The 62,279-nt window shown below is 54.7% G+C and overlaps 1 long non-coding RNA gene across 1 annotated transcript; it reads left to right on the top strand.

Moving 5' to 3' along the window:
- Positions 1-14,271: 14,271 nt before the first annotated feature.
- On the top strand, positions 14,272-22,240 carry LOC109028135 (uncharacterized). The gene is made up of 3 exons (XR_002007217.4): positions 14,272-15,793; positions 17,311-17,431; positions 19,237-22,240. It is a non-coding gene; the product is annotated as an uncharacterized lncRNA (long non-coding RNA).
- The last annotated feature ends 40,039 nt before the right edge of the window (positions 22,241-62,279 follow it).

Here is a 62,279-nt window from a genome sequence, read left to right as displayed (position 1 = left end):
TTGTTTTCTTTCATCAATTTTGGAAAATCCTCAGCCATTCTATCTTCAAACATTGCTTTTTCCCTATCCTCTCTCTTTCTCTTCCTCTTTCTCTCTCTGTCCTATAATTCCTGTTACCTGCATGATGGAGCTGCTCCCCAGACCCCATGTGTATGGCATGTTCTGTCTGTTTCTTATCCTTTTCTACTCACTCTGTTCCATCCTAGTTTTTTTCCTGACTTATCATTTCACTTTATTAAAACTCTATTTCCTAGCCTACTGTTAAGCCTGTCTATTAAGTTTCTAGTTTTAATCATTGCATTTTTCTAGAATTTCCATTTTGTAATAGAGTCCAGTTGTCTAGCAAAATTCTCTGTTTTATCATCCATTTGCTCGAATAATAATTTGAAAGCCCATCTGTGATGCTACCAATAGCTGAGCAGTCTGCGGGGCTGTTGCTGTCATCATTTTTTTTCTCTGGGTCCTGTTTCTTGGTTTTCCTTGACATTTGTGAAGGCTTGGCTATACCTCTGGTTCCCTTTCATAGCGATTAAGCTTCCTGGCATCCCGGCTGAGAGCCTGGAGCGTCTTCTAGAGCTTCTCCTCCTTGGCAAGTCCTAAGCTCTCATTCTGGGCTCCCTGACACTCTAGAAATTCTGACACCTCAGTAGCTTTCTTCTGGGCTTCTTAGCTTCTTGCTCTGCACACGTTCATCCACCAAACAGCTAGAAGGGAAACCTCTGAGCATCAGACTCACTTATTTTCACCACCTTTCTCCCCAGGATCTTCAGATCGCCACTCAATTTTTGGCTACCTTGACAGGTCCAAACTCCAGTGTCAGCCCTGTGAAACTCCGCTGGCTTCCCCTCCTCTTCACGGGTGTTTATGGTCTCTTGTCTTGCAGCAGGAGTTGGGAAATCCCCTGAATGAAAAGCGAGCAACAGCGTTGGCTCATCTCTCCGCAGTTCCCCTTTTGCTGAGATCTCAGCCCTTTGAGTCCCGATTGGCTCAGCTGCTCACCAGTGTCTTCAAAAAGAGCATTCGTATTTTACCCAGCTTGTCTACGTAGTGATCTATGCTGGCTACTTCATAACAGCCAGAAGCAATAGTCATTAAGTGGTATTTTAATTAACTATATTGGCATTATATATATATATACACACACACACACACACATACGCACACTGTGTTCAGCACTACAGAGTCCAAATACAAGACACTTTTTACCAAGTATTTTATTTGTAAAGGCATCCCAAAGGTAAGATGTCAACACGCAAGATTGGAGTGTGGAGGTGACGCTCATCCAACTTCTTTATTTCTTTTTTTTTTTTTTTTTTGAGACAGAGTCTCGCTCTGTCACCCAGGCTGGAGTGCAGTGGCATGATCTTGGCTCACTGCAACCTCTGCCTCCCGAGTTCCAGTGATTCTCCTGCCTCAGCCTCCTGAGTAGCTGGGATAACAGGCACACGCCGCCACCATACCTGGATATTTTTTTGTATTTTTAGTAGAGATGGGGTTTCACCATGTTGGCCAGGCTGGTCTCCTGGCCTCAAGTGATCTGCCCGCCTCAGCCTCCCAAAGTGCTAGGATTACAGCCATGAGCCACTGCACCCAGCCTATATTTCTGATTATAAAATAATTGCAGCAATGGTCGCCACGGTCCACACATCAGCCAGCGCCTGCTGGGCATTACACAGCTCTCCTGTCTCCCTCACAGCAAGTTCAGAGGGAGGGTCTAGGAGGCCCCGTTGGGAAGTGACTCTCAGGATTTGAGCTCTGGCATGCCTGAATCCCTGAGCCTCTGCGTCCCCCTGGCTCCCTGCAGGAAGATTTCTCCCATGCTGTTTATTTTCAGGATGGTCCCTGAAATGTAAGGGACCCGACAGCCACCACAGCGAGGAAGGCGCAGAAGGGGCAGCACGGAGCCGTGAGCCACAGAGATGCTGCAGCCTGGACCAGCCGTCATCAGACAGGCGTGTGCCGTCAGCGCTCAACGTGTGAAAGCACAGAGCCAGGTCCTTCCCAAGACCCCACTATGAACCCGATTGCTTCGGCCTGGCTGCCTTCCTCCAAAGGGGTGCAGGCGGGGCCCATGGGACCCCAGTTCTCTAGTCTCGCCTGACTCTAGGCAGAACTCTAGTGGCTCTGATCTCTGGGCAGAACTGACTCAAGAGCCACTGAAGAGACCTTTGCCTGGGGTCCTAGACTGGGCTGCAAGGAGTCTTTGAATCTCTTGAGATTGTGCGCTAAGTATTTACCTGCACGCATTTTTCCAGGAAGAGGGCCTGTGGCTTGCATCATATCCCCACCGTGGTCTGTGACCAAGAAAGTAGTCAGCATCTTTAGGCTAGAGGAGGCGGGAGCCCCGGATTCCAATCGCAGTTCTCCCTGGCTGTGTGAGCTTGATTTGTCCTTTCTCTCTCTCAGCCCTGATTCTGCCTCTTTTCTGCAAGGACCTTGATCGCTGGGGGCGGCAGGGCTCTGTCTGCTGAACCCCAGATCCCTCTGCACTTTCCCTGCTCTGCTCAGTAGCATGGGGCATTGGCCCAGCAAAGTTCATTTCCAGGTTCTTGTTGTGTTCTGACCCTGAGAGGCTCTGGCCGGGGCTGGGAGGGTGGGAGGGTGGGAGGCCCAGGTGTCTGCCCACATCTCTGCTTCAGGCACCAGCTCTGGCAGGGGTGGCCTCTGTAGTTCACTTCCTGCAGGTGGCCCCTTCTTCCACGGGGCCCCCAAGGGGTGCGAATCTCACCCTCCATACACCTCTTTTTGGACCCTCTGTGTATTAAACTCCCTATGGAGCCACCTGACATGAGCTCTGGAGCCTGAGCCGTGGCTGATAACCAGGTGATTGCCAAGTGCCTTGAACACCAATATTCCCACCCAGGGTTGCCCAGTGACTTCACAGCAGGGCAGCGTTCCCCCGTGCTTGCCCTGGAACCCCTTTTTGGTTGACAAATTGTATGTTTTCAGAATGGATTGAGATTTACAGCAAAACAGAGAAGACAGCCCAGAAAGTACTCATATCCCCTCGCCCTGTCACCCCTCATCCTCATCCGCATTGGCGTGGGCCTGTCACAGCCATCCACCTGCTCGTGACCAAAATCCACTTTAGCCAGATTTCCTTCATTACCTAGTGTCCCTTTTCTGTCCAGGACCCCATCCCGGACACCACATGATGTCTCCTCCCCTTGGGCTCCTCCTGGCTGTGACGGTTTCCCAGACTTTCCTCGTCTTGGTTTTTATTTTTTTTGAGACAGAGTCTCGCTCTGTCACCCAGGATGGAGTGCAGTGGCACAATCTCGGCTCACTGCAAGCTCCGCTTCCCGGGTTAACGCCATTCTCCTGCCTCAGCCTCCTGAGTAGCTGGGACTACAGGCACCCGCCACCACGCCCAGCTAATTTTTTGTATTTTTAGTAGAGACAGGGTTTCATTGTGTTAACCAGGATGGTCTCCATCTCCTGACCTCGTGATCCGCCCACCTCAGCCTCCTAAAGTGCTGCGGATTACAGGCATGAGCCACAGCGCCCAGCCTCTTTTTTTTTTTTTTTTCTGAGCTGAAGTCTTGCTCTGTCACTCAGGCCAGAGTGAAGTAGCGTGATCTCGGCTCCCTGCAACCTCTGCCACCTGTGTTCAAGCAATTCTCATGCCTCAGCCCCTAAGTATCTGGGACTACAGGCACACGCCACCCACCACGCCCAGGTAATTTTTTTTTTTTTTTTTTTTTTATTTTTAGTAGAGACAAGGTTTCACTGTGTTGGCCAAGCTGGTCTCAAACTCCTGACCTCAGGTGATCACCTTGGCCTCCCGATTTCCTTGTCTTCGATGCTGGGCAGTTTTGAGCAGCGCTGCTCAGGTGTTTGTAGGGCATCCCTGGGTGAGATCCGTCTGCTGCAGGCCTCACGGATGGGCTGGGTGATGGGTGGTTAAGTTTGGGAGGAAGAGCATGGGGGCAACGCACCCTCTCCCCACACACATCAGGGACACACCATCAGCGGGGCACGCCACAGTTGGTGCTGGCCTTGAGTGAAGGGCTGAGGTGCACCCGTCTCTCCATGGTAAAGCCACTTCCTCCTTCCCACCCTGTCTCCTCGGGAAGCCTGGACCCCCTGTTGCGGAGCCCCTTCTGGACCAGTGCGCCTGGGAAATGCTGAGCCAGTTCCAGCCTAGCACACAGTAGGTGCCTAATTAAGCCTCCCTGAACTGGATGGAGCATGGGAAATCAACCCACGGCTGTGGCCTCATTAGGAAGGAAGTTTTCCCTCCACTCAACTCCCTCTTGGCTTGTGGTCTAATTAAGCTCTGCTGCTCCCTCGGGCCTGGGCCGGTTTGCACAGCTCACTCCCGACTTGAGGGGTTCCCGCCCGGCCCTGCTGGCTCCAGCTTCTGCCCACCCAGAAGGAGTGTGCCGGGGAGCTGAGGCCCCCACAAGGGCTCCCAGCCAGAAAGGCATCTGGATCCCCCACCATCGCCCTTTCTAACCACCACATAAGCATCAAAAGCACACAGCACAGACAAGCCCACAAACAGAAGAGCAGAGGGTCCTGCTCTCCCCGCCTCCTCCCCCGGCCACACCCGGCATTTCTAGGAGACTTTTCCCCAAGGCTCTGAGCCCTTCAGGAGCACGGATGGGCCCCTGTGCTCCTCAGACTCTGGAAGGGAGTTGCTTGAGCCTGGTACACCTGGAGGCCCAGGAGGAAGGCCATGGGTGCAGGGGGCAAGGCCTGGGCCACCAGTCTCGAGGGGGAGACAGGGAAATCAATGCCGAGGGTGAGGAGGTCTCTCCCGGGTGGGAAGGCAGGGGAACCGTGGCTGCCCCAGGAGGAGTAACAGCCTGCCCCAGGCAGGGCCCTGACCTCCACACACTGGCTCCCCCTCACCCCACAGAGAGGATTTCTCTCAGTTTTACAGGGAAGAAATGGAGGCGGGGGAGCGAGGACACTTCCCCAGGCTGTATGGCCAGGAAGGGGTGAGTGGGCTGCCCACTCCAGAGGCCCGGCGCCCTGGACCCCTTCCCACGGCTCTGCCTCGGGCTGCCTCGGAAGCAGGAAGGCCCCCCAGGACTTTGATTTCCCTACCTGAGCCTGGCATGTGAGCCCTTGCGGGACGGACAAGCCCACCTGGAGCCTTGAGCCGCAGCCAACCGCACCAAACTCGCTCTACGGAGGAGCCTCCGGCACTCTGGGATGGGACATGGCCTGGCTCAGGCCAGCTGGGCAGAGTGGAGACGCTCACCCAAAGCACACGCTCCTCAGGGAATGGAGCAGCAGTGGGAACACAGGCAGGATGGAGACCGAACATGCCCCTCCCTGGGATCCTGGAGCAGGTCGGAGGGAGCAGGGGCTGGACGTGCCCCGTCGCAAGGCCGGCAGGGAGGAGGTGAGGGGCCAGCCCAGGCTCTCCCCTCCAGTGCCACCATACCCCTGCTCTTCCAGGCCAAGAGGGGCTCCCACTGGGGGCAGGGTGTGGGGGATCTTCCTAAACTCTACTCTTATTTCACAAGCCCCAGGGGCTCTTTGAGGCCACGGGGTACATTTGTTTGCACGGCAGCAGCCAGCCTCACCCAGGAGCGGCAAGGAGAGGCAGGGCAGGGGCGAAGGAGGGGCCCAGTCAGCAGGAGGGGACAGCAGGTGGTCCCCACAAATACCCCAGCAATGCCACTCCCGTGCTACTCTCCCGGGGCTCCCCATCGCCCTGGGAGAGAGTCTAGATTATTTTTTATTTATTTATTTTTTTAGAGCAGGATCTAGCTTCATCACCCAGGCTGGAATGTAGTGGCACAAACACAGCTCACTGCAGCCTCCAACTCCTGGGCTCAAGTGATTCTCCTGCCTTGGCCTCCCAAAGCATTGGGACTATAGCTGTGAGCCACTGTGCCCAGCTAATTTTTTTATTTCTTGTAGAGATGGGGGTCTGGCTCTGTTGCCCAGGTTGGTCTGGAATTCCTGGGCTCAAGTAATCCTCCCTCACCCAGCCAAGAGACCAGATTCTTAGCCGGGCATGGTGGCTCATGCCTGTAATCCCAGCACTTTGGGAGGCCAAGGCGGGTGGATCACCTGAGGTCAGGAGTTCGAGATCAGCCTGGCCAACGTGGCAAAACCCTGTCTATACTAAAAATACAAAAATTATCAGGGCATGGTAGCGCGTGCCTGTGGTCCCAGCTACTCCAGAGGCTGAGGCAGGAGAATTGCTTGAACCCAGGAGGTGGAGGTTGCAGTGAACCAAGATCATGTCACTGTACTCCAGCCTGGGTGACAGAGCTAGACTCTGTCTCAAAAATAAAAAGAGATCAGATTCTTCAATGTGGCCCAGGACTCGCCAGCTGGCCCATTCCCCTTGCCCTGTCCCCATGTCCCCACTGCCTTCTGCCAGGGTGGGCCTGGGAGGCTGGGCAGTCCTGAATCCTGCCTGGGTCACCCCAAACTCTCTACCACTTTGATGACGATGCCTACTGCAATCTTTTTGAAAATTAGCTCCTTCCAGAACAGGGAGTGTGGCTTGTTTCTGTCTGTTTCACTGTTCCCTGGCTCAAGGCCAGCTCCAGTGGGCACTCACTAAATGGAGACTTCACTTAACTGGTGCCTGCTAGACCTGCCCTGTGCTGGGCTAAAAGACAAGAATCAGGAGCCAGGAAGTGGAGTCCTCCCCTTGGCCTCTGCTTCCTAGCCTGAGAGATAAGCCCATCAGACACGCTCACCATTGTGGCTAAAAAGAAGTGCCCCATCTCCTTCCAAACCCCATCTCACTTGGTCCCCACCTCAGCCCCAGGGTGCAGCTCGAGCTGTTACCCCACAGGGGAAACTGAGGCTGGGAGGTGACCCCCCACTAGTCAGTTGTCCAGGTTTGTCTGGCTCAGCTCCAGGCTCGTGGCGACCACTGGGGTGAGGAAATGGTCCCTTCAGGACGCAGGGGGGATCAGGGACCAGGAACCAGGAGCCTCCAGGAATGCCCAGAACCGCAGCCCTCCTTGTCCTTGAGACGATTTCACACGTAGTCTCTGGGGCTCTGGCTTTGACCTGAGGGTGGTCAGTAGCACAAGCCTTGTCCAAGGGGGGCCTGACGGGCAACCCCCGTGTGCCCACCCCAGGAGTGGCCGAGTTGTTCAGGGCAGGGGCCCCCGGGATGGAATGGCAGAGAGGGGCAGATGTCAGGGAGAAGGCAGGTGCCCGACCCGATTGAGTGGGGCTCCTCCAGCGGCGGTGCTCCCATCAGACCCCACGGTCAGCCCTCGCCACCCCCACCATGGAGCAGGGCTATTCCTCCAGGGTCCAAGTCACACTCCAGTCCCTTTCCCCCTCCTGGGGCCCTTAAATTCCAGACAGGGTTCCACTGGCCGCTGTCAGTCAGGGAATCTGGACTGGACGGGGTCAGAGGGGTTGAAACCAGGAAGGGCCCAAGGCAGCCACTCACGGAGGCCACGCCCACCCCACCACGGCAGCAGGGGACCCCAGGCAGGCCCCTTATCCCTCTCAGGAAGGAGGCAGCAGCCAGTCCAATCAACGGGGGTCTCCTCCCTGTGAGCCCCACTCAGGGGACCCCGGCTCTCTGAAAGATTACCCAACACACAGACACATGCATGGCTGGGCGGCTACCCACTTATTCTACAGCATCAGAGACCTGAGTGCCAGCGCTGGGCAGCTGCTGTGTGGATGCCGGCCCTCAAGGCCCATGGTAGAATGGACACCACCCCTGCCACTCACTAGCCCTGATGCTGTGGGCAGAGGCCTCTGGGCCTCTGGGGCACGGGGGTCTTGACGATGCCCACTGCCCCCTACAGAGCAGCCCCTGGTGCCTGGCGCCTGGTGCTCCGCCCTTGCCCTGCAGGGTTGGGGAGGCAAGAGGGGCCTGGACTCAGCTCCTCCTCCCTGGAAACCCTTCCAGGGGACTCACAGAGGGAACGGCCTCCCTCCCACCATGGTGACGCCCTCCTGCTCCCCACACAGGGTGGTCCCCGCTCCCTCCCTCCAGGAGCACCCCCACTCCTTTTCCTGAGCAGAACTCTTCAGAAACAGGAGTGTGTTTGTGGTGGAGCCAATCCCTGTGCCTGTGTGTGAGTCACTGTGCCTTGGTTTCCCCATCTGAGTCACTATGCCTCAGTTTCCCCATCTCAGTCACTGTGCCTCAGTTTCCCCATCTCAGTCACTGTGCCTCGGTTTCCCCATCTGAGTCACTATGCCTCGGTTTCCCCATCTGAGTCACTGTGCCTCGGTTTCCCCATCTGTGACATGCAGATAAGATTCGTTTTCCCTTCCCTACTCCACTCTCTGTGGAGACCCACAGGGTCCCACCCTCACCGGGCACAGCCCAGGCCACCCGGCCAGAGCGGTGGACAGGAGACCCAGGCCCAGGCCAACAAAGACAGATGCGTGGCAGGCAGCAAAGTCTCCCGGGGGATGGTCTGGGTGTGGACCAAGGAGGGGTCAAAGGAGGCCATTCAGCAAGCACCACCAGGTGCATTCAATGACCCCCTCCTACAGCTGAGGCCCCAGAGTGGCAGCACAAAGCCTGGGCTCCTGGTCCCCACCCTGCCCCCAACCTGCCCCCAACCTGCCCTCCACTGGGACGCTGGGGTACAGACAGGCCTTGCATCCAGTTCGGAGGCTGCTGGAACCCAGAGGTCAGCTTCAAGGCAGATGGCCAAAGGCTGGTCGCTTAGTTTTCTTCCAGCAAAATTCAAAGCTTCCTGTTTCTCAGATAAAAGGCCCGGGAGACCCATCAGGACTGGGCAGAGCCCATGCAGAAGAAGAAGTTCTGTGCGAACAAATCAGAAACGGGCAAGGACACACCCTGGCAGTCTCTACTGGTCAGGAACATTCATGGGAAGTATGTTTCTAGTTCCCCCACAAAGCTCCCCAGGGCCCCAGCATGTCTTGGGGATGCCACAGCTCCTGGGCAGAGCCTGCAGGGAGTGGGCCGCTGAGTTGGCCCAAGCACCAATGCATGAATCATCCTAGAGGCATCCCAGGAGCCCACGGCCTGGAGCCAAAATCGGGGGGCTGCAGCTGGGACCCCTCTCCCGTGAGCTGCCCCTGCCAGGCCTTTTTGGCCTCACTTTATCTGCCTGTCCAGTGGGCACAACCACCTTGCTGGGACAGGCGTGTCTGCCCCACCAGCAGGTCCATCCTAACAGCCTCTGACTCCTGTCAACTCACCACAAACGGGTTTCCTCCACCTCAGTGACTCTGTGATTTGGAAACCAAATAAATGTGAAACCGTCTCTGTTGGCATTGCACAGAGTGCTGCCCCCCACCCCCTCTGGGCACCCCACCCTCACACCTCCTCCTGCACCCGCCGAGCAGTGCCAAGGCCGGCTGGAAATCATATTGCTCCCCGGCCCAGGCCCAGACGGCCACGTTGCTTTCAAGCCAGGCCCACTGGTCCAGGGCCAGGAGCAGACTCGGCTGTGGCCGGGGGGAGTCCAGAGCACCAGGCGGGGTCGGGATAGAGGAGGGGTGGTGGGGAGGGGTGAGGCTTCACTGGGTGGAGGTTTCAGAGAGAACAGGGCTGCAGTTCCAGGGCATTGTGTAGCCAGGAAAAGGGAGGCAGGGAAGCCCCAGGCATGACTGAGTGGATTTTCCACAGTGCCCCATCTTTTGGGGCTCAAGGGCATCCCAGACCCTCAAGGGCACAGTGGAGGCAGCAGGGCAGCAGGACAAGAGGCTGCAAAAAGGAAAATTACAGCCCGGGGGCAGGAGCCCTGGCTCCCAGGGCACTGCCATGGAAACAGAAATAAATAGACATTCACGGGGGGTGGGGGTGTGAAGTCCTCTGAGATGGGCCATGCGTGACCCCAGACACTGGGAAGGTGGGTGCCCGCCCTGGCCATGGCAGTGCCAGCCACAAGAGACTGGCACTGAGGGCCCGGCAGCCTGACAGCCCCTGCCTGGCCCAGGACACCTTGGGCTAAGGCTTGGGTCCTCAGGGGCTCTCAGCTCACAGTTGGGGGAGTCAAAGCACAGTCCCACAGCGCCTCTGGGACTCCATAGCCGCTACTGGCAGGGGGAGGGCCTGCCCCTGTGTCAGGGAGGGACCCCAGGAGGCTTCCAGAGGGAGGCAACATCAGAGCTGCACTTGGAGAAGGCAGGCGTGCTGGACAGGAAGGGGAGGAGGGGCACCAGAGGACAGGGGTGTGTATGCCAAGGTGCAGAGGGGTGGGCGGCAAGGCCAAGGGTATGGCGGGAAGAGGGACGACGTGGGGTCTCCCGGGGACTCATTCTCTGGATGGCCATGCAGAGGCATGGGAGGCAACGCCGTCCTAAGCAGCATGATCAGATTTGTGTTCTAGAAAGATCCTTCTGGCTGCCGTGTAGGGAAGGGCAGGAGGAGAGGAAGCCGGAGGCGAGAGGGTGCCAGGAGTTCATCTGTCATCCAAGGAGAGCCGAGGAGGACAGGGAGGTGACTCCAGGCCTAAGGAAGAGTCGATGCTTCCTCCTAATGCATCCTCCCCAGCTGGGCCAGAGGGGATGGAGCAAGCCCCTCTCCAATAGCCTGCAGCAGCCCCGGCTCTGGAAGGGCGCCCACTCCACTCCTTGAGAAGTGTGTGGCGGAGGTGAGGGCTCCTGCTTTTCTGATTTGCTCCAGGCCCCAAAGGAATCTATGAGCTTGCTCCGGACCTCAGCCTCCCAGCCAGGGCCACCTGCCAGCGTCTGACAGTCACCTGCAAGCCACTGGGCAGACCTCCGTTCCGTTTCCAGTGGGGAAGCCCAGGCGCGGGGCCAGTCACCTGTCCAGGCCTGCACAGGCACTGACTCAAAGCTATGGGCTCAGCCGTGTGGAGCTCTGCTGCATCCCATGGCCACCCGCCCCAGGAGGCTGCAGCCCGGGGAAAGGGGACCCCGGCCTGTGCGCACCACCGAGGGCTCCGTTCCCAACAGACTGTGCTGATGTTGTGCCTTTGGCCCCCTGCAGGTGTTCTGCCTGAAGCATCAACCCTGAGGTCCACACAGTTGGGCTCTGGAGGCAGGCAGGGCAGCCCCTGCTCTCGGGACAGGTGGGGAGCCCGGCCACACTCTCCAGGAGGAGGCAGGAGGGCTGAGGCCTGTGTGTTGGCGGCTGGTTGTGAATGGACAGGGAAGACCCAATTCCTGGGCACAGTGGAGGTCCCAGAGGCCTTACAGGGCCACAGGTCGGGCCAGCCTGGCTGCAGCTGGGGAGCTGGAAGCTTGGCCCAGCCCAGACCCTGGCTCATATCTGAGGGCAGAGAGAGGGACTTGGGGTGCTCTGGAGCCACCCTCACCTGCTTGGGTCACAGCCACCGCACCTTGCCCACAGGGACTTTCTAGAAGAGAAAACGCACAGGAGGTAGCGAGAGGAAAGGCTCCTGATGGGTGGTGGCAGGTGGGAGAAATGGGATCTTTCGAAACCATGAAGGCTGGAAGTGCCAGGAGAAAGGGAGGAATCACACAGCTCTGCCTCAGAGGAGGGTCTGGAGGCCCTAGAGACATGGCGATCCCATCCTGCTGAGGAATGGGCTGCACTGGAGTGGGGGCCGCAGAGGTGGGTGGAGAGCCAGGGCAGCTGCCAGGGTGGGCTTCTGGCGGCACCCTGTGGGGGTGAGGACGGTGGGCCTGGGGCCCTCCCCGCTTCCAGGAACCGGTTCTCTGCCCATTCTGGTGCCTGGGCCCTGTGTCTCCCAGTGTCACAGCCTGGGCTGAAGGAGGTTAACAAGATGCTGACACCTGGGCCGGTTACTTTCTACTTAAGCAACTCTGGAAAAGCGAAGTCTGCCTCCAGCCCGAGGCGGAGTGCCAGGATGTGAGAGGCGGCCGTGGCCGTGGGCAGGGGCAGGAAGCCACGAGAGCAGGCAGTGCCCTGCTTCCCGGGCACAAACTGGCAGGGAGCAGGGCCAGAGTCGGCATGGGTTGCCCTTCCTATTTCACAGTGTGGGTCAGGGGTGAGAGACTCAGGAGCCCAGAAGGGGCGGAACCCACCCAAGTCCTCACGGTGGTCAGGTGGCCAGGCGGGGCCCGAAGCTAGTCTGCCAACTGCCTTCCCAGCTGTCATCTCATAGAGAGGTCCAGGGGTCCTTGAGTAGCCCCTGGGGGTCCAGAGCACAGTGACCACTGTGAATCCGCTCACACATGCAGGGGCTCACCACACCCAGGCTCTGTGGCTTCAGGGACCCTCAACCCCGCAGAGCCTCCTCCCCTGCCGATGGCAAATCCTCACAGCTTGAACCCTCAAGTGAGGGCAGCCCCACTCACAACTGCTCTAGGAGCAAGAGCCCCAGGAGGAATCTGGTCTGCGTCTGCCTCGTACTATGTGCTCTTCCAGGCCCGGAGTTAAGGATCCTCTGACAAATAATGTCATAAAAGACCTCTCATGAACAGAGAGAGCCCCTCTCCAGTCACATTTCCCTTTTTGCCCTGGCTGCCAGGAAGCTCAACATTGCACTCAAGTCCAACCACACGGTCACGGCTGCTTGTTTCCTCACCTAATCCTGCCCTCTGGGGTTGGCTCTGCTTTTCCATCTCCTATGTGTCTTCCTGGGATATGTGTGTTTCCCTGAAAAACCTCCTCAGACTTTGGAGGACCGTGGTGAATTCAATATTCATTTCCTTAATATCAACTGCGGTGGAGCTGCATCCACAAAGCTGGTGTCCAAATGGGCCATGAGCTCAGGAGGCAGCAGGGCCCGGGGGAGCAGGAGGAGGTGAAGGGAAAGTCTGGGGCTCTCAATGGCGTTGCTGGTAAGCAGCACTGGGGGTCAAGACAGGCCATTGTCAAGGCTGGAAACTGGAGGGGGGTGGGGGATCGCTGGGCAGGGGAAGGGGCTCCAGGATGATGCCATGTGAGACAGCCAAGACAAAGGTCGCTTCTCCAAATTACCAACAAATTACCAACAGCCCCGGGGAGGGCAGGAGGGGAACTGGGTCTCAGGCAGGCAGCCCCTCCCCACCCAGCAGCTCTGCCTTCCCGGGGAAGCCGGGACCCCCAGCACGCAGGGTCAGGCAGCCAGGCCCAGCCCCTTGAGATGTTCCCTCCACCACCTCCACTGAGGCCCTGCTGCAGGACAGAACTTGTGCTGGCCCTCGGGACAGGGGGGTCAGCTGGCCCTTGCCAAAGCGGAGGTCACCTGGGGAGCAGCCGGGGTTTGCCTCATGAGCCCCGTGTGCAGGGGCCTGTCCTGCAGCCCAGGCCTTCAGCAGATGGGAACAGTAAAGAAGTCCCCACTGCCCCCATAACCCTGGCCCTGCTTCAGGGAGCAGCCAAGCAGAGGGTACCCGGGCAGGGCAATCTTGCCAAATTGAGGTTACAAGATAGTAACTCGAGGCTGTCCTCTCTGCAATCCCCTCAGCATTCTGCCGGGGTGAAAGGCAGCCTGTCCAGTCACCCCAGCGCTGGTTCCCAGCCTCCAACCCTTTAACGCTTCATTTCACTGGGAGCCCAGTGTCAGCGGCCGGCAGTCCCTAAGGGTGGCAAGAGACCGGCCTGTTGGCCTCTGTCCAAGCCCCCACTGCCCCCTCTGAGGTGAGCCCAGCTGGCCCTTTAAGAAGCTGGGGCCACTGCTGGCGCCGCTTGGAGATGGGCACGTTCCTGATCCTTCTGGAAGGAAGGCTAAGTTGGAGTGGAGACAAAATGTTCTTGCACAGCTCGGTAAACAAGCAGAAAGTGTTTTGAAAGCTTCTGCCGATACAGAGGACTGTAAAATAAATGCAAGAGTTGCAAAAGGAGGCTCCCAGCTGCCAGGGTGGGTGGCGGCAAGAGGGGGCACGCAGGCTGCCCACAGCCCCACCGGCACGTGTGCCCCATGCCATGGCCTCCATGAGCAGATGTGGTGTCTGCGGGCGCACGTGTGTGCACGCAGTGGAAGGGCCCCAGGTCCGCTTGTGTCTGCAGGTTGTCTGCACAGATGCAGGGCTCCTGAGTGCGGATACAGCCCCTCCCTCCTCACCCTGAATCTTCCTGGAACCAGCCAGGAGGAAACCCTGATTAATGTCATTCTCAGCCGGGGCTGCTGAGCACCCCCAAGGATGGGAAGGAGCCGGGAGCCCAGCTCTGCAGAGAGCTACCAAAGGGTCAGTGGAGAATGGGACCCTCATCTACACAGCTGCACCGAGCCTGGCAAGCAGCACGTTTTGAGAGCAGAACCTCATCACAGGGCAGTCCTTAGCTCCTCTAGGACCGCTCCACCCCGTAATGATGGTGCTGAGGGCACACGGAGCTCCCCTGGGGATCGGCCAGGCACTGGGGAGGTGTGGTCTCCAAGCAGCACAGATGCCAAGGCCAGCCTTAGTGACAGGGACCAGTCCCGAGGCCAGATCAGCCCCGGCACCCTCTGTCGATCTGGCGAGTGGCTCTACCCTCCAAGGCCCAGTGTCGCCAGCTGTTGGGTGGCCTCCCCTCCCAGAGTCTGTGCGGCCAGGCAAGGTGCCTGGCACTGCCCGCATCTATGGCGTCAGCAGGGGCGTCAGGTTCACCCTGCCAACCTCCTCGAGTCCCCCTGGCCCCAAGCCCACCATCATTCAGCCGGCAACACCCATGAGCCTCGGAGGCAGCACCCTGCGTGGAAATGGCCCTCGCCCAGGGACGGGCAGACCAGGACCTGCCTAGACACCTAGGAGGTGTCGAGCTGCGGGGAGAAACACACGCATGACCAGGGAGCCACAGCGGGACATTGGGCCCGACTCGGAGTGGGGAGGACAGGAAGGCTCCCCAGAGGGAGAAGCATGGCAGGAGGTAAAGTGAGAGGTGGAATGGGGACTGGACCAACAAGAGCTGGGACTGGAGCTGCACCAAGCACACAGTAGGTGCCCAGTTAATGCCTGGTGAGTGAATGAATGGACCCTATGAGGCAGGAGAAGACCGAACCCTAGAGAGAAGGTATCCCTCCAAGGTGGCAGGTGGGAAGCTGCAGAGCAGGATGCCCCCATTTTTGCCTGTCCTGACCTAGGCCCTGCCCTGCCTTCATGGTTGGGAAGAGGTGGATCTAGCTGGGAAGGGCAGAGCCCTGGCCCCCAGTGGCCCACCGCTCCCTACATGGGGTAGACGCCTCCCCACGTCTGAGCTTATAACCAGGAGTGGGCTCTGGCCTTGGGGCTGCCGCGAGCCAGAGGGCACTGGAACAGCCAACCCCAGGACCCCAGCCGAACCGTCGGGGGCAGCCCCTGGGGGCAGAGGAGCATCCTCCCGCCTGGCTGCAGCGGGACACGGCCCAGTCAGAGGCCCAGCTGGGAACTGGGTGTCGAGCCAGGGCCAGCCAGTGTTAGGATTGCCAGGCTGTCCACCCCTCTGGCTCCTAGCGACTGGCGGGGGACTCCACAGCCGGGCTGAGCTCTGGGCACCTGTGAGCCAAAACCGCTCAGAAACCACAAGGCCAATAAATCCACTTTCTAAAGTGGCCAGTGAGAGAGGGAGGCACTGCGGTTTGGGTTCTAGCAGCCCCAGCCCACTTAAAGCACCAAAAGGCCTGGGGTTGGGGGATGTGCCCTGACCTGTCCCCAAGTCCTAAGCCTTGGGTGGACTGCGGGTGACAGGAATGCAGTAAGGACCCTTTCATGTGTCCAGCGCTGTCCTGGCCCTCAGAGGCCTAACACCTGGGCACCTCTCTTCCCAAAAGGCAACGAGAGCCTTGTTCCAGCCGGTGGGGGGTGGGCTGAAGCCACAAGGTGAGCAAGTGGCACAGCCATGCCAACCAGACAGCAGTAGGACCCAACCCCTGGCCCACACCATCTTCCTCTCACAGACCAGGTGTTCGCAGGACAGGACTGGCTGTCCCTCCGTCCCTCAGCCCACAGTGCTTGCACAGCACCCTAGACCTACCGTCGCTGAGTGCCACAGACCCCATCGCCCGGGAGCTGGGCCCCACGACACCAGGTGAGGTCACCTAAACTCATCCAAGGTCACACAGTCAGTAAAGGGGCAGGGCTTTGAACCCAGGGTCCCAAGAGCTAAATCTCAGGGACAAAGACTCAGCTAAACCCCCCCAACAAAAGGGGAGAAAGGAGGAAGGGGGCAGGGACCCAGCGTGGAGTGGCAGGGAGAGGGGAGGGGGGTTCGGCCAGAGAGCCAGGGGTGTGCTTGGGCATGCACAGGAGGCAGGGTGGGCGTTGGCCAGGCCCGGCCGGCACCTGAGCTCCTCCCCCTGCACCTGTGAGAGGGGTTCCTTCTGCCTCAGGGCCCAGCCCCAGGTCCTGCCCCACCCGTCCTCAGAAGGCCCCGGCGGGGTGGTCAACTCCTCAGCCATTACACTGGACATGAAGGACTTTGTGAGGCTGGCGTCCCTCCCCAAAGCCATGCATTCACCCTGCAGAGGGAGAAGGTGCTCCCTTTGGGGAGGGGGACCCAGCATCCCGGGGTGGGACTCCAGCAACCCCCACCCCTTGCCTCAAATACCCAACAGAACCCTTGCCTTATAGAATGCGGGCCTCACTCAGGCGGTGGACCCGCGGGGAGAAGGGTAGGGCGCTCAGATGCCAGGGCCTATGAGAATGAACACTGACGCGTGGATGGATCCTGGGGAAATTTCTCTAGGCAAAGACCCCCAGGGGGCTGCTGAGGGAGAGAGAGGAGAATGACAGTGCTGAGCCAGAGGGGCGAGGTGGGAGGCGACAACAGAACGGCCCTCCCAGGACCCAGTGGCATCCCAAAGACAGAGCAGCCAAGGGCAGGGGGTGGGGGTGACCCAGGCCATCAAGGAAAGAGGCCACCAGAGAGGCCGCCAGACCCGGGTGTGGGAGTGGGAAGTACATGTTTGTCCCTCTTCCAGCCCAGCGGACATCAGGTAAGGCTGCGAAGGGCCAGGCTGGGGAGAGGCTGCAGTCGCCTGGATGGGGGAACCTCTGTGTGCCTCAGTGTCCTGCTCTGTACAGCCCCCACCCTTGCAGCACGGACCTCGCAGGCTGCTGTGAGGCTCAGGCAGGCTGTGCAGTCTCGGTGCTGAGCCTCAGAGGGCTGGACAGCCGGACTCTCCCTCCCAGCCCCCATCCAGACAGCCGGGGCCTCCCTGCCTGCTCTCCCGCAGGAGGTGAAGGCAGGCATAGGCTAACCCCACCCAAAGGGGGTCCCTGCCCAAGTGGCAGAGTGGCACAAGTCCTGGAGTGGCAAAATTTTGAAGAACAAGGCATATTGAGCAGGCTTGGCGGGAGGCCAGGCAGGTGCGAAATCAAGGCTCAGGAAGTCTCTCGGTAAAGATGGAGTTGGACCTGAACCAGGATTCCTGAGACCTCGGACCCCAGGGCCCTTTCCTCGGGAAGCTCTGACAGAGCTCCCTCCGCAGGGCTGTGCTCCAGGAGCAGCTTCCAGCGCTCTGGGCAACCGAATGCCTTCCACTGCCCCAGAGTGTGGTGCTTCAGGGTGCCCCTGGGCTTAAGGTTTGATGTGGCTGCACGCAGGCAGGACCTCTTAGCCATCAAACAGCCATCCAGCTAAAAGGCAGAGAGCAGCGTCACAGGTGACCCAGAGGAGACGCCACTCCCCAGAGGCCGAGGAAGACTCCAAGACTTTTTTCACAGGGTGAGTGGTCATTTAAGTGCTCAGGGCCCTATGCCCATCTCTCCTACCCCAGTTCATCACAGACTCCTAAAAGACAGGGGCTAACCCACGACCCCCTTGCCTGACAACATTCCTGGGCCCCCAGTTACCCCAGTGAAGGTTTTGAGGCATCTCAGCTCACTCACCATCCACAGGCTCCACCACCCAGCGCTGACCCTTTCCCAACTCAGCTCCCAAAACAGATGTCACAGCTCCTCCTCCCAGGGCCCCTTCCCAAAGACCCCCAAGACATTCAGCTTTACCACAAGGTACCTCCCAGTCTGCGCCTGCCCCTCCAATGACTCATCCCCCCAACACCATCCCCCTGCCCGCTGCAGCTATGTCCAAGATGGTCTGGGTGAATTTTCTCTGGTCACATATCAGTATGTATATGGGGCTCTTAGAAGTCACCCCGTAGCTGAAGGCATGGAGTTTCAGGCCAAGAAAGACTTCTGGACTTTGGGTCAGCCGAGTGAACCTCCACTGCCCAACTCACCATGTCACTTCCAAGCTCCCCCAGTCTCCCCTCCCTTCTCAGAACCAAGGCCTTCAGGGGGACAGTGACCCCACCAGCCCCTCAGAGAGTTGGTGGCAGGACTCGTTTGAGATCCCTGGGGTCTGGACGGCAGGCAAGTCTCTGCTCCCCTCCCCCGTGAGGGGCTACGATTGGGGAGCTGAGCACCCTCTGACCCCCAAAGCGTCCCTGGGTCGTGGGACTCCAGCAGTTGTCTGGCGAGGGCAGAGAGGGGTCTGGGAGTAGATCCCAAGGGTCTATCACCAGGCGGGCGGGAGGTCACTGTCCTGCATACCAGGCTAATTGGGGTCTGGCAGAGTGCACTCTCAGACAGCAGGCCTGGCTGTGTAGCCCTGCATGCTGACCTCCCCCCCCAAGACACACACCCCAAAATCCAAATTGACCCAGCCCCATCCCACCTGGGCTGCCCCAGGAGGCCTCTGAGCCCGGCCCTTTCCCAGCCAGGAGGCACCAGGGTGTCTGGGAGCTTCCCACCCCGGGATGTCACAACAGGCAGGGGGCTGGACAGCCAGGAGACACGCACGCTCCAGGGGCTCAGGAGGAGATGGGGGCTGGCCACATAAACAGTGACAGTGAGCCGTGGCTGCGCTTATCCAAACAGTGGATGTGAAAGCCCAGCTCCCAGCAGACAACATCTCCCCCACAGGAATTGCCTAACGGGTCTGTCGCAACGGTTTCAAATTCCCATGCCACCGGCCCTCCAGATGCTGCTGAGGCCAGGCCTCCCAGCGGAACCGACTCCCCAGCCCCCTGCCTCCCAGCCACCCTGGAGCTCCCAAGGTTTGGGAGACTATGGCCCCAGAGCAGGGGCTGAAATGTCAGGTTCCTCTGGGCCATGGGGCAGAATGGAGCTTTGGACTCAGGGCTGGACCATTTCTCGTTCCCAGAAGGGTCCCAGGAACGTCATCTGCTTGACCCCAGGAAGCGGGAAAGACTCCTGGGTGGCTTGCGGCCTGGCAGCCCTCCCACAGGGTCGGGCCATGAGCAGGGACCCCCCTCTGCCTCACAGCTTGGTGGGCCCTTGGGGAGCAGGACAGGTCTTAAACCTGCCCCCACCAATGCAGCTCCGACCTCAGGAAGCCCCCAAGTTCATGATCCTCTTCCGGTCTCAAACACCCTAGCTTCTCCTCCAGGTCACAATGCAGACAGCCCACCATTAAACACCACTTCCCCACTTTCCTCTCTCAAACAAAGGGCAAAACCAACTCCACTCCTCTCTCTGTCACTTACCAATCTTTCCTTTTGTCTACAGAATCTATTTTTCCCTAGTCTTCCCACCATGACTGAGCGCTTTATAAAGCACCATTGGATATGACCCCATCTCATCTCCAGGAACCCACCATGAAACAAGTGTCATCACCACATCTTACAGGTGAGGAAACTGAGGCTGGGGGAGGTGACAGGACATGGCCAGGACCACAGCCCAGAGCCGCAGCATTTGCTCCTGTGAGCACCCATCTGCCTTGCTCTGAGGGAGAGCCAAGCTCTGCCCCTCCCCACCTCCCACTGCCCAGCAGAGCAGCATCTCCTGCCTCAGACTCCTTCTGACTGGCCAGCCTGGATCACCTGGTTCCAGTGGGCAGTGGACCCGGCACAGGCAAACAACCCCTGGGGGCAGAGCACCCCGTCAGACAGACTCAGACTCGCTGTGGCCTGAGCCTCCCTGTGCCTCTTCAAAAGGGGGAGGCGCTTGTGCAGGTGTGGTTCTGCAGGTGTGGTTCTGCAAGGGGGAGGCGCTTCTGCAGGTGTGGTTCTGCAGGGGGAGGCGCTTCTCCAGGTGTGGTTCTGCAGGGGGAGGCGCTTCTGCAGGTGTGGTTCTGCAGGGGGAGGCGCTTGTGCAGAAGTGGTTCTGCAGGTGGAGGCGCTTGTGCAGAAGTGGTTCTGCAGGTGGAGGCACTTCTGCAGGTGTCGTTCTGCAAGGGCTCAGGACAGCTATCTAGGGAGGGCTGCTTCCCTGTAACAGTCCTTTGGCTGCAGGGTCAACCTCAGAGGAGGCCCCCACCCCTAAGGGACCCCCAGTTCCTCACTCATTGCCCTGGTGAGGGGTCCGCCATCCAGGGGCTTCCCCTGGGCCTTCCACCTCAGAATCAGATTTTCCTGGGCCCCGCTCAGCCTCAGGCTCACCAAGCCCCCCACCTCACATGGGGAGGCAGGAACACCCCAGACTGGTGCCCAGGGGTGGGTCAGGCTCATGGCTCATCAGTCATGTGCCCTGGACAGCCAGAGCCCTCCCTGGGCCTCAGTGCCTTGTAAACAGGAGAGGGGCCTAAGAAGCTGGTGTGTGACTGGGTTCTCAGTGCATTGATGGTGACAGCACTGTCCTCTCAGGAGGGCTCAGGTCCCCATGCTCACTCGGGCCTCAGCCTGGCTGCTGGGCTCCCTGCCGGGTTCTGGGTGGGCAATGCCGGTCTCTGGGCCCGCACCTGCTACTCAATTCATGTCATGACCGTGGGACCCCAAGCAGAAGCCAGAACCTTCCAGAAGTTCAAAGGTGAGCCACCCCATCAGAGAGCCCTGCTGTCCAGCTCCACCAAGTTCAGGGGCCTGTCCAGGACGCCTGTCCACCTTGGGGCCCACGCTCTGCATGGAGCACCAAGGCAAGTTAAAAGTTGTATTGATTGAACACGAGTGTAAGTAGTAAAAGTTCTCCTGATGTAACCCACTTTTTCTTAATGGGTAATCTCAGACACTCGAGTTTGTATGGTAAAGGAGGTTTAGGACAATTTAATAGCTCATAAAATTTTATAGTCCCAGTTGAAATCAGAGTGCTAACTCCAGCCTGCTCAGCGATAGAGCTGTCGTTTGCTAAATGCCTCTCATCTATTTTTTCCCCCATTTATTGGAAAGTTAACATCTGCTCTGTTATGGTCGGGGCGAGGGGGGTCGGGAGGAAGGAAAAAACATGATCTATTTTTTCCAGAAGAAAGGTAAGAGATTCGGGCTCTCCTGGCAGCATCCTCTCCCAAGCACATGGTTTTCCTTTAAGTCAGAAAAAGGTTCAGTAAACTGGGGCTGACCCAGAGTTCACCGAACTCCACAGCAGGCGCCGGTCCCCCATGGTGGCTGCTGAGAGATTTGAGTCTATCCAGGCCAAGGCCACGTCCGGGGATCAGCCAGAATCTGGTAGAGTCCATTAACAGTCATGCCCTGGTAATTTATGAAGCACCTACTGTGTGCATGGTCGGGGGTGGGGAGGGGTGCAAAGAAATAGGACACAAGCTCACCAGCTCCGGAGGAACTTACCCCCCCTCGGAAGCTAAAACTTCAGAAGCAAAAGGGACGAGGGCTCCGGGAAGAGGCCGGGGCCCCAGGGGTGTGTAAAATGCAGGCGGATGGAAGTAACGGAGCCTGGGGTTCTGCCTGCCATGCTCACCAGCAAGTCCCTGACCTTGGAGAGCCTCAGCGTCCTTGTCTTTCAAATGAGAACCACACTGGCGCCTACATCGTAGGGTCAGCGTGAGGATAAAATAAAGTATGGAAAACAGCCGGTAGCTGGAACTTGAGACATGTTACCAAAAAGAGAGAGATTGAGAAAAACAGTTTGGCAGTTCCTGAAAAAGTTAGACATAGAATCAGCCTAGCGCCCAGCGTGCCACCCCTAGGGTTACAGTATGCCCAGGAAAATTGAGAACTGGCACCCAGGCAGCTCCACATACACACGGGTTCACAGCAGTGCCATTCACCGCTGCCAAGAGATGGAAACATCCAGAGGCCCTTCCCCGGATGAAGGATAAATAGAATGTGGCTCATCCTCCTCCCTGCAGTGGAATGCGATTCAGCCATGAGAAGGAGCAAGGCACTGACACAGGCCACAATGTCGATGAACCCTGGAAACACCATGCTCAGTGAAAGAAGCCGGACATGAAAGGCCAATCTGGTGTGATTCCATTTACACGGAATAACCAGAACTAGTAAATCCCTGGAAATAGAAAGCAGGCCAGGTGATGTGTGGCTCACGGCTGTAATCCCAGCACTTTGGGAGGCCAAGGCAAGCAGATCACTTGAGCTCAGGAGTTTGAGACTAGCCTGGGCAACATGGCAAAATCCATCTCCACAAATACAAAAGAATTAGCCACGTGTGGTGGCATGTGTCTGTGGTCCCAGCTACTCAAGAGGCTGAGGTGGGAGGATCGCTGGAGCCCAGGAAGTTGAGGCTGCAGTGAGCCAAGATTGCACCACTGTATTCCAGCCTGGGTGACAGAGTAAGACCCTGTCAGGATAGGAAATGAAAGGAGAGGAGAGGAGAGGAGAGGAGAGGAGAGAAGAGGGGAGGGAATGGAAGGGAGGGGAGGGGGGAGGGGAGGGAGGGGACAGGAGAGAAGGGAGGGGAGGGGATGGGAGGGGAGGGGAGGAGAAGGGAGGGGAGGGGAGTGAAGGGAAGGGAGGGGAGGGAGGGAAAAGGAACGGAGGACAGGGGAGGGGAAGGGAATGGAGGGGAGGGGAGGGGAAGGAAGGGGAGGGGAGGGGAGGGGAAGGAGCAGATTGGTGGTTTCCGGGGGATGAGGAGTGGACAGTGAGGAGTTGACTGCTCATGGGTATAGGTCTCCTTTTTGGGGATGGTGACAATGTTTTGGAACTAGATAGAAGTAGTTGTACAATATTGTGAATGAACTAAATGCCACTGAATTGTACACTTTAAAATAGTTAATTTTATGCTGTGTTAATTTCACTTCAATAAAAACAAATGCTTTAATGAAGGAAATTCAGACACACAAGCATGATACACGGAATGCCCACTGGGCCAGCCCCAGACACCGTGCCTCCTTTAACCCTCCAGGCTGTGCCAGGAGCCATCGGCTCTCTCTCCAGCTGACAGTGGCAGCACAGAGGCTGGCAGGCCAGCGCCCAGTGGTTATGGCCGGCAGGAGGATGGGGGGTCAGGTTGGAGCATCTGTGAAGTACAGTGGCAAAGCCTGCCTCCTGGGGCTGCAGGAAGAGCTAAATTAAGCTGGAGATCATTGATGGGGGGATGTGTTATAAACGGCTAAGGGCAGCTCGAACAAGCTCTCAGGTATGCTGGCCGTGGAAGCCAGACAGTGACTGCCATGGGATCCAACCTGCAGGGGCTGGGGCAGAGCTGCCACCTGCCCAGGCTTGCAGGGGGCCTACTCCTCTCCCCATTGTCCTCCAGCTATGCTGTCCCCTCCTGACTTCTCCAGATCCCTCCCAAACTTCCCACTCCAAATTTCCCCCGGTGAGTCAGTGCTGCACAGTACATAGCAACTTGCCCAGAGAGAAGGTCTGCCATGGCCCAGGGCCACAGAGGAGGGTCCCAGACACACATGACCACCAGTGAGGTGGATCTCAGGATCCCTCTCAGCCATTAGCATCCCTGCTGACCAGCTGCACCCCGTCCCGGCCTCGTGGGCTTTTGCCCACCTCGGTAACAGGATAAAAAGATGTTAGCCGAGGCAGTGGATCACGCCCGTAATCCCAACACTTTGGGAGGCCAAGGCGGGTAGATCACCTAAGGTCAGAAGTTCAAAACAAGCCTGGCCAACATGGTGAAATCCCATCTCTACTAAAACTACAAAAATTAGCTGGGTGTGGTGGTGGGTGCCTGTAATCCCAGCTACTCGAGAGGCTGAGGCAGGGGAATCGCTGGAACCCGGGAGGCAGAGGTGGCAGTGAGCGGAGATCATGCCATTGCACTCCAGCCTGGGCAACAGAGCGAGACTGTCTCAAAAAAAAAAAAAAAAAAAAAGATGCTGAGACCTTTGCCTCCTGCCACATGGCAGCATCCATGCATGGTGAGGAAACACTGTCAACAGACCTCAGGTGCCAGAGCACAGGTGGAGGGAAGCCAGGAGAGAAGCACAGAGGGACTGGTATTGCCGTTCAGTGGCTGCCGGGGCTGTGGGGGTTCCGAGGCTCCAGGAGCCGCGCTGCGACGGACTCACCATGTTTGTTTCGGACCAGGTTGGAGGAAGCCTCCAGTATTGGGAACCTTGCTTGACTGGCAGGAAATAGGCCTGCCACAGAACCTGCAAACCTTCCAAATGCACACATACCCTTTGGGGTGTACTTACCCCCCGGAAAAGCAGAGAAATATCACAGAAAATCTATGCATTTCTTTCCCACCCATGATGATGCCTCATGAACAGAACAAGAGAGATTTCCAGAGCACTGGCCTTTTCTCAGGGTGGGCTCACCATTTTCTCCAAGGGGCCAGTTAGTGGGGTGGAGTTCTGTGGGTTTTTTTTTTTTTTCTATTTTTTAAGAATTGTTTAGGTTTACAGCAAAACTGGGAGGAAGGTACAGAATTCCCATATACCGCAAGGGGCAGGTCTCATGGGTCCCTGGCACCCAAGTCTCTGGTGAGGGTCTAGCCACTGAAGGGCAGGGCTAGACGGTGGCCAGCGGCAAACTGACCAATAGCTGGCACCCTCATCCTATTCTCATCTGTAGCTACAACAAGGGACAAATTTCCCCAAATCATGAGCCCACGTGGAAACTTCACAAGCTGTCGAGACAGCAGCAGGTGTCTGCGGCCCTGCCTTGCCCCGGAGCCCTCTGCTGCCCACCCTGCGTATCAGACCCCATCGCCATTGACACATCCCCTTGGGGCCTCTTCCCAAAGCCCTCGGTGGCATTGAAGTTATCCTGGGCCTTTGCCTGGCCTATGTTTATTTTCTCACTCTCCCACCACAATGCGGCTGCCATGGGACCGGGTTCTTACTCGCCCGGCCCCCCACGCATAGCGCCCTGGAACCCATGTGATCACTGTTTGTTGAATGACGACTGAATATTGAAATGGAAAACACTGTGCTCCAGACACCTGAGTTAGAAGCCTAGCCCTGCCCCTCGGTTGTTCTGTAACCTGGTGCGTGTTACTTAATCTCTCGGGACGAGGAAAACACCACCAGGGTACACAGACTGGCACCGTGTCCCCAACGCTCCTGCTCACCCACGAACCTGAGAGATAAAATGACTTTGTAGGGGGTCTCCATACCCACGCCACTCCCAAAGAGAGAGGGCGCAGACAAGGCCTGTTTATTTCACTTGTGTGCACCCTCAGGAGAGGCCCAGGGATGTTGGCACAGGTGCATTGTGGGCCCCGAAATAATCAAATTGCAGAAGGAGAGAGAGGGGGAGAGAGCGGGAAGGGTAATTGAATATCGGAGCGGAAGCTATTCTCAAGTCAGCCATTTCATGGTTCTTTCTCCTGTTTATGTTTTCTAAGAGATCTCCAAAATAAAATAGTTCTATTATTTTATGACTCATAGATATACGTTATAGTGATAACATATTACAGCTACGGCAGCGATGCTTATGGAATGGCCGCTCCGTGCCGCGCCGTAGAACTCTGCAAGGTGAATCTCTCTCTCTCTCACCTCACGGCTCGGGAAGCCTCGGCTCTGAGAGGCCAGACTCCGGCCACACCATCCAGACCACGGGGCCACGGGGCCAGGGGGCCAGCTGAGCCTGCAGTCACTCTCCTCCTCTGCTCCTCCGCCTCTAAAAGGTCCTTTTCAGACACTCAGGCACTCGCAGGCACCCCTCTTTCATCATGGTTAGGCACCACACGCTTTTCGTCTCCAAGTCTGGCTACTGCAGATGCAGAATGAAAAACGAGCCAATAACACAGCAAACCCGGGCAACTCGGCACGAAAGGCAATAAACGTGGTGAGGGGCCAGGCAGCGATTCCAGCCAGACAGATGAGCGGGCGTCACGGGCTCCAGGTGACGTAGAAAGGGCACAGAAAGGTCTCACCCTGAAGGGAGAGAACGTGGGGCAGGGGCTGGAGCGAGTGTGGAGACCCGGGTTCCAGCTCCCTCTCTCCTCGTCCTGCCGGGGACTGGGCCGAGAGACTTGGGCCCTCTGCCCCTCGGCTTCCAGGTCTGTCGAATGGGGCGATAGGAGAGTGCTGACAGCCCAGGGCTCCCCTGAGAGCTTTAAGAACACACTGGAAAGTTCTAGCGCAAGGTGAAGACTGTAAGAACGTTAGTGGCCGCCCCATCTGTGAACTAGGCACGGTCCTGTAGATCTCAAATGGCCACCTTTCAAGTGAGGACAACACGGGTGGTGACGGTGCCGGGAAAAAAGAACACACGCCTCGGCCGTGAGGCCTCTCCGAGAAAGGGACAGGCGGCAGTGGCACTGCCCACACAGAAGCATGGTCACCCAAACTCAGGCAGGCAGGTCAGGTGGGTCCCAAGGGCTCTCAATCCTTGCTGAATGGTAGAGTCACCTGGGGAGAGACTCTAAAACATTCTTGCCCAGACACCACCCCCAGAGACTGGGATTTTACTGGCCTGAGTGTGGCCCGGGCAGAGGGTGCTTAGAACCAACTCCAGGTGGGCCGGGCGTGGTGGCTCACACCTGTAATCCCAGCACTTTGGGAGGCCGAGGCGGGGGGATCACGAGGTCAGGAGATTGAGACGATCCCAGCTAACACGGTGAAACCCCGTCTCTACTAAAAATACAACAAATTAGCCGGGTGTGGTGGTGGGCGCCTGTAGTCCCAGCTACTCGGGAGGCTGAGGCAGGAGAATGGCGTGAACCCAGGAGCGGAGCTTGCAGTGAGCGGAGATTGCACCACTGCACTCCAGCCTAGGCGACAGAGTGAGACTCTGTCTCAAAAAAAAAAAGAACCAGCCTCATGTGTCTGAGACTGAGAACTGCTGGACTGAGAACTGCTAGCCCAGACCGCCTGATGCATGTGCCCCACAGGGCACCCTCCAGTGGCTCCCACCTCTGTGCCTGCCTGAAGGAGCCTCAAGGCTGCAAAGCACCACAAGTGGGTCAGCCACACCCAGCCTAGCACAGCCACCTTGTGAGGGTTCTGCCCAAGCCCCACAGCCCTGCAGCCATCTGTGGGGAGCTACTGATCACCCAGATGTGATCTTGCAGATGCACAGAAGACCAGGTTTCCACCACCCTGAGCCAAGGAGGCCTCTGCCATGGAGAGAGGCCATCAGAGACCAGTGTCCGGCAGCGCCCTGCCTGGCCCCGGAGCCTGGGGCAAAACGGAACGTCAGGACCACCGACCCTTTTCCTCTAAAACTTCAATATTTCTTTCCTCATAGATATCTTGCATTCATTTTGCATTAACTTTATTTAAAACATTGCATTAAAACATCATTTCTGCCTCTCTCCTCGCACTGGTCCCACCCTGGCCTCTCTGTGGGATGTTCCTGCCACCCTGACCCCTCTGCAGCCCTCCAGACACTGATGGCTGCAAGCTTTACATGGGTGGCCCACCAGGCCCTGCAGCAAGTGACCCTCCTGCAAGCTCCTCCTGTCCCCAGAGTGTCTGTTGTCACCAGGACACATCAAAATGGCTGAATACTAGGTGGCTCCACTCCCAAGGGGCATTTTGGGACTTCAGGAAGGGCTGTTCTGAGTTGTCACAATGACCTTCAGTAAATACACAGGCCAGCCCTGCAGGTAACTCTGTCCCTGGTCTCGCCAGACGTTCAGGTAAGCAAAGAGGCTGCTTATAATTACCTGAGCTAGAACCTTAGAAAATATATCCTGGGGATCTTTGCTGCACAGTTAATCCTCGCTGGCTTTTCCAGGAAAGCATCTCCTGTGTCCATTGAAGGGAGGACACGTTGCTGCATTTGGAACTTGACCACCTGGGAAAGTCACTTCACAGGTACATGCTCAGCTGCTGGAGGCCCGAACGCCAGGCCTGGCCCATCCGCATCAGCCGTGGGGGCTGGCGCGGGGATGACATGACACAGGCATGCCTCGGGGGGGCTTCTGGGCTCCCCTGGAGACAGAGCCAGGCCTTTACATATTGAAAAACATATGATTTTATCATACAATTTCCCTTTAATTCCTCCTCCATATAACAGGGCGTTATACTGACTTGCAAAATTGTGTGTGAGGTGAGTTATCTCTTAGCTATGATTTTCTTTTCAGATGGTACAGGGAGTGCCCCTGGCCTGAGGAGGGTGAGGATGAGGGGTCGTCAGTGGCCCAGGATGCCCCTCACCTGGGAGCGTTACAAAATGCTGGTGCCCAGGCTGCACCCCAGGATACTGATATATGTGGTCAGGGAGCAGCCTGGGTTGGGCTGGGGGCATTCTCCAGAGCAGCTGAGGTTAAGAGTCCCCGGGCCGCATGCATTCAGTCCCATCAAGGAGGTTATCTGGGCGCTCTCAGCCTCCGTTTTCTCATCAGCGAAATGGGAATGATGAGATGGCCCAAAGCCATCCACAGACACTGGGAATGGCTGCCTTCATTCCTTCATTCTCCCTCCAGTTCTCATGACCTGAAGGGTATAGGAGCTGAAAGCCTGCGCCTCCTTGGGACAGCCTACCCGGGGCTCCCCATTCCTCCGTTGTCAGGGAAAGTAACTCAGTTACAGGTGGCCAATCTAATGTGGCCGATAGGATAACTGGCCAACAGGATAATAGGGCCCCAGCGTACGTAGTAGCTGCGTGTTACCAGGGCCATGGCAAAGGCCCGAGATTCTCAGGGAGGAGAGGACCCATAGAGGCTGCTTTACCTGCAGGTAATTCCCGCAGAGGGCTGTGGGGGCCCTGGGGGAGAGGCTGGGAGCCAGTCTGCAGGAAAGGAGGGAGCCGGCCCTTCTCCGGAGCAGTCCTGGAATCTGCATTGCTGCCGTGCAGGAGGAAATGGGAGTCCCAATGCTTACTTAGCCAACTACCTTTGAAGGCATCTGGCTGGAATGAGAGAGAAGCCGAGGGGCTGAGCGGCTCTGAGGTGCCACTCCTCGACCTCTGTTCGCCCTCCCCCACATGGCTTAACCTTTTTGGTGTTGGCTTGTTTGTGAGTTTGGTGACACTTCCCCAGCTGTTATGTCAATGGAAGCAGGGCTCCTCCTGACAGAGTCCTGCCTTTCAGCCCAAGGACACCTCCCAGTCCCCCCTCGAGGCCCACTCCGCTGGCCACTCTCCCCCAGGCCAGGCAAGTGCTGGGGAGGGCCCCACTGTTGTCCACGGGCAGCCAGGCCTGTGAGAGAAGACCCCCATCCCGAGAGCCCTTCCCGGGCTCCAGGCTCAGCGAGGGACGAAGGGACAAATGGCATGAGGTCCTCTCCCGGCTGTCACAGTGAGCGTGGAGCCGCCTCTGCTTTCTCAGCAGAGCCCAGCTGGGCCCGTTCCAGGCTGCTGTCTGTGTCGCGTGCAAAGAAAGAGCCCTTTCCAGTGTTTTATTTACATACAGCACATTACATACAGGAAAACGCCGCTTTTTCATCCACAGCTCTGGGAGGTTTGACCAATGCATGCGGTCACGTAACTGTGACCATAATCAAGATATAGCACACTCCATCCCCACAAGGAGCCCCACGGCCCTGGCAACAGCAGCCTGAGCTCTGTGCCGACAGCAGAACCCGACTAGCACAGCCTCGGGAGGCAGCATCAGCGGGGCAGCTCCGGCGATGCGCGCCTTTTTGTCACCGAGTAGTATTCCATTGCAGGGGTGGGCCACAGCCTGTTTATTCAGCCCCAGCTGAGGGACATCTGGGTTGTTTCCTGTTTTTGCTTAGTCAGGTTCTAAAAACTGGTTTCTCATCCCACAGCCACCAGCTCAGGAACAAAGCTCTTTACAAATGAGCGGCTGTGTGCTGACATCCGGGCGATCATGGAGATCCCCGGGGGGTGAGGCTCAGGGACCCCCAGGCACCAGCACGTTCTCAACCCCAGGCCATCTGGCTCCAAGCTCCTGCCCAAAGTTGGCAGGCTGGGGACTGCTATGAGGCACAGCTGCAGCCAACTCCCTAGAACCCTGGGCCGTTTATAAGGGAGTGACAGAGGCCTGCGGTCTTGAGGACGCCCGAGGAGGGCTGCTGCCCCTCTGAGCCCCTGAGCCGTTGAGCCCCCTCGCCTCCCCACGTGGGTGGCATGTGAGGGCTGCTCCTGCCTTCCCCCAGCCCCTCCAGGGGAAAAAGAATGGAATGACAGGGTGCCAGCTAGTGATGAGCTGAGCCCAACCCCAGCACAGGGCCTGAGTGGGACTCAGGGAGACGATTACGGGCAGCATGCAGCTGTTTCTCAGCCCTGTCGGCCGTGGCCCGAGACTCCCTTTGTTCCCGAGGGAGGGGATGGCTGGGCTCAGGGGTGGCCTTGTGGGTGGGGGCTCCTGGCCGACTGGCTGCCCTTGCATCTCCGCTGCCTGCCAGCAAGGAGATCACTCAGGCCCTGATACGATCGCTGCGGGACAGGCGGAAATTGGAATGTCCCGGGTGCTTGATCGAGGCAGCTTTTGAGCTGCGGCCACAGGGACATTAGAAGCCAATGTAATGGCCTCATTCAGCTCCCCTTGCAGCCCCGTGACCTTGGACAGCCTGAAAGCCTGTGTGCTGTTTTGATGAAAAATCAGGAGTTAGGGAAGTGAGGGAGGCTGGCACGAGGGCAGGGTGGCTGTGCAGGAGCTCTGGTGGGCTGCTGTCCATCTGTCTGTCCTCACTGGCTTCAGGCCACCTGCCCCCTACGACGGGCCATCCGTCCATGCTGGCTCCCTGACAACAGAGCCTGAGGACCCCAAAGGGACAAAGAAATCCCCACCCCAGGGGACCCTGGGTACAACCTGTGATGAGGAGGCTGGGGCCTCAGCTGGGGAGGGGAGGGGCTCTCACAGGACAAAGGGACCCCCCCACCTGAGCTCCCACTGGGGCCTCAGTCTCCCCATCTCCAGTAGCTCAGCCGCCTCCGCCTCCCCTAGTGGCATCTGAGGGCATCAATGGAGCACTGCTGTGTGTCCCCTGTCCACAAGGCCCCTGCTGCTGGGCTATCACGCAGCCCCTCTTCAATGGAAACCGAGGTGACTCGCCCCAGGCCACACTGCACAGGATGGGACAGCCCCTGGCGGGCCTCCCCTCTGCTACTCAAGCCCCAGGCTCTTGTGTAAAGATGGCCAGGCCAGGACCCTTCTCCCACGTGTCCCAAGTCCAAAGTCAAGAAACCTTGTCCACCCCAAAACCCTGCTCAGCTCCTGGGGCTGGCACTTCTCAGCCAGCACCTGCCCAGGCAGAGCCCATGAGGCCAGCCCTCCCCTCACTGTCTGCAGCTGCCTCCAAACCCGTTTGACAAATCAGCTCTGATGAATAGTGCCTGGGCCATGTCAGAGCATCTGGGGGCTCACAGCCCTCCTTCCCTCCAGGGCCCTGGCTGAAAGGCCAGCAGGGTCTACAGCCACGTGAAAGGCCCACAGAGGGGCCACCCCCTCACAGACACACACAAAGGCATTGCGACCTCAGGCTGACCCCAGCCTTGAACCTAGAGCTGACGGATGTGGGGCGGGGCTGGGGGCTGCCCATCACTCTCCCAAGTTGGGAGAGGGGTCTTCCTGTACTGCCCCACCCCTCCCCAGAGGTGCAGGCGGCACTGCCCAGCAGACCTAGGAGATGACGGTGGGGAGAATTCAGATAGGATGGCCCTGTCACTGCTTCCCCTCCCCCAGGCCTAGGATTCTGTCCCAGGGCTGAGTCTTCTCCCAGCCTGAGCCCCTTCTGTTGGGTTCCTCCCGCCCACATAGTCCAGAACCAGTGGATGGAGCCAGCTGGAAACCAGGTGGGCTCCCTGCGGGAAACTGCCTGGGAATCTTGGCTCTCTCTTGGCTCTGCTCTGTTCTCCACTGGCCCCTCCTGGACCTCCCCTGGGATTCTGGAAGGAAGGGCCCCTCCCCAGATGGATCAGACCCTCTTGTCCCAGTCTTGGGAACCTCCAGGCCAAGCTTCCACTCCCTGAGCCGAGTGTCCCCTGATCAGCATCCTGGGCAGGCAGGAGCAGGCAGCCCCACTCTGAGGTCAGAACAGGCAGCCCCACTCTGAGGTCAGGATGAGGGAAAACAAAATGCACACTGGTAATAGCCAGTGGGCACAATGCTCTTCCCAGAGGACAAGCTTTTCAATATTGTAATTCTCACAGCAACCCCACTCAGCAGGGGCTGAGTGACAGCCCAGCAGCAGGGGCCAAGTGACAGCCCAGCAACAGGGGCCATGTGGACAGAGGACACACAGCAGCACTCCATTGACGCCCTCAGATGCCACTAGGGGAGGCAGAGGCAGCCAAGCTACTGTCTGACCTGAAGTCAGACAGGTCCCACCTTCCACTTTCTGGTTTTCCTACTACTTCCTGTCCCTTTTTAGAAAGTGATGAAAGGTCCCTTTTCCATGATGGGAATATTGAGGCACGAAGGGTTAAATTGGCACCCCACCTGGCCCTGTCTACCACTACTCACATCCCATGTCCCTCCTTATCCCCTCAGGGGCCCCTCACTCAGTACCACAGACACCCTCACTTCTACAAGAAGGCTTGGATGGTTCAATCCCTGTCCCCAAAGACGATGAGCCCTAGAACCCTTATCTGTGTATCCTCCTCTTTCTTGTTCCCAGCATGTTGCACACAAACTGCATGCAGTAGGTAGTGAAAAATGCTGACCTACCAGGCCACTCCTGGAGTTGCAGAGGGACCACCCTGTAGTTGAGGCAGAGACCAGGTTCTCACATGCTCCACTGGCCCAAGAAGGGAGGAAATGGGGGCCAGGAGGTGAGGAAATTCCCTTTACCACATGCTCCCCAGGGCCTGGCTGAGCCGGCTGCTCTATCTACACCTCCCCTCATAACTCCTACTGGTGAGTCAGATGGTCTCCCTTGGTTAGGAGAATGAGGCCCAAACAGGTGAAATTACTTGAGTTTGATTACTTGGGAGCTAGAGGCAGCCCTGGAGTTTGAGCCCCAGGTTTTGACACCACCCCACACTGGCTCTCGTGATACCTGACACATAGTAGGTGCTCAACAAAGGTCATAGGACAGAAAGCCCCTGAAGACTATTACAGCTGCAAACACTGCCCCTCGCCCACCCCAGAGGGCACATCCTCCACCAATCTGCAAGGGCACCAGCTGCCCTTGCCCTATGTATTCATGGTTGTTCAAAGCCCTGTGGGGTTTTTAATCATCCCCCATGTGCACACAGGCGTGATTTATAAAGTGGGTCTTAAACGCCACCGCCGCCAATCAGCAGATGAATGCAGGGTCTTGGCAGCATCCACTGGGCTGTGCATTTGGTCCTGAATAAGTCACCCTTGACAATTCCTGCCATGGTGCCAACAGCAACAATAGAGACATGTCATCCCCTTTGCAGGGGTTGGGGGCAGTCACACCCTTGCCAGGCCAGAGGGCAGTGGGATTGTGGCTTCTAAGGGTCCTGGAAGGACAATGACATTGCTGCCCACAGTGGCCGTGCCATGTGGCCTCCTCCACAACCCCAGCCAGGTGGACTTGGGGTATGAAGCCAGTGAGGGCAGGAGTGCAAGGCTTGGGTGAAGCTCTTGGGGCTAGGAGGGGGGAAGAGCAAGCCCCAGGTGCAGGGGGGCAGGGAGGGTGGGAGAGACTTACACCCTCCCTGTTCTGACCTCAACCCTCCTTTCCACTCCAGGGTGCCTCCAATGGCAGCCCCATCTCCCAGCCCTGAGTCGCCATCACTCCTCTCTTGGGGCCTCCCCTGTGGGCTACCCTCTGCCTTCTTTCTCCACAGCAGCTAAAAGGCCAGGGAGGAGGCGTTAGATCTGGAGGCCAGACTCTGCTGATGAGCAGCTCATAAGTGATGGCATCTCTTGGCCTCAGTTTCCCCATCTGTAAAATGGGTGCCTATGCTACGAGGATGTGGTATGTTTTCAGTGAGGCACAATAAGTAAGGCAGTGGCATGGAGCTCAGGGAATGCCCCAGCACCCCACCTCTCCGCACAAGCCACCCGAGCTCTCCTCCTGAGGAGAAGGGTGAGCCCCTGGCTCCCGGCTCCACCGCCTGGACTTCTCTCCAGCCACCAACCCGAGTCTCAGCCCCCAACCCCCTGCAGCCTTGGAGGCCGCTGGGCAGCGGCTCTGGCTCACTTCTGCTAATCCATAGGGCCCCATGGGCCTAGCCCTGCCAAGTTCAGGCAGCTCCAGCCCCAGCACCCCCAGCAAGGGAGGCCTCCGTGGAGCTGCGGCCTAGTTGGCCACACACGGTCCACGTGGTTGGGTTGGTTTGTAGCAGAAAGGCTGATGGGCCAGAACTCAGGGGGGAACTGGAAATCTCCAACCAGCGGGACGAACTGGCTCCAACGTGGCCAGGAGAGGTCCCTCGGGGGCCCCTCTAGTGCGTAGAGACCCTGCCACACTGGTGTGGGAGGTCCAGGGCCCGGGTAACACACCCGGTTGCTGTGGACCTGGGAGCCGAGGTTCCGAGCTCTTCGCCCTGCTTGTCCCCCAGTGTGTGCCAAGACTTCCCTTGCCAAATAATTTCCCAAACAGGTTTTCAGAAGAGAGTTGGCAGAGAGTGTTCTGGCTGTGTCTAAAGGAGACAAAGGAAAGCGGAGAGTCAGCATTTGCTGGGGCTGCTTTGACCCCAGCAGAGCATTTTGGCCCCATGAATGATGATTGCAATGTGTTCATGGGTGACACGATGAAGAAACTGGGAGGGCACTGAGACTGGGTTTCCAAATCCACTGGGGGTGCTCATTCCAGCTGCTGGGGAGCCTCTGCGGCGGAGGCAGCAACTGGGGCCACCCTGGGGGCTGTGGCCCTTCAGTGCCAGGGCCATGGTCACAGCGGACAGCCTGGAACCCCAGCCACCAGCCTCCATTCCCGGGGCCTCTCGGAGATGAGGTTTGTACCAGGGACTCACAAGCCCCCTCCCCAGCCTGGGCTCTGTTGATGACAAGGTCTTCCCCCGCCGATGCTCAAACAATAAGTTTGATGAGCAGTTCTGCACCGAGTCCACGCAGCTGCCCCTCTCCGAGGGTGTAAATGTCCTTCATTTTAGGCAGTCCTGGCGATTGCAGTCGGCATCTGGAGATGTGGTTGGTTTCCTTGAGTGTCTGTAAGAATTGGCCACTCTGTTAGTCCTCAGATGGCTCCCTGGGCTTGGGCTGGACTTGGGCTGGACTTGCTGTAGGGTTAGGGTTAGGGTTAGGGTTAGAGTTAGGACCAGGGGATCCAGGTCCTAGCAAGCAACACGTGTTCACTGGAACTTGCTCAAGGGCAGGAGAGACTGGAAATGCCTCATGAAGAAAGGCTGGTGTGGGGGTCACCCACCGTCTCCACTGCCGGCAGCTCAGGGGCGCCGGGAGATGGCCACCATTTTGTCCATGGGAACCTGGGATCCTCGTCTCTAGGCCCATTAGTGTGCACCCTGGCACACATCGAGTGGGGGTCTTCCCTGCCTCTGTGCCCCGCCCCCACCTCTCTGACTACTGCTTAAAGCACTCAGTGGCAGCAGGCTCCGGCCAGCATTTGAAGTGGGACCCTACTCCAGGGCTCAGGGAGGCCAGATCACTGGCCAGGGGCACAGTCACCAGGGGACAAGAACTGATCAGTGCACCCCCCACCAAACAATCCTCAGCCCCGAGTGCCCCACTGTACGGGGCCGTGAGCCCTGACACCTTGGGCCTGAGCCCTAGAGTCAGATTCGTTTTTCTCAAAACACGCCGGGAGACCCAATCCTGGAGGGGGACCAGTAGAAACTCTCTGCAGCCATCATGCATGCTTGGCTGAGCCCCCAGCCCCACAAGGCAGCCCTGCCACTCCTTCTCCAGGCAGCGTGCTGGGCAGCCAATCTCCCTGAGCTCCCAGGCACCTGGGCCTCAGCTCAGGGACAGGGACAGGGACGTTTCCCCTGGAGGCTTCCAAGGTCCAGGACCCACCCCTTGTGGTGCATCCTTCACATCCCCAGCTCAGAAAGTTCTTTCCCAGGGAATGCCCACCCAGCCCAGCCTCAGGAGCTCTTGCCCACACCTCAGCTCTGCATCGCTCTTCCTGCAGTCTGAAAGCACAGGCTCCATGGACGCAGAGGCCACTCCTCATGCCCTACACCATCCTCCTTTCCTGTGCCAGTGACAGCGCCACCCCCTGACCCGCCAACTCTCAGGTAAGTCACTGAGTCACTAAGCACTCGAATCATCTCACCAAAGCTGGGGACAAAGGGTCTTTGTCCTGCTTCAGGAGACAATGTCCCAACACATTGTTGTCCCCCAAATATCCCCAAGCCACGCTGGATGTCTCACCTGTGTCCACCAGCTCCAGTTTCTCACTCATTCAACAACTCACCTTGAACCTAGACGTAAACAAGATGGAGCACCATCTTGTTCATCGTGCGTCCCGTGGTGTGTTGGGAAGACAGGTTGGGAGGACAGCAGTGGCGGTGGGGAGGGGCTGCTCCCGGAAGAGAAGAGGAGAAGGCAGTACAGTGCCCCTCGAGAATGGAGTGGGTTTGGCAACACAGAGGTCACTGGAGACCTTGGTGAGACCTCTTTTGATGCTCAGTGCTCCACTGGTTTAGTGGAGCTTCCAATTCCAGGAAAGGAAACTGACAACTCATTAGTGAACATGAATATAGTTTCTACACAGCAAATCAAACAAGTAAGGGACTGGGAACAGTGGGGAGCAGGTGTGGGGGAGGGCAGGACCCTGAGGAGGGGACACATGAGCTGAGGCTGAATACAGTGAGGGTGGGGACCCTGAGAATAGCTCGGTGCAGGGCGGGCATTACAGGTTAGGGAATGGCGAGTACAAAGGCCCCGGGGTGGGAATGAGCTACACGCTGGACCCAGGGAACCTGGCAGAACACAGTGTGGCAGGGTGCCCAGGAGGGTGCCACGGGGTTGGCAGAGCCAGATGGAGAATGGGGGCTATTTAAGGAATGGGAAGACAGGGGAGGTCAGGTTTCCGGCATGGACGTGCTGCTGTGAGCTGTTGGCAGTTGTCCGATTCAGCCTGTAAGCTGTTGAGACGCTGAGGTGTTGGGTGGGCGGACAAACATCTGGATTCCAGGGTGGAGGTCAGAGAGGTCAGAGCTGGGTAGACGCATGTGGGGCTATCACCATAGGAATGGCATTTAAAGGGACTGGACTGTCGGCCGGGCACGGTGGCTCACGCCTGTAATCCCAGCACTTCAGGAGGCCAAGGCGGGCGGTTCACCTGAGGTCAGGAGTTTGAGACCAGCCTGGCCAACATGGTGAAACCTCATCTCTACTAAAAATACAAAAATTAGCTGAGCATGGTGGCACACATCTGTAATCCCAGCCTCTTGGGAGGCTGAGGCAGGAGAATCACTTGAACCTGCGAGGTGGAGGTTGCAGTGAGCTGAGATTGCGACATTGCACTCCAGTCTGGGCAACAGAGTGAGACTTTGTCTCAAAAACATAAAAATAAAAAATAAAAATAAATACAGCACTTTGGGAGGCCGAGGCGGGCGGATCACGAGGTCAGGAGATCGAGACCAAGGTGAAACCCCGTCTCTACTAAAAATACAAAAAGTTAGCCGGGCGTAGTGGCGGGCGCCTGTAGTCCCAGCTACTCGGGAGGCTGAGGCAGGAGAATGGCGTGAACCCGGGAGGCGGAGCTTGCAGTGAGCCGAGATTGCGCCACTGCAGTCCAGCCTGGGTGACAGAGCGAGACTCCGTCTCAAAAAAAAATAAATAAAAATAAATAAAAATAAATAAATAAAATAAAGGCACTGGACTGGGAGGATCCTGGGGAGGGGTGTAGATGGGGCTTAACCCAGGCCCTCCTGGGTGAGGAAAAGGCAAAAGAGGCATGGAGAGACACTGAGAAGGTGTGGCCCATTATGTAGTGGGAGGACCGGTAGGGAGGACCACTGGGGAGGACAGGTGGGGAGGACGGTGGGGAGGATCGGTGGAGAAGACAGGTAGGGAGGACAGGTGGGGAGGACAGGTGGAGAGGACAGGTGGGGAGGACAGGTGGGGAGGACAGGTGGAGAGGATGGGGGGAGGACCGGTACGGAGGACCGGTGGGGAGGACAGGTGGAGAGGATGGGGGGAGGACCAGTAGGGAGGACAGATGAGGAGGACAGGTGGGGAGGACGGAGGGGGAGACGGGTGGAGAGGACAGGTGGGGAGGACACGTGGGGAGGACTGATGGGGTGGGGGCTCCCAGAAGGCACCAGAAGAAGGCAGTACAGGGCTGCTGGAGAATAGAGTAGGTTTGGCAACACAGAGGTTGCTGGAGACTTTGGCGAGACTTCTTTTATGCCAGATTCGTTTCTACAGGGACTGAGGAAGAGGAGTCTATAAAGAGAAATAGCTGTGGGGTGTTGTGGGGTTGGCGGGCCAGCTTGGCTGGGGGTGGCCGGGAATGAGCCCACACACAGGAAAGTTGACAGGGCGGATGAGAGCTGCTCTGAAGCCATCCTGACCCCAAACTTAGATTTCCCCCCAGCTGCATTTTGATTCTTATCCCCACCCCTAATCCCTCTTCATGCTGCAGCCAGAGGAGGCTGGGGTTCAGGGAAGACCGAGCTGCAGCTCCCCAGCAAATCCTGAGTCCCTCTCCGGCTCAGGAGGCCTGAGCTCCAGCCATGCCCCTTCTCAAGCCCCTGTAGGAAGCACTGCCTCATCCTCAGGCACTGGGTAGGCCTTCTCCACGTGCCCCTGGTGAGCCTCACTCCTCATGGTTCCAAACTCTCAGAGGCCTCCGCTGTGTGTCCAGCCTGGCTCAGGGTGGGCACTTAGACACGAACACAGAGCCCTAACCTTCGACCTCCCACCCTCCCCTTCCTCTCTGCTCTAGTCATCCAGCTTCTTCTCGAATGTCTCCCATGATGGGGCGCTCAGCATCACTCAAGCCAGCTGTGTCCCTGCTTTGGGTTTTCCCCTGGTATGAGTTCAGGGCCAGAGCAGGGAGCCGGCGCCCATCGTAGTGCAGGGGTGGGGGCTTTCCCCAGCTGGGGGAGCGTCCCAGGTCTCCTGGGAGACCTGGGCGCATGTGCAGCTGCTGTGCACAGGCAGGAAGATGGCGGCCTCCACTGACCAAGCTCTCAGACGAGTCATCAGCTGTGACACACGCCTTTTCATTTGGACCCATTAGGGTAACCTGGTGGAAATAAAGCATCTGTCACACCCCAGGAAAGTGTCACACAGGTATTCCCAAATTCTCTTTCTCCACAGCCCTCAGAGGTCTGAGGCCATTCATACCCATCAACCGGGAGAAAAATCATGTCATTTCCATAATGCACACCCTCTCTGCGGAGGCGCTATAAATATGTAGAGATGACATCGCCGCAGCGCGGCTTGTGTGAGTGATGTCATCTCGGGGGGTTGCCTAGCAACCCCGACAACGTTTGGGAGGCTCTAATTCTTGAGTGGGATAAAGTCACATTTACGCAGTTCAGTTAATCAGCTTCCTGGCAACTCCGCCAAGATGATCTCATTTTATTCATGATTATTTTATGTGAAATGCACTTTTAGCTCTAAGAGAACACAAAGATTTAATTCAAAACTCGCTATTGCTTTGTGTTTCCAGGGTGTCGTTAACACGGCGTCCATGCAAATAACCATGGTAACACACGGATAATTAGTATATATGGCACGCGGTATTAATACAGAGCCGGGGCCGGCTCCCAATCAGCGCCGATTACCGCGTGTTATTACTGGAGTAATTACCTGCAGTAACACACAAATTGAACTAAATGGTCAATTGAAGTAAAGTGAATGGCTTTTTATTCTAGTCCCTAAATAATGTGTCTGCTTGGCTGAGTAGTTCAAGGTAAATAAAAGTCTTAAATTGATGGCCTCTTCCCCACCGCCCCTCCTTGGGTGGAGAATTGGGCTTCGTGGGTCTTGCAGTCTGGTAACCAGACAGTTACTCCTGGAAGCATCTGCCTCTCCTCCAGCCTCCCCACCTCGAAAACGAGCACCCCCATCAAGCATCCCTGCAGAGCTCTGGCCCTTATTAAATATTCCCAAGCCCTGTGTGCCGTCTTACTCATCCCCCCAGGGAAGAGGGCACGGAACTTTCCAGATAGAAAATGAAGAGCAAAAGGCAGCGGCCTTCCTCCCAGGGATGTTTTCTTGCCCCTCTGGTAGGTGGGGCAGAAAGGAATCACTGGCTTCCTGTTACAGGATGGAAGCGGGGAGGGGAGGTCAAAGGTCACTTCTGCCTTATTAGCAGAGCGTTTCTAAAATTCCATAAACTTAGAAGATCTTCAAACAGGAAGTCACACTGGACCTCTCAAAGAGACAGGGCACATACCGAATTTGAGCTGCTTCGCTCCCTTCAGAGAGGGAGAGGGAGAAGGGAAGGCATGCAGACGATCCTTGGACTGGGCGCGGAGAAGACCAGATGCCCAGTGATGGGGACAGGGGATAGAGTCAGTCTTATTCTGGTCCTTTCTCTGTGACAGGAGCAGTGTTGGGACGGAAGCAGGCCTGGGGAGGTGGGAAAGAAACGTCAAGTCCTTCATTCAGCTGTGGGGTGGTTCCGACCCCCACCATCCGGGATGATGGGCCAGGGTGCCCACATGGGCATCGAACTCCTAGAAGGCAAAGACAGAGTGCAGAGGAGTATAAAGAGGGTCCGGCTGCTCGGGGCTTCTCTGAGGGAGCCGTATTTAAGCTGAAACTGGAAGGGTGAGGGAGGTTGCAGGGAAGGAGGCTGCAGGGAAGGAGGGCTGAGGAGGACAGTAGCAGTCAGGGAAGGGCCAGCAAAAAGCCCTGTGACTGAGAGAGGCCACTCCACTGCACCACCAACTTGAAATGTCACATGTGTGGAAATGCGTAAGTATAGAAATCTAGGAGAAGGAAAGAAAAACGTGGCTTAAAAACCCACAGCCATGTCTGCATTCCAGGGTGGCAGGGGCAGAATTCATTACAGGGCAAGCAAGCTGCTTTGTTACTCAGAAAACCCTCTTAAGGGCCTTTCCTTGTCAAGGTAAGGCCACCTGTCTACTCTGGATTGGAGAGTCTGAGACCAACAAAGAGAACAAATTGCATTTCAAAACAAAGGGATTTTTGATCAAAGAACTTGCAGGTGCACAGCTGCTCACACCCACTGCCCCAGCACAAGGCAGCCATCAGTGCAATATAAACAAGGGGGCCCAGAACATATGCCTGGGCTGAAAACAAGACAAGCCTCTCACAAATCAGAAACAGAAGGAGCAGGGTGAGCACCACAGCCCACAGGGCTCCAGGTTGGGAGTGGCAGGATCTGGACTCAGCACTCCCAAAGGGCAATAGGGACTGGAGTCCAGTTCAGGCCAGGACACAGGCTTGGGAAAGAGGGCAAGAAAACAGCCCGGCAGCCTTGGTGCTGAAGTTATAGTTTAGGGACACTGCAGTCTATGGAGGAGGCAGGTGGTAGGGGTAGCAGGGAAGGGTTGATGCCACAACCTCAAAATGAGAAGCCTCTCCAAGATGTCTTCTGCCTCCAGGACCATATCTGCTTTGTGCTCCATGTCACAGCACTGCAGAAACACCACCTTAATACCTGATTCTAGACTAATCAGGGAGAGAAAGGGAGCAAACGATTTAAAACCAGATGAAGAAAAACCTCAACTCCTCCCAATCGAAATGAGCAAACTAACATTTTAAAACACAAGAAGAAATGGTAGAGGAAGAAACTGATTTTGTATGGCAATCTGACAAACACTTCAAAATAACATTGTGTTCCATAATGACATAAATTAAAGTCTCACATCTATTGAAAAATGAATATCAATATATCCAAAAATTGTATGAAATTGGACAAAATGGGCAAATTCTTAAGAACAAATACATAACTCATTGACACAAGCTCAAGAAGGAATAGAAAACTAATAGAAATAGAAAAACTAAGTAGTCCTATAACCATTCCATGAATTTAATCAGTAATTTTAAAAGAAAAAAACTTCCTAAGTAGAGAACCTCAGGTCTAGATGACTTCACCGGTACCAAATGTTTAAGTACAAGTTACAGTAATTCCAATCCTGCATAAACTTTACCAGAAAATAAAGAGGATATACTCCTCAATTATTTTGCAAGGATAGCATAAACTTAAAATCAAACCTCACCAAAACTATGAGAAAACTAAGACCTAAATAAATGGGCAGCATATATCATGTTCATAATTTAGAAAACTCAACATTATGAAGATGTTAATTCTCCCAAATTCTTGTTTTAAAGTCAGTTTTATTGAGGTATAATTATCTAGAGTATAACTTACCTTTTTTTAGTGTATAGTTCTGTACGTTTTAACAAACTGAAATAGTCATGTGACCACCACTGTAATCAAGCTATAGAACACTTCCATTGCTCCCCAAAATTCCCCAGACCCTTTTGTAGTAAATTCACTCCCCCAGCCCAGTAAATTTATTCCCCCAGCCATTGATCTGTTGTCTGTTCCATAGTTTTGCCTTTTCTAGAAAGTAATTTAAGTCGAATTATAACTATGCAGCCTTTTTGTGTCTGGCTTCTTTTTTGAAAAATCATTTATTTCTATTAAAATAGAGACAGGGTCTCGGTATGTTGCCCAGGCTGGTCTCAAACTCCTGGGCTCAAGCAATCCTCGTGCCTTGACCTCTCAAAGTGCTAGGATTACAGGAGTGAGCCACCACACCTGGCCTGGCTTCTTTTACTTAGCATAATTCACTTGAAATTCACTCGTGTTTTGCATTTATCTATAGCTCATTCAATTTTCTTGCTGAGTAGTATTTTATTATATGGACATACCGTGGTTTAAAGAATATTTGAATTGTTTTTCCAGTTTGGGACAATTACAAATCATGCTGCTATAAACATTCATCCACAGATTTTCATGTGATTTATCTTGAATAAATATCTAGGAGTGGGATTGCCAGGTTATATCATAAGTATATGTTTAACTTTATGAGAAACTGCCAAACTGTTTCCATAGTAGCCATGCCATTTTGTGTTTGCATCAATAATGTACAAGAGTTGCAGTCGCTCTGCATTCTCACCAACACTTGTCATTGTCAGGTTTTAAAAAAGCCATTGTAATAGCTGTATAGTGATATCTCAGCATTTACATAATGACTAATTATATTGAGCATATTTTTATGTCCTTATTTGGTATCCATAAATATTCTTTTGATGAAGTGTTCATATCTTTTGTCCACTTTTTATTTTGGTTGCTTACTTATTATTGAGTTTTGAGAGTGTTTCATATATCCTGGCTATAAACTCTTTATCAGAATTGTGTTTTGGAAATGTTTCCACCAAATCTGTGAATTGTCTTTTCATTAATTTTTTTAATTTTGATAAGGTCTAATTTATCAAATTTTAAGCAGGTTGTGTTTTAGTTGTCAGATATAAGAAATCTTTGCCAAAACCAAAACCACAAATTTTTTTTTCTATGTTTTCTTCTAAAAGTTTTATAGTTTCAGATTTAAAAGTTAGTTTACGTACTGTTTTTTGTTTGTTTGTTTGTTTTTTGAGACAGTCTTGCTCTGTTGCCCAGGTTGGAGTGCAGTGGCACGATATTGGCTCACTGCAACCTCTGCTTCCTGGGTTCAGGCAATTCTGCTGCCTCAGCCTCCCAAGTAGCTGAGACTACAGACGTGGGCCACCATGCCCAGCTAATTTTTATATTTTCAGTAGAAACAAGGTTTCTCCATGTTGGCCAGGCTGGTCTCAACCTCCTGACCGCAGGTGATCCTCCCAAAGTGCTGGGATTACAGGCGGGAGCCACTGTGCCTGGCCTAGGTTGTGTTTTGAGTTCATTTTTGTATATGGTGCAATGTGTGAGTCAAATTTCATTTTTTTTTTTTTGCATACAAATGTCCAATTGTTCCAGAATCGTTTGTTTAAAAGATGGTCCTTCTATATTGAGTTATATTGTAACTTTGATGAAAATAAATTAAGTATATATACATGGTAGTGTATTTTGGTTCCACTGATCTATTTGTATACCCTTTGCCAACACTGCACTGTCTTGATTATCATAGCTTTAAAGTAAGTCTTCAAATCAGACAGTGAGAACCCTCCAAGTTTTGTTCTTTTTTGAAAGATATTTTGGCTCTTCTAGTCTATTGCCTTTCCATATACATTTTAGAATCAGCTTGTTGATTTCTATAAACACTCCTGCTGAGATTTTGATCGAGATTGTATTAAATCCCAAATTTCAGAATAATTGACAATTTAACCATATTGAGTCTTTCAATTCATGAACATAGTATATCTCTCCATTCAGGTCTTCTTTGATTTCTTTCATTGGTGTTTTTCAGTTTCAGCATAATGACATTGTACATGTTTTGTTAAATTTATACCTAAGCATTTTACAGGTTTTGGTGCTATGGTAAATGGTATTGTTTCTTTTCTAATTTCAATTTCAAAGGATTCATTTCTGGTCCACAAAATTATAATTACTTCTTTTTATATTGACCTTGTATCTTATGACATCGCTACACTTGGTTTTTTGGGTTTTTTAGAGATGGGGTCACTGTTACCCAGGCTGGAGTACAGTGGTGCAATCATAGCTCACTGCAGCCTCAAACTCCTGGAGTTCCCACTTCAGTCTCCCAAATAGCTGGTATTACAGGCATGAGCCACTGCACTTGACAAAATGAGCTCTGTCTAAGAAAGCTGAGTCTGGAGCAACAGACCCACAGTAAGCCAGTCTCAAAGGTGACCAGAAACAGTGTGCTACTTTTATTATTATTATTAGAGAAAGGGTCTTACTTTGTTGCCCACACTGGTCTCAAACACCTGAGCTCAAATGATCTTCCCACGCCAGCCTGTTGAGTAGCTGAGACTACAGGTGCACACCACCATGCCTGGCACACTAATATTAGTTCTAATAACTTTTTCATAGATTTTTTGAGATTTTCTATATAGATAATCATATTGAATGGAAATAGAAGCTGTTTCATTTCTTCCTCTCCAATTTGTATATCTTTTATTTCTTTTTCTGGCCTTATTCCACTGGCTAGGCTTTCCAGTACAATAATGACACTGCATACCTTTGCTTTCTTTCTGATCTTGGAAAATATTTAGTATTTCATTATTAATTAGATATTAGCTGCAGGTTTTTTGTAGATGCCTTTTATGAGGTTGAAGAAACTCCTTTCTCTTACTGTTTTGCTGAGAGGTTTTTTTCATGAGTAGATGTTGAATTTTCTCAAATGCTTTTTTCAATATCTATTAAGATGATCATATGGTTTTTCTTTTTTAATCTGTTGGTATGATGAATTACATTAATTCCTTTTTTTTTTTTTTTTTGAGACAGGGTCTCTCTCTGTCACCCAGTCTGGAGTGCAATGGCACAAATACAGCTCACTGCAGCCTCAACCTCCTCAGCTCAAGCAATCCTCCTGCTTCAGCCTCCCATATAGCCAGGACCATGGGTGTGCTCCCCCACCCAGCTAATTTTTTTAATTTTTTGTAGAGATGGGGGTCTCACTTTGTTGCCCAGGCTAGTCTCCAACTCCTGGGCTCAAGTGATCCTCCCACCTTAACCCCCAAAAGTGCTGGGGTTATAGCCACCATACCTGGTCTGATTATTGTTGTTGTTGTTATTGTTATTATTATTATTATTGAGACAGGGTCTCGTTCTGTTGCCCAGGCTAGAGTGCAGTGGCGTGGTTGTGGCTCACTACAGCCTCAACCTCCTCGGGCTCAGGTGATCCTCTCACCTCAGCCTCCCGAGTAACTGGGATTACAAGTGTGCATCACCACGCCCAGCTAATTTTTTTTATTTTTCATAGAGACGCGGTTTTGCATGTTGCCCAGACTGGTCTCCAACTCCTGGGTTCAAGTGATCCACCCACCTTGGCCTCCCAGTGCTGGAATCACAGATGCGAGCCACTGCACCCAGCCCTGATTGTTTTTTGAATGTTGAACCAGACTTGCATCCTTGCATAAACCTCATTGGTCAGATGTGTTATCCTTTTCATATATTGCTGGATTTGATTTGCTGGTATTTTATTGAGGATTTACGTGTCTTTGCTCACGGGGAATATTGCTCTATAGCTTTCTTTCTTTTTTTTTTTTTTTTTTTTTTGCAATGTCTGGTTTTGATATCAAGGTAATGTTGGCCTCATAAAAAGGGTTGGTAATTGTTCCCTCCTCTTCTATTTTCTGGAAGAGATAGTGTAGAGTTGGCATTAATTCTTTCTTAAGCATTGGCAGAATTCACAAGGAAAGTCGTCTAGGCCCAGAGTTTGTATTGTTGTTGTTAGGTTTTTAACAACAAATTTAATTTCTTTAATTTATATGGTACCATCTATTTTTTCTTGAATGAGCTTTGGTAACTGTCTTTCAAGGAATTTGCCCATTTTTTCTAAGTCGTAAAATGTGGGAACATAAAATTGTTTGTAACATTCTTTTTGTTTATTTCTTTAGAGACAAGGTCTCTCTCTGTCATCCAGGCTGGAGTGCAGTGGTGCGATCATAGCTCACTGCAGACTCTTAACTCCTGGGCTTAAGCAATCCTCCCACCTCAGCCTACCAAGTGGCTGGGACTACAGGCCCACACAACCATGCCCAGCTATTTGTCTGTTTGCTTGGTTTTTGTAGGAAATCCTCTTGCAGTGTTCTCTATCTCATCATCTACCTAATTACAGAAACCAGCAACCAGAAACCTCAAACCCTCACCCCCAAATCTGGTCTGTCCCTACGTTAGTTGATGTGATCACTTTACACTGTTTATCCCATCGACTTTCCTCCAGAAGCTGCCATCACCACCAGCACCAGCACCAGCACCAGCTCCTTAACGCACATCATTGCCTACATGATTGAGGTGGCTTCTAACTACTCTGCCCACCTCGCTCCAGCAACTCTCCTATCTACTCTATGGAGGGGAGCTGGAATGAACCTTCCAAAAGTCACAAACCTGACTGCATCATCCCCCTGCTTAAAACTCTCCAAATATTTTCTATCGTTTTATTGTTTTAATACCAACTTTCTTTTTTTTTTTTTCTTTTTCTTTGAGACAGGGTCTTGCTCTGTCACCCAGGCTGGAGTACAGTGGTGTGATCACAGCTCACTGTAGCCTCTAACTCCCAGGATCAAGTAATCCTCCTGCCTTAGCTTCCTGAGTAGCTGGGATGACAGGCACAATCACCAAGCCCAGCTAATTAAAAAAAATTTTTTTTGTAGAGACAGGGTCTTGCTGTGTTTCCAGGCTGGTCTCAAACTCCTGGCCTCCCAAGTGATCCTCCTGCTTTGTCCTCTCAGGGCACTGGGATTACAGGTATGAGTCACCACGCCCAGCCTATAACGTTCTGTATTAACCTTTAAATATCTGTAGGATCTGTAATGATATCCCCTCTTTCATTTCTGATATTGGTAATTTGTGTCTCTTTTTTTCTTGATCAGTCTGATCAGAGCCTTGTCAATTATATTAATCTTTTCATAGAAGCAACTTTGGTTTCCTTGATTATGTTTTCCTATTGCTTTTCCATTTTCTATTTCATGGACTTCTGCTCTTGTCTTTAGTGTTTCCTTCCACCTGTTTCCTTTAAGGTTGTTTTTTGTTTTTTATTTTTGGGACAAAGTCTCGCTCTGCCACCCAGGCTGGAGTGCAACAGCACAATCTCGGTTCATGGCAACCTCCGCTTCCCAGGTTCAAGCAATTCTCCTACCTCAGCCTCCCCAGTAGCTGGGATTACAGGCATGCACTGCCACCACACCCAGCTAATTTTTTGTATTGGTAGAGACAGGGTTTCACCATGTTTGCAAGGCTGGTCTCGAACTCCTGACCTCAAGTGATCTGCCCGCCTCGGCTTCCCAAAGTGCTGGGATTGCAGAAGTCAGCCACCGCGCCCAGCCTGCTTTAAGTTTAATTTGTTTCTTTTTCTAGTTTCTAAAGATGGAAGCATAGATCATTGATTTCCTTTTATTAATATAAGCATTTAATGCTATAAATTTTCCCTTAAACATTGCTTTAGCTATATCACACAAAGTCAATATGTTCTGTTCAGACATGTTATAAGAAGTCAGTATAGTTTATTTTGGGCAAAAAACTTTGAAATTCCTATGTAGCTTATTCATAATAGGCATTTTCCATGAAGTTGTCGAAGATCCCCAGAATCCCACTTTACAATCCCAGTTTAATTTTTTAGTCATCTATTGATCCATTTGACAAACATTGTGATGCTTAGTGTATATAAAACACTATGCTAGTCTGGTCAGAGAGATGGCTATTCATCAAACTATCACATAAATAAATATACGATGCTGTGAGGCAGAGGTTAAGGAGGATGCAGCGTGGGTCAGCCTCTGGAGGCTGAGGAAGAGCTAGCGCAGTGCAGAGCACCAGCACAGCAGTGGGACTGGCAAGCGTAGAGCCCTTGACAGAAGCAGGAGCTTCAAGGGGTTGCATGAGGAAAAGGAGGGGCTTTCTGGCCTGTGGTGAAGCTGGAGGGGTCAGCAGTGGCCAAGCTGTGCAGGTTTCTGCAAGTCAGGTAGGAAAAGTTGATACCGGCCAGGTGCAGTGGCTCACACCTGTAATCCCAGCACTTTGGGAGGCTGAGGCAGGAGGATCACTTGGGGCCAGGAGTTAGAGACCAGCCTGGGCAACATAGCAAGACCCCATCTCTACTGAGAAATACAAAAATTAGCCAGGCATGGTGGCACACACCTGTGATCCTGGCTACTCAGGAGGCTAAGGCAGGAGGATCACTGGAGCCCTGGAGCTCGAGGCAGCAGTGAGATGTGATTGCGCCACTGCACTCCAGCTTGAGTGACAGAGCAAGACCCTGTCGCAAAAGAAAAAATAATGATAAGGATAAAAAAGAAAGTTAGTATTAATACAAAGAACAATAGGCAATATTTGAAGGGTTTTAAGCAAAGGGATGAGGCAATGGCGTTTGTATTTTAGAAAGATCACTGCAGCTTCCCTCCATAGAGGCAGAGGTGCCAGAGCACATGTGGGCAAAGTAGTTAGAAGTCACTGTATTTTTTTTTTTTTTTTGAGACAGAGTCTCACTCTGTTGCCCAGGCTGGAGTGCAATGTTGTGATCTCAGCTCACTGCAACCTCCACCTCCTGGGTTCAAGCAGTTCTCCCCGCCTCAGCCTCCTGAGTAACTGGGATTACAGGTGCCCACCACTATGCCCAGCTAATTTTTGTCATTGTTGGGTTTTTGTTTTTGTTTTTTGTTTTTGAGATGGAGTTTTTGCTCTTCACCCAGGTTGGAGTGCAATGGTTCAATCTCGGCTCACTACAACCTCTGCCTCCTGGGTTCAAGCAATTCTCCTGCTTCAGCCTCCCTAGTAGCTGGGATTATAGGTGCTCACCACCAGGCCCAGCTAATTTTTGTCGTTGTTGTTGTTGTTGTATTTTTAGTAGAGACGGGGTTTCAGCATGTTGGCCAGGCTGGTCTCAAACTCCTGACCTTAGGTGATCCACCCACCTCGACCTCCCAAAGTGCTGGGATTACAGGTATGAGCCACCGCACCTGGCCTAATTTTGTATTTTTAATAGAGATGGGGTTTCGCCATGTTGGCCAGGCTGGTCTCAAACTCCTGACCTCAGGCAGTCCACCCACCTCAGCCTCCCAAAGTGCTGGGATTACAGGTGTGAGCCACCGCGCCCAGCCAGAAGCCACTTTAATCATGTAAGCAATGATGTGGATTAAGAAGCTGGCACTGGTGTTGGTGGTGATGGCAGCTGCTCTAGGAAAGTCGATGGAAAAACCAGTGTAAAGTGGTCACATCAACTATCATGGGGCAGACTAGATTTGGGGGCGAGGGTTGAGGAACGTTAGATTTCTAGTTTGTGTAATCAAGTACATGATGAGATAAGAACACTGCAAGAGGACTTCCTTTTTCCTGTGGTTGTGTGTGTGCAGATTTTTTTGGTTGTTGTTAAGGCATGAAGATGTGCAAACAGGAAGAATCTCATTTTTTTTACCTAATTCCTTCATTCGAGTTATTTATATGTGTATTTCCTCAATTAGCTTATGAGCTCTTTCAGTCCAGGAAACACTTTTTATTTTCAAATATAACCCCAGAGCTTAGCTCATAGGTTTGTTTGTTTGTTTAATAGCATGGCTTTCCTTAAATTAAAAAAACAGAGAAAAAACGTTTTAAATAAAATTAAGCACGGCAACATAAAAAACACTTTCAATATCAGTAAAACACAGGACAAGATTCAAGGAAATCCATGTAGAGGCATTATTAGTATTTTTGCTAACTTGGACTATCAAAGCTTAATCTGATCTTGACCTTATTTTTCAACTATATAATAAAGCCTTAAAAATATTCAGAATCTCTATTCTAAAGTCAGAACTAATTTTTAGGATTTGAAAAAAAAAAAAATGGGGCCGGGCACAGTGGCTCATGCCTGTAATCCCAACACTTTGGAAGGCCAAGGTGGGATCACGAGGTCAGGAGTTCGAGACCAGCCTGGCCAATGTAGTGAAACCTCGTCTCTACTAAAAATATAAAAAATTAGCTGGACGTGGTGGCGGGCACCTGTAATCCCAGCTACTCAGGAGGCTGAGGCAGGAGAATTGCTTGAACCTGGGAGGCAGACGTTGCAGTGAGCCAAGATGGTGCCATTGCATTCCAGCCTGGGCGACAGTGTGAGACTCCATCTCAAAACAAAAAAAAAGAAAAAAAAGTTTATATGTTGTGTTTTTTGCTTCTTCTTGTTGTTGTTGTTGTTATTATTATATTATTATTATTATATTTTTAGACAGAGTTTTGCTCTTGCTGCCCAGGCTGGAGTGCAGTGGTGCGATATCGGCTCACTGCAACCTCCACCTCCTGGGTTCACGCAATTCTCCTGCCTCAGCCTCCCAAGTAGCTGGGATTACAAGCATGCGCCACCATGCCCAGCTATTTTTCTATTTTTAGTAGAGGTGGGGTTTTACCATGTTGGTCAGGCTGGTCTCAAACTCCTGACCTCAAAGTCTCCACCCACCTCAGCTTCCCAAAGTGCTGGGATTACAGGTGTGAGCCACTGCACCCACTGTTTTTTTAACAGACAGGGTCTCACTATGTTACCCAGGATGAGTTCCTGGCCTCAACTCATCCTCCTGCCTCGGCCTCCCAAAGTGCTAGGATGGGATTACAGGCATGAGCCACTGTGTCCAGCCAATATGTTGCGTTTTAATTTTCATTCAATTCTAATATGTTGTAATTTCCGTTGCCGTTAACCATTCCCCTGTGGCCCTGGGCAGACAAGACAAGCAGGGGCTGGGGGACACATAGGCGGGGACTCTGGGATTCTGCGCTGCCCCAGGCCAATCCCCAGAGAGCGCCTCGAAGGAGAGAGGCTGTATCAGAGTTCCCAGGCCTTCCTGAATGCCTTCCCAGCACAGACTCTCTCAGGCCATCCCGCCTGGGGTGGCATTAGAGCTGCAGCCTTCCTGATGCTGGGCCCCTCTTAGCACCCAGGGCCCACTTCACCCATGCTCCAAGGGGGACGGGTCCTTCCCTGGGTAGCTCTGTGTCCACTGGCCTCACTGCTGGCCAGGGAGAGTGGGTTAGCACCTCCTAGTCTTGATGTCCCTGAGCGCACAGCGCTCATTTTGGAGTAGGCAGCATTAGGATTCCTTATCCAAGGTCACCCAGCCAGGAGGGTCTGGTGTCAGAGCAGAAGTGGGACAGGAGTCTTCCGGAGGTGTCCCCAGGACTCGGGGAAGGCTTACTGCAGGAAGCAGTGCTGTAGGGAGCCAGGGTCTGGTGTGTGGCGCCAGCATCACCCCGCTGCTCTCACTCTCACTTTCCTTATGGAACCTGAGTGGACATCTGTGTTTCTGAACCAAGAGGCAAGGACATGTTTGAGAAGAAATGCCAAGTCCTGAACCACAGCTTCACCTCACAGCCAGCTGTGACCCTGGCATGGCTGCTGGCTCTGCTCATGGGGCAAGGCGGGCAGAGGATGACCCAGAGCCCCTGCCTCACCGTGCTCACCTTGGACCCCTCCTGTTACTCCTGGGACGAAAAAGGGAAGCGAGGGAGAGAGTGCGGGCAGTGGGCAGGTGTGTGGGACCTGCCTTGGACACTGAGCTCGCCCAGGGTGCCGCTCCCAGGAGGCTCTGCCCCGCCCTGCGGGAGGGTGCCTTTTCCACGAGTCCCCACTGGCCACAGGTGCCCAGCCCAGGCCCTGGCAGGAGGCAGTGGCTGGCAGGGCCCCAGCCCGAGTGCCTTTGCCACACTCACCACCCCCGCACACTAGGCCCCTGATGCAGCGTCCTCCCCCAGCCCCTTTGTGCTGATGGCCCCCAAGCTTCTCCAAGATGCAGAACCTGCCGGTGGCATCGTGTTCTTGTACCAAATTAGCCACACTTAAGTGCCCGCTGCCTGAGCCCGCTGCAGAAGCTGACTCACTCACTTGAGGCCACTCGAAATGCACAGTCCCCCGGAAGCCCTCACCTTCCACCCAAGGCTCTGTTGAGGGCCTGACTTCAGCAGGAGCTCATTTTAAGGGGCTGGGGCAGAGAGTGGGGGCTCCAGCCATTTAAGGAGGCAGCTGTGCCCGCAGCTTCGCTGTAGCTCTGCGGGGGCAGCTCAGTCATTCTGCCATAAGAGCAGCCCTGTGCAAGAGGAGACGGCAACAGATCTAAACCTCAGGCTGTCCAAATCAGGCCCCAGGAGAGATGAAGCCTCAGAGTCTTCCTCCTGAGTCCTCCCGTTGGCCTCTCTGGGTGGCTTGAGCAAGGTGAACCCAGGGGGCTCAAGTCCTGGGGGAAACAGAGGGGCTCCAGGTCCCAGGGTACAGCCCGCAAAGCCCTGGCTTGGTGTAGCTGCTGAACGCCTTGGGCAGTCACCTGCTCTTCCAGGGGACTGAGTTTCATGGTAAACCAGGTCTCTGCATTCCCCTGAGCCCCCACCAGGACTGACCCCAGAGCAGAGATGCAGAAGCCCAGAGAACCCACGCTGCATCTCCCCCACCAGCCCACCTCCCAGTGTGTCCTCCACCAGCCCCACCAGCCCACCTCCCGCTGTGTCCCCCACCAGCCCACCTCCCGGTGTGTCCCCCACCAGCCCACCTCACGGTGTGTTCCCCACCATCCTGACTCGCCACACCTCCTCCTGGTGCTCCTGCTGAGACCCGTGCTGTCCCCATCCCACCAAGAACTCCCAATGTCACTGACGGAGCAGCAGAAGGCCTGCTGGTTGGGGCCAATCCAGTGCGGGGGTGAAACTCTAAGAAGGCAGGTCAAGGGGCTTTCAGATGAGCTCTGCCCGGGTTCAGTCCCTCCTACCCCACTGCTCTCTGGCTGTGTGACCTCAGGCAAGTCTCTGACCCTCTCTGAGCCTTGGTTTTCTCATATAAACCTGGGGATAATCATTCCTGCGTCACTGCATCTGAAAGATCGGCCCAGTGTTTGGTACGCAGCAAAGTCTATGGACACCTGTTGAACAACTGAACAAAAGAATGAATGAGTGGGCCAGGCATGGTGACTCAAGCCTGTGATCCTGAAAGTGAGTGAAAAATGAGTGAGTGAATGAATGAGTGAAAAATGAGTGAGTGAATGAATGAGTGAAAAATGAATAAGTGAATGAATGACTGAAAGGATAAGTGAATGAATGAGTCAACGAATGACTGAAAGGATGAGTGAATGAGTGAATGAATGACTGAAAGGATGAATGAATGAGTGGATGAATGACTGAAAGGATGAATGAATGAATGAGCGAATGAATGACTGAAAAGATGAATGAGTGAATGAATGAATGTGTGAGTGACTAAATGAGTGAGTGAATGAGTGCCTGCTGACAGCACTCTCAAAGCTCCATGCCATGGGGCTGGTGGTTTCAGCTTCTTGGGAAGCTCCTTGGGGAAGGGACCCCAGATAGGGTGGGCTGCTGTGCAAAGAGCACTGGAATGAGAGTCCAGAGACACTGGCATCAGCCCAGCATGGTCTCTTCCCACCCGTGACTGCTGCCCTCTCTCAGCCACAGTGACCTCTCCTGTTGTCCGCAAACAGTAATTCCTGGCTCACTGGACAGCAGGGAGGTGGTAAAAGTCAAGTTCTCTGCCAAGGGAGCCTGGTCTGCGGCATTATCACCTCTCTAACCACCACAATGGCGCTGATTCCTATAAACTCTGCTAAAGTCTGTGTTTTGGCCCAGCCACAGTGGCTCATGCCTATAATCCCAGTGCTTTGAGAGGCTGAGGCAGGAGGATGACTTGAACCCAGGAGTTCGAGACCAGCATGGGCAACATGGTAGGAACCCTGTCTCTACCAAAAAAAAAAAATTAATTAATTAATTAATTAGCTCACGCCTGTGGTCCCAGCTACTTGGAAGGCTGAGGCAGGAGGATCTCTTGAACCTGGGAAGTTGAGGCAGCAGTGAGCTGTGATTGCGCCACTGCACTCCAGCCTGGCTGACAGAGTGATACCCTCTCAAAAATACAACAAAATCTGTGTTTTGTTAAATTAAAAAGTTATACATAAACAGAAGACCCCACCACCCCCTTTGGGGGACACCTCCAGAGGGAAGGTAGGACCGTCAGCCTTCAAGCTCCAGGGTCAGGGCCCCGCCTGTTGAGTCCTTGGTGAACGCCTGCCCGAAGCTGCAAGCCCCATTCTGAGGGAACAGAAGGACAGGAGTCAGCCTTGGGAAGAGGCGGGAGAAGTGCTGTGAGCAGTGGCCCTGCTTCCAGCCACTCCGACGACTGGGAAGTCCAGGCCACGCTCCACACCCAGAACCCGGCCCCACAAAGCTGCCCAACAGGAGCCGGCGCAGGGACCAAGGGTCAAGAGCCGATGGCAGCAAGGATGGAAGTAATCTCAAGGCCTGGGACCTGCCGGGACCCGTGCTCAGCCCCCAGAAGGCTCCCGGGGCCTCCACAGTTGGGAAGTGGGGCGAGGGCGGGTGGCTTGGAGCTGAACTGGCTGAAATTCTGCCCTGGAACATGCAGTTCTTTCTCTGCCACGAGCTTCTCCATGCTGGGCACTGTGCCAGCCCCTTCACGGGTAAAGGGGAGACCCACGAGCCACCGGCAGCTTTGTCACCAGGACCCAGCATCCGCTCTCAGAGAGGCCTCAGCATTTACTGTCAGGACACAGGGGCTGGAACCAGGGCCCAGAGCTGCACCATCCACCACGGGGCTGCTGGCCTCGCTGGCCCCGGAGTGCTCGCAGGTGGCCGGCTCTTAAGGGGACCATGTGCCTATGAAATACAGCCCTGTCCCAAAGACTCAACATGAAAAATGATTGCAGGAGGCATTGTTCTGTGTTGATTACCTGTTGAGATGACTGCAGTTGGAGTACGTTGAGTTCAAAGCTCATTATTGAAACTATGGCACCTGTCCCGTTTTCCCTTTGTACATGGTTGTTACAAAATTGAAACTTTGCTGTGTGGCTCACACGCATTCTGGTTCCTGTACAGCGCTGGTCTGGAACCCGGCTGCGGAGAGGTGGGAGGTGGATGGTGGGATGGAGAGGCGCATGGTAGGACGGAGAGGCCCAGGGCCTTGGGGACACACTGGGGAGGGCACTAGCCACAGGGAGCCCAGCAGGGGGGCGTGTGGCTGCGAGGAGGAGCCCCTATCCCACTCTGCTCAGTGCCCTGGGCCTCACCCGGGGCCTCACCAAGTCTCCCTGCTCCGGACTTGGCCTTCCTGGCCTCTGAGCAAGACCTTCGGGTCCTTACTCCCACCACGTGCCTGGGTTGGGCCCGCTGCATCAGGCCCTGCTTTGCACCGGATGGAAGGAGGGAGGGAGCAGGAGAGCCTGTCCTCCCATGGCAGGGCCACCTCGGCCACCCCACCAGCAGCTGCTTCAAGACCAGCAGTGCCACCCCCTTCTCAGCTGCCACCCCCTTCAGACTGCCAGGAAAAATGAATAAGCAATTAGCTATCCCTCCCAGCCACCCTGCGCCGGACGCCCACTCCCTCGCCTGCCTTTCCGCACCTCCTTGCTCTCTTTTCACCTCCCTCTCTCTTCCTCTTCCTCTCTCTCTCCCTCTCTTGCTCCCAACCTCCCTCCACCACTCTCAATTTCTGCCTCTCTCTCTCTGTTGCTTTCTCTCTGTCCTCTCTCATCCCACAATGGTCTCTCGCCCTCTCTGCCTCTCTCTCTCTGTTGCTTTCTCTCTGTCCTGTCTCATCCCACAATGGTCTCTCGCCCTCTCTGCCTCTCCACTCTCCCTCTGTCTCTCTGTCTCTCTGTGTGTGCATCTCTCCCTCTCTCTTTCTCTGTCCTCCCTCATCCCCGCAACGGTCTCCTGCGCTCTCTGCCTCTCCACTCTCCCTCTGTCTCTGTATCTCCCTCTGTGTCTGTCTCTCTGTCTGAGTGTATGTGTCTCCCTCCCTGTCATCTCTCTCTCTCCCTCTCTCTCTGTCCTCTCTCGCCCTGCCCAGTGGTCTGCCCCCTCTCTGTCCCTCCACTCTCCTTCTGTCTCTCCCTCCCTCCACCCCGCACTGCAGCGCCTAATAGCACCGGCGGAGTGGGAAGCGGAGCCGCGCTGCACACAGTCACAAATCTTCCATATTACTCCCTCTCCTTTATTTACACCGGGCACACAGTAGCAATTCAATCTGAAAAAGTACCGTGTTTTCAGAGGCGCGCAGCCCAAGAAATTGATGTTTGTGTTAATCAATCTTGTAGGAGCCTGCGGGGCTCAGAGAGGTGTGACGCAGAGATTTCTTCTATTGATTAATTGAATTCCGGGCAGGGAGGATGGGAAGAAAAATCAAACCCTCCAAGTACCTGGAAGCTTTGGAGCTAGGTCAGGCGCCCTGCCAACCCTTGCCCAGCCTGAGGTGTGGGGGGTCCCCTGGGCTCTGAGCCCCCATAATGTCCTCTTAGCTCAGCCTCAAACCTGGTCGGGGGTCAGGACTCCAGCTCCAAGGCCGGCTGTGGCTGGCTCAAGGGGGACTTTGGGGTCACCCCTCTCCTGTCTGGAAAGGCTGGAGACAACCCTGCCTCTAGCCCCCTCCCACTGCCCACCCAGCAGGTCAGAAGCTCCAGGCCTCCGTCCTGAGGACGCTGTGTCCCCCACAGCCAGCGTATCCCGAGTTTGGGCTCTGGACGTGAGCAGCAGCATGTGGGCTCAGAGCCCCTTGTCGGCTTCCCGGAGCCTCCGCCCTGCCCCCCGCCATGGAAAGTCTTTGGGCGCTGGCCTGGAGCCACGTGTCTGCTGGCTCAGCCGGTGGAAATGAGGCAGCCACGTGGGTATGGGAGCCAGCGTGTCCTCCCAGACGGCCACCCCAAGCTTCCATAATCCAAGACCCAGACTCTGCAGACAGCTGGAGGAGTGTCTGTGACCTCCCCGGGGACCTGGGAGGACCAGGAGGCAGCAGGCAAGAAGGAGCTGTGGACCCACAGGAGGGACAGGACAAACACTCGGGGTCAGAAGGCTCTGCATTTGGATGGCACCTAAAAGGTGACCTCAGAAACTGACACTGCCATTCACGGTTCTCATTAAGGGGGTGGGACAAACAGTGTTCATCAGGCCCATTTTATGGATGAGAACACTGAGGCTCTGACAAGGGATCGCCCAGCTGGAGAAAGATGGAGCCAGCACTTGCTACCAGGCCTCAGGACCCCAGGGCGGGTCCTCCGTTCCAAGTTTCCTGGTCCTCAGGAGTCCAAGGACCTGGGCCTGGCCACGATCCTCGTCACCCAGCGGGGTGGTTGGGAGGTGCAAGGTGGACTGGCTCCAGCGCATCCTGAGGGGGCTGGCCAACTGACCACTTTCCAGATGGCTGAAGCTTTGCACAGCTGGGAAGGAGGGCACTTGCCGGATAGGTGCATCAGGAAAACCATCAAATCACTCCTCCCTCTCCAGGCAGAGAGCCCCGGCGCCATCTTCCAGGAGACATTCATGTTAGAACAATCAACATGTACAAATGCATCCCTCGCCTGTCCTACAGCATCGTCACCACCAACCAAGCACCTGCTGGGTGCCAGCGACTATGTTCTCAGTATCTGCGACCCTATCCCAGAAGCTCTGTCCCATCCCATGGAGGCAGAAACTGGGAACAGGGACCAACTTCATTTTTTTTTTTTTTTAAAGACAGAGTTTTGCCGTTTCCCCCAGGCTACAGTGCAGTGGCACAATCTTGGCACACTGCAACCTCCACCTTCCAGTTTCAAGTGATTCTCCTGCCTCAGCCTCCTGAATAGCTGCGATTACAGGTGCCCGCCACCACGCCCAGCTGATTTTTGTATTTTTAGTAGACACGAGGTTTCACCATGTTGGCCAGGCTGGTCTTGAACTCCTGACTTCGTGATCCGCCCGCCTCGGCCTCCCAAAGTGCCAGGATTACAGGCGTGAGTCACGGCGCCCGGCCAAACCAACCTCATTTCAGTAGTGGGAAGTTGGGGTTCCTCCACAGGCAGAGGTCGGCTCCCCGGCCTTTTCTTAGGCTGCCGATAGATGGCAGGACCTGCATCTCGCTGTTTTCCCCGCAGTCCTGTGACGGTGGGGCAGAAAGCACTGGGGCAGGAGCAGAAGGGATTCCTGCCCTGCCTGGGCCTCTCGCTCCCAGGCCTGCTCTGGGTGTCAGGCACATTGGCCCCATTACCTGACCTCAGCATGCCCATCTGTAAAATGGGTCTGAAGAGAAGCCTCAGCAGTGCCCACCACCCAGAACACTGTGCTAGGAAGCAGGTTTCTGGCACCATTCAGGTGTGACCTTGTCCAGAGCAAACGTGACCTCCATGCCCCTTGATGGAATGCACTGGAAAAGCTCAGGGAGCCCCTGGCTTGCCTGCTTTTTTGGGGGCAGGGGGGCTAGGTCAGGGGGAACAGAGGCATGGGGATCCAGGGTCCCGTCTGCCTTGGATGCTCGTGGGCTGCTGCCCTGGGCTAGCTCCCCTCGTGCTCACTGTGACCCCCTCAGAAGGACTTCCCATGACACCGGAGAGCTGAGCCCTGGGCGAGGCGCCCAGCCCCTCAGACGCGAAAGGAAGTGGATTTTTAAGGATGAGCTTTTTAAAACTGCTAATTGGGTGACTCTTGCCCCATTTCCTTGCACAAGCTCACACACACACTTGCATATCTTGCCGATTTTCCAACAAACAAAGCATAGTTTGTGTTACTGCAACAGAATGTCCTGTTTAGGCTGACAGGAGCCAACGGGGGTGACCCTGAACCATCCTACCACGAAACGCACTTCCAGGAAGAGTTCATCGGACCAACACGCAACCCACAGCCGGAAAGCGTCCAAGAGCGCAGAGCAGAGCCTCAAAGGGCAGCCAACCCCCAGCCCCAGCCACGCCATGACTGCACCTGGCCCGGGGCCACCGTCCCAGCACCCCCCTCCCAGGCCTCACCCTTCAAACCACCCAACACACACACCCTCGAGACCACCACCAAGGAAAGACTGAAAGTTCAACTGCAAATGTAAATTATGTAGCCCAAGACAAAACTAAAGGACAAAGATGATCTTGGGAAAACATTTGGAATCCACGCAATTGAAAAAGATTTTATATTATTAATATAAAGAGCTCCTGCAGATGCACTTAAGAAGGACGGCTATCCAATTAGGAAAAACAACAGGCTATGGCCAGGAACACCAACTCACAGAATGCAGCCAACAAGTCCGTCAAATGTGTAACTGCACAAAGCTCCAAATGTAACAATTAAAAGGACAAAGACATCTCTTTACACCTCCTAAATTGGCAATGATTTTTATGTTAATGACACGGAGGGAAAAGGCCATCAGTTTCCCCACTACCATTCTAGAAGGAAATACAGTAGCAATTTTTACCCACACACAAAACATCTGACACATGGGCAGCCCCTTGGCCCAGGAATTTTACTTCGTGCCTCCCTGATCAGAGGAATGGGCGAGGGTGTTTGTCTAATGTGGGGGTTTCCAAGGCAGAGACCTTCAAACAACTCTTCAGTGGGAGGGGCACAGCCAGGTGCAGTCTGCACACTTTCTCTTGTTTTATAAAATGTAACACTTCGTGGTTACTGCTTTTTTTCTCTTTTTTTAGAGATGGGAAGTCTAGCTCTATTGCTCAGTCTCCCATCCCAACCTCGGGAGTAGCTGGGACCACAGGCGCCAGCAACCATGCCCAGCTCATTTTTTTTTAATGTTTTGTAGAGACAGGGGTCTCTCCATGTGGCCCAGGCTGTACTCAAACTCCTGGGCTGAGGGATCCTCCTGCCTAGGCCTCCCAAAGTGCTGGGATCACAGGCTAAGACACGCTACACACACCACAAACCACACACCACTGAGTCACATGGCAGAAGATCTCATGAAAGGGTGTGATAGAGAAAATAGTGAGGTGGGGGCCCCAGTGGCAGAAACACCCACACGCCCTCGAACACATGTGCACACACCACACACACCACACATACCACACATACCACCCCTCACCATACACACCACATCTCATCATACACACCACACACACCACACCTCACCATACACACACACCACATGCAGCACACATCACACCACACACCACACACACCACACCTCACCACACACACCACACCTCACCATACACACCACACACATGCCACACATACACCACACACACCACATGCACCACACATACCACACATGCCACACACACACACACCACACACGCATACACCACACAAACACCACATATGCCACACACACCACATGCACACCACACACATCACGCCACACACATCACAATACACCACACAAACACTAAACACACCACACATGCCACACACACACCACACACACTACACACCACACACACACAATACATACCACAGACACACCACACACCACATACCACACACATCAGCACATCACACGTACACCACACACACTGACACCACACACAGCACACCACACCACAGGCACATCATACACACACACCACACACATCACACACCACACATAGCACACCACAGCACACACACCACACCACACCACATACACTACACACATGCCACACACACCACACATACACCACACACAGCACACCACACACCACACACCACACAGCACATGGGGAAAATAGCAGCAAAAATTTACTACAAAATATTGACAGGGGTAGTCCACTTGATTTTCTTTTTCACTTTTCTATACCTCTAAGTCCCTTTGTCTTTTCTTTTCTCTTTTTTTTTTTAAGACAGAGTCTCACTGTCACTCTGCCACCCAGGCTGGAGTGCAGTGGCACAATCACAGCCCACTGCAGCCTCGACCTCCCGGGCTCAAGCCATCCCTCCTGCCTCAGCCTCCAGAGTACCCGGGGCCACAGGCGTGCACCACCACGCCCAGCTCATTTTTTTTTTCTCTCTCAGTAGAGATGGGGTTTCATCCCGTTACCCAGGGTGGTCTCACATTCCTGGGCTCAAGGGATTTGCCCACCTCAGCCTCCGAAAGTGCTGAGATTACAGGCATGAGCCACCACGCCTGGCCTATTCTTCTATATTTTGAATAACGAATCTGTTTCACTTTCCTGATGACAATAAAACACTAAACATTACTGCTTTTCAACAACTCCTTGCAGAGCTGGGAAGGGGGCTGTGGTCTGGTGCCTGGGAGTCCTGTCTGCAAACCCCACAGCAGTTTCCTGAATGAGTGACTCCACCCCTGGCTGCAGCTCTCACCTAGAACCATGGTGGCGACACCTGACCCCACCCACTGCCTCAGAGGGCAAAATTGGAGCGTGGCTGTGACCGGGCCATCCCAGGCCGGTGCCCTGTCACCGTCTCAGTTCCAGGCAGTGGCCTTTGAAATCAAGGCCACCCTGTGTCACCTGATGATCTGCTATTCAACCTTCAGGTCCTGGCACAGGGATCCCACATCCTGCATACCTCTCCAGCTGGGCCCAGCTGCAGCAGGACCCGTGGGCAGGTGGTAGCTGGTGCGTATGCCATGCCCACCTCACAGGCGAAGACAGGCCACCTCCAGGAGGCCCCTGAAAGCAAGAGGATGTCCACCCTCAGCGCTGCCTGGGCGTGTGTGCCCAGTGACCCCCAAACTCTGTAGGTCCTGCAGGCGGCACAGTGGGGAGTGCACACTGCTAAGTCCCTGCCACTCCGGGGGACCTGCCACTCTGGGGGACCTGCCACTCTGGGAGACCTGCCCTCCTACACGGTCCAGGGGCAGAGGGAGGCCACCTCACCCCCTCTCCCTGCTCTCTCTGATGGGGGACTCTGTCTCCATCTCTTCTTACTTCCTCTCCTTCTCCCGTCCTCCCAATCCCAGTCCCCATGCTCCCGTGGGCTGCTGCCCTGAGCCAGGCCCTGCTGCAGCCCTGCAATTCCACCATGAACAGCAAGCCCTCGAGGAGGCTGCGTGCCAGGAGGAGACCGGGGCAGAGAGACAGCTGTGCACATGGGAACCCGTCCCCACTGTGAAGAACAGGGGGCCAATGGGACACAGGGATGCTGAGGCAGCCAGGGAAGGCCTTGCAGGTGTGGAGAGAGAAGTGGGCGGGAGTGGGCGTGCGATGCCCTTAGCATGGCCCAGGCTGAAGAGGGCAGGGGCCATCATGGAGTGGAGCCAGCTTGGCCATCCAGGGAGGAGCCAGGAGGGATTCCTCACGGATGTGGGCAGATGTGAGCGAAAGGAAGCCAGCAAGGGTCCGGGATTTGGGGCCTGAGCACCTTGGATGGAGCAGGGGAGCTGGCCTGGGCGGTGGGCAAGGGGCCATCGGACTTGGGCACGGGACACGTTGAATTGCAGACACCCTGGTGGAAAAAACAGGGAAGTCCAGCGGGGGCAGAGAAGGGATGGTGGAGGGGGGCGCCCAGA

Source organism: Gorilla gorilla, chromosome 13, assembly GCF_029281585.2.
Source record: "Gorilla gorilla gorilla isolate KB3781 chromosome 13, NHGRI_mGorGor1-v2.1_pri, whole genome shotgun sequence".
Lineage (NCBI taxonomy): Eukaryota > Metazoa > Chordata > Mammalia > Primates > Hominidae > Gorilla > Gorilla gorilla.
The sequence above is the reverse complement of the archived record's forward strand: the minus strand, read 5'-3'. Positions and strand labels throughout refer to the sequence as shown.